Source organism: Artibeus jamaicensis, unplaced genomic scaffold (genome assembly GCF_021234435.1).
Source record: "Artibeus jamaicensis isolate MK-2021 breed Jamaican fruit bat unplaced genomic scaffold, CSHL_Jam_final contig_1284, whole genome shotgun sequence".
Classification (NCBI taxonomy): domain Eukaryota; kingdom Metazoa; phylum Chordata; class Mammalia; order Chiroptera; family Phyllostomidae; genus Artibeus; species Artibeus jamaicensis.
The window spans coordinates 4006958-4079046 of record NW_026521249.1 but is presented as its reverse complement, the minus strand read 5'-3'; the positions used below and the strand labels follow the sequence as shown (position 1 = coordinate 4079046).

At 43.7% G+C, this 72089-nt stretch overlaps 1 pseudogene; it reads left to right on the top strand.

Annotated features, from left to right (window-relative positions):
• Nucleotides 1-55911: 55911 nt before the first annotated feature.
• On the top strand, nucleotides 55912-56257 carry LOC119049939 (methionine-R-sulfoxide reductase B1-like; annotated as a pseudogene).
• Nucleotides 56258-72089: the final 15832 nt, after the last annotated feature.

Sequence of the window (72089 nt, the reverse complement as noted above, 5' to 3'; positions counted from 1 at the left end):
ATAAATCTAAGTGAACAAAAAATACATACACGTAGTTGATGAACTCTCTGCATTAGAATCATCAGCTATCCATTAAAATGCAGATTCCCAGCCTTCTCTGTTGAGGAGGGCAGTGGCCTTTAAGTTGCACTTGAACGAGTACTACCCCCTCTGCCTGATGTGGTTCAGTGGATTGAGCACCAGCCTGTGAACCAAAGGGTCACTGGTTTGATTTCCAGTCAGGGCACATGCCTGTCTGGGTTGTAGGACAGGTCCCCAGCAGGGGCGCTCAAAAGGCAACCATACACTGGTGTTTCTCTCCCTCTCTTTCTTCCTCCCTTCCCCTCTCTAAAAATAAATTAATTAAATCTTTTTAAAAAAGCGCTACTCTCCCTCACCACCCTGAGGTTCTGTGTTTGTGAACAAATGAGGATCTGGATTGGGTGTAGAAGCTCTTTCCCACTTATCTTGCTCTATGCATCTCTTCCATGTGGCTGTTCCTGAGTTGTACCCTTTATAATAAACTGGTAATCATAGGTAATGTGTTTCCCTGAATTCTGTGAGCCATTATAGCAAATTATCAAAGCTGTGGAGGGCATCATGGGGCCTTCAATTTATAGCAGGTTGGTCAATGATCTGTTCTTGTGATTGGTGTCTGACGTGGGGTCAGTCGTGTGGCACTGAGCCCTTAACCTGTGTCCGAATTGAATTGTGGGAAACCCAATTGTCGTCTGAAGATTTGGAAATGGGTTGGTGTGAAGAAGCCTTCCACACATTGGATGTCAGAAGTATCGTTGTTACACAACAGAGGTCCAAGGGGGGGCAATATTTGGCCCACCCAAGGATGCCAAAAACTTATAAAATAGACACACACCAAAGGGGGTGATGATATACTATTACTGAAAGGAATCCCCCCTAGGTTCAACTGTCACCATAGGAAAGATGTCTCTCAATGCCAGAGATTTGTGAAAAGGAAAGAAAATGTTTATTTAAAGCTATACAGACTTAACGTAGTGACCTAATATCTTCATTAAAATATTAAAGTCCTTTAGGATACCCATAGATGCCCACAGTGCTTCCTTCTCCCCCTGCCCTAATTTGGGGTACTGTATCTCAGGAAAAGAAGCAAATGTCCATGATTCAGGACCCCGGCACCATCAGCTGTGTTGCCATCCAGGCAGGATCTCTAATTAATCCAAAGTTATGTGGCACCTTCTCATGGTCTACTGGCAAGAGTTCTTTCACCCTTCTTCCAGGCAAAGTCTCTCCTGCTTCCCAGGCCACATGGCCAAAGAGAGAACCCTGAAGCCTTGTGATCCTCTTCTACCAAAGCTGCAGGGGTCCCCACTCTGGCCGAAACCTCAAGGCTCTTCTCTCCACTAAAGCTGTGGGGAGCGGGTTGGAGTCACCATTCTGCCAAAGCCAAGTGGAGGTTCTCTGCTAAAGCCACATGGTGATTCTCTCTACCCCACCTGCAGGGGTCCCCACTTTGGCCAAAACTGCATGGCTCTCTCTCAATGGCTGTCATGTCTGGATTTAAATCCCTGCCCCCATATTCCTCTGCACCCCCATTTCCAACTCCTCCTACAATCAGTTACACCCGCCAGCATTCCTGTATTATTCCAAGTTTACTGGGCTGCCATCATGAATCTTGGCAGGTGTGGCCCCATGTCATGGAGCCAATCTTCTCCAAGCTCTCACGCAGGTGCTGTAACTTGGGGGACCTGCCCACCAGTTACATCTTCGGGGGAGTCCTTCCCATCTTCCTGGCTTAGAGCATGACCACTGCTATTCAACATATTTATGCAACCAGTTAAAGGTTATAGATATGTTAAATGACCATGCCAGAGGTTAGCTGCAAAGCTGTGCCTGTACAAAACACCTCTGCATGTTCCTGCTCCATGTGTCCCTTCCCCCAACTCACATCTCAGGGGGAAAGGGTGAGGACATCTTATATGTCTTTGTAATATTTCCTGGACACCTTGAGTTTTGGACCCCATTCCAAATCCCTTTTGGGGTCCCCCCTCTTGGCTGCACACTGCTTCATTGTGACTTGAAAAAAACTGTTTTTCTTCTAATGGCAATCTTTAGTTTACATGTCAGTAGCCTGGAACTCCATAAAGGCAAGGACAATATCTTATTTACCTGCTTCTTTCCAGTGCTGACACAGAATAGATATTTGATAAGTTGGTTCAATAAACGAATAAACATACATATGAAGTAATAAATGAGAGTCATTGTGCTGGGCAGCTCACAGACGTGTCTGTACTTACCTAAAGTCTGATATATCAGGGGAGATGCCGTGATCACAAAGGTGGTTTTCCCAGGGCAACTTTATCCACTGCACTCCTGATGTGCTGACTCCTACGACCTCCCCAAATGTGGGAGACTCAGCTGCTTAATTTGTGGTAGTGGAGGATCGGGGAGAGGGTGGGGGAAAGTCTGCTGTATCGTCATAATGGAAAAGATTGGGCAGACTTAATTTAGGATGACTGGTATAAAATCTGGGTAAAACATTGAGAAAATGTGATACAATGTGAGGGAAAAAGAATTTCAAGAAGTATATGTACACTAATATTAACTATAAAGAACATCTGTAAATATTATTTTATTAGAACAAAATCAAAAAGTAACATGTAAAAAAAAGGGTGAAATAGTGGGATTCTAGGTGATTGTATTTGTAATTCTATGTTCCAAATATTCTGCTATTTTTTATCAATAAGGAAGAAGAAGAGGGAAAAACAGAACCCGGAAATTGTCTTAATCTGGTGATCACCTGCATAATAGTAACTCCAGCACCACATGCCCCTCCCAAAGCCCCCACCATCCCCAACAGGGGAGAAAAGGCCTCCGGTGCTGACCCTGGCACTGGGGGCGGAGGAGGCAGATGAAGACAAATCGTTTTTCCATGCAACCCGTAGGCTTCAGTCTGGTCGAGTCTAGCAAGGCCTCCAGGCCCTAAGACACGTACATGTTCTGCATGTTAGACAGATCTGTGTATACAGAGGTATTTATAAGGACAAAGAGCTTAAACAGCCACTTTGCTTTGTCCATACCGAGAGCATCTCGAGCTCTCAGATCACCCTGCAGAGAGCCTACTCAAGTATTAACAGATATCAATCTCATAAATTGTGCAGCAAGCACCGTTATTTTCTTCTCAATCTATTCACTTGCCACATCTCCCAGGGGCAAGAAAATATGTAGTAATTATATATCGATAGAACATAGGAGCAGGTTATATATGAACCCATGTACTTGGCTTCCTTATTAACCAGCTAAAATGTGCTCTGTGGGATCCTTCTTTGCTCTTTAAGGAATCTCCAGAATTGAGCTATTCTTTTGCTGTTTATGATTTACTCCTTGCTCACAAAAATTGCCAGGACTCATGTGGACAAAGCGAAGATGGGGCTTCAACAGACAACCCCCGCGTCATCCTCCTCGGCGAGGCTCCCATCCGAAACCTGCGACTTCTTCCACGTAAAGACTCACAGCTTCCCTGGGCTGGCTTCCTGGTCTCCTGCACCATCTCATTTGGAAGAGTTAGTCAGCATGAAAAGTGCTAATTAGGAAAGCATCATTGGACTATTTTTGTGGGCCCTCAGAAGAAATAGATTACTTTTTATTTTTTAAGGAACATGGCAAGCTATGGGTTTAACAGTAGGTTTTTCTCACAAAACCTAATGATAATAGCTCCCAGTGAGAAACCACAGAAAACAGGGAATGGACACCTCTGGGAACTTTAATGATCTTCATTTGATTTGCCTGAAAGGTTTAAGCAAAGAGAGCAGGTGGGGAGGTCTCAGGTCAAAGACATTTGGGCGAAGGGCAGTGTGGAAAGCAAGCGCTGACCCGCAGTGCTTTGGAGCTGCTGCCCGGGCGATCTAAACAGCTGATCTAATGGACGGTCATAATGGGTGATCTACATGGATCTTAGGACTAGGAGAAATGTGAAGAGGCCACGTCATTCAACATATTGAGGGCGAGGCCAGACTACACCAAGGCGGTCCTGTCACTCAGCATTTCCTATGGGCATGACGGTGCCCACCTCCGGCTGGGACCCGACTCTCCCAGCTGCCCTGGTCCCAGCCTCCTCTGTGGAAATGTGCTGAGCAGTAGGTTGCTGAACACAAGTCTTGAAACCTAGGTTCTCCCACCAGCTCTGTGGCTGGACTAACAGGCTAGTCTTCCACAGCATTTGCCTCTCTGTACCCTTTCCAGTCAGAAAATAGAAAGCAGGGAGACAGCTGTGACAATGGACCACATACGTGAAAAGAACCCACCCAAACCTACATTCCTCTTAGCCTGGTCTTGTCTGTCTACAGAGGTCTGTTGACAAAAGATATCCCAAGAAAGCTGGGCCAAATGGCCACACAGGGAAACTGGCTCCTGTCAGATAGACCTGAAAAAGGAACAAGAAAATAGAACTTGCTCTTGAAGGCGAGACTTTTGATTAAAAATGCAAGCCTAGAAATCATCATCTAACTTATTAAATGCAACCTTCCCCTTACTGAAAAAAAAAAAAACCTCCGCCAGTGTAACTGCAGCAATAAAGTAATTAAGAAGGCATACTCCTCTAAAATGAAACCACCAATACCGTAATATCCAGTTATATTTAATTACTGCCTAATTTCCTTCACAATAGATGACCTAGTTTTTGGATAATATTCTCAGAAAAGAGATTACATGTGGGTGTAAAACGTGGCCTATCTTGTAGAAGCAGATAGACCATTCACCTAATCCATCCAGATATGAATGGGTGAAGGCAAATGGATAAGATACAGCCCCACTGAACACCCTCTGTTCTTACACAAAGGCCAAAGCCGCAAGCAGTCCAATGTTTCTGCCTCTAACAAAAAGCAATTCCATGGAGACCTGCGAACTGTTTGTCAGACCCGCTGACTGACTTCCAGAGGGCAGGCTTGGACATTTATATGAAGAGCCAGCCTGTGCATCTGCTCCGCCAGCTCTTATGTGTGCAGGCCTGACCCACGCCCCAGCCCCCCAGCCCCAAGACAAGGATGGCGCACTAGCACAGAGCAGTTTGGAGACAAGCGAGGGGACCTGTGGGTGGGACTGGGTGTGGGAGAGACGGAGAGGAGGAGCAATAGACAAGGCTGCTGCTGAGCCCAGGTGGGCTGGTGCTGACTGGGGGTTCACGCCCACCCCTGTGGCTTTGCGGTGACACTCAGAGGTTGACGCAGGCCGGTGACAAGGCCAGCTGTGTTTTTAGAACTGTTACACTGAAATGATATGCTGTTTTGGAATTACAAAATATGAAAATTTGCTGCTCAAGCAAATTATGAAAACAAAAAGGGGAATTGCTTTTAAAAATGGTTAATTATTGAAATGGGTTGAAGGCAGGTGATGGGTATATATGGGAGTTCACTATACTATTCACTCTACTCTCATCTAAGTTTGAAATTATCTGTAATAGAAATATTTTAATAACAAATTATTTTAAGACTATCAGAAGCATTTCTGTTAAATTCTTTATAAAAATTCTTTAGAACTGTTATACATATATCCTGATTCATTAGCCAAAAATAAATGGGAGTATGTTTGGATACTTTATCTACAGTTACAAAATATCACTGCACTGCAGAGTGGAGAGTGAATTGGAAGGAAGGAGAAAGGACACAGGAGGCCATTAGGAGGCTGAGCAGAGACCCAGGTGAGGGATGGCGGTGGCCTGTACTGACCCAGGGATGGAGGGGAGGAAGGGGTGGGTTTAAACGGTTCAGGAGGTAAAATGGCCAGGCCCCAGTGACTGACTCCACATAAATGAACCATGCATTCAGTCACTCCCTCCATAAAGATTCAGGGCCACCCTCTCTGCCCACGGGACTGCCAGGGACTGTGGGAGGATGAAACGGCAGGTAGGACATGAGGCCAGACCTCAGCACAGCTCTCTCTGACAGGAATAAGATGAAATAAGCTAAAAGGGCGGAACCACTTTTGAAGAAGGAAAAAGGAAAAGCCATAAGTAAACATTAGCTTAAAGCATGCGAATACTAGTAAAATCGAAAAATGCTGGAAAATAAATTTGATGACTTGAATAGTGCACACTTAAAATGTTAGAACTATAAAAGATAAGTAGATTATATCATAAAAACAGATAATATAGTACAAACTATAGATGAAATGGCAAAAGTAAATAATATTACCTAGTGGAACATATTAAAAAGATTAAATAGTAAAATGAAATTATCAAGGCTACATAAATTTTGTTAAAAACACACCCTAACTAAAGGGTAACAGGAGAAATCGACCACCATGCACACGTCCGCACACAACTGAGCCCCCCGTGATCCTCACTTCCCGTCACCACTGGGAAGCACTCTGTGCCCGGCCATACAAAGTACTTGCCATTCCCCAAATCTGTCATGGTTTCTTTAAATGACTGAATTGTTCAATGAGGATGAATTCCACAGCAGAGAGTCTTAGCCCCGTGGTGGCTTCTTTCAGCTTGCCTCTCATTAGAGAGCCCTGGGTCTCTTGTCTTTCATACAGACGTTGTCAGCTCTTCCTAAAGGCACATAAAGTAACAGCAGAGATGCCCTCCCACAGTGTCCACTGCAATAAGGCAAAGACGAAGAAATGACTTCGAGGCCAGTGATCAAGAAGGGCTTAATGAGGACGGTTTAAGCCACGGCTTGGACAGTGGCTAGGCTGCGTGGGTGGAGGGAGAACAGGACAGGGTTCCTGGAAAGGAAAAAGGGTTGGCGCTAACACACGCAGAGACACTTTCAGCCCTCCACCACAAAGGCTGTCCTTCCCCCAGAGTACCCAGCAGAAAGCTGTCTGTCCAGTGTGGAACACATTCCCTAAACTCAACAGTGAGAACTTCGCAGGAGTTGCTGAGAAGCCATAAGGCAGGGCCGTTGATCTTGTAGCAAGATCACATCTTCCTTTATGATGCAGAGACCAGCCTCTGGGCTTTCAGCACACTCTCCCTCAGTCCACTACCATGGACAGCCCCTGCTTTTGCATTTTGGGCAGCCGTAAGTGTGAGAAACCATCACACTCTATGCTTTGAAAGAACGTAGCAATTCCAACTGCTTTTTCCATTAGGCACTCCCCATGAAGTTTAAATAGACAGGGCAGTTGGCAGCATTATACTCCTTAACAAGGATTTGCCTAACCTTTTGTAGGAGCCAGTTTCCAGGCCTCAGAGCCATTTGGATTATGTAAGTCAGTACGTATACTTATCACTACCAGGACAATTGCTGGCCTTTTATTCTTTCAATTCCAGACAGAGCAGAGACCTTCTTTGTCTAACTTTAGAGTAGCGTGGATGGAAGGTTCGCCAGGTGTCCAACCTTGCATTCTTCTGGAAGAAGATACTAGAATGAAATTATTCCTGTCTGTCCCAACCGAGATGCCAATAGCACAGACACCAGATAGCAAAGTGAGTGCAGGATGCTACAAACTGAGTATTTGTGCCCCCCACCAAACTCACGTGTTGAAATCCTATCCTCAAATATGATGATATTCTAAAACGCTCCTGCCACCACCACAATAGAGGTGCCTCAACTTCATAGAAGTGTAAGAAAAAGCTTCTTATAAATGTTCATGAATCGTGAGACTAATTGGTTTTTGCCTGAGAGGCAGGACCAATTCAGTTGTGGATTCCCATAGCTAGAGAACCACTAAGACAAACATGCATTTCAAATGATTTGCTAGTCCTAAAATAATTTCAAATAGCCATTTTGCTTCCTTTTATCCCATAGAGTAATCAGCAGAGGTTTAAGCACATATTCTTGTTAGATTTTTTGAAGTCAGCTTATCATGATGCAGTGTTTGGGACCAGCTTTGCCTGGGTTGACTCTGAATCCTCGTTCAGTGGCCCACATGGCAAGACCTAGATTGCCTGAAGCTGCTTAGCTCATCTGTAACCATATTTTCCCCTTCGCTACATGTACACCCACTTAATTAATAGAGCTATATTCAAGTGTTTCAATTTTGCCAACATTTACTATATTTATTTTTTTATGCATCAAATGTATGTAGAATATTTTTTATATGCAAGAGGACACAATGCTAAAGTAAGATCATGACTTTACGTAGTGGCCAATGAGACTGGAAGAACTGCTATATGAAGACAGCGCCCTACGTACACTGAACCTTCAGTATGTAACTAAACATTGTATTTCCTGTCTTTCAAAAAAACTTGCAAATGAGTATATAGGTGTCATGGTTTGATCATAGGCATTTATCATGTTATTCAATTTAGTCATTGAAAAAATACATTTGAATACTTTAAATGCCTTAAAATGCATGTATAAAGATTCTAGCAAGTCCATATTCAAGAAGTCCATCATTCAGCCCAGGCTGGTGTGGCTCAGTGGATTGAGCACCAGTCTAAGAACCAAGGGGTGGCCGATTCATTCCCAGTCAGGGCACATGCCTGGGTTGAGGGCCAGGTCCCCAGTGGGGGGCTGCACAGGAGGCAACCACACATTGGTGTTTCTCTCCTCTTCATCCCTCCCTTCCCCTCTCTGAAAATAAATAAATAAAAATTTTAAAAAGGACCTCTCGTTCAACTGGGGAGACAATACCTACTATGGTTAAATGTATAACCAATGCATAGTGTGACTAAAGCATTAAATAACATAAGAAATAATACAAGATTGTGTACAGGTGCCATGAAATTAAAATGAACTTTAAATGCAATATGCACAAATTCCCAGGAGAAAAATATCACAATTGCTAAAAGTCCTTGTGTCCTTCATTCACTGGCACATATATTTTAACTCAAAAGGAGGGAAATTACTCGTGTTTCTTGAATACTTACTCCTTTCAGGCTTTCTACAAGATGTGCTTTTTTCACACTTGATCTCATTTCCCCTGCACAACTATAGGGATTCAACCCTATTGTATCCATTTTAGAGAAGAGGAAATGGAAGCAAGATTTAGTCATTTACCTGATGAGAGAGGGCTATCAGTAAGTGGTGAAGCTGCACTCAAATCCAAGTCTATCCATCTCACCAGACCCTGCCCTTACACCAGACCACACTCCCCCCTGAAACATGTGGTGAGCCGTAGCAGACGGCACTAGCAGAGCATGATGAGAATAGTCAACTGGGTAGCAGGTTAGACATGAACATAGGTGCTGCCTGGTCGCATCAAACTGAGATGCTCTCCTATTTCCTCTTCAACAGTCCCTGCAGGCTTTCGATGCTATTTTTAAATGTAAGACTTTGAGAACCAGTAACTGGATACAAAAAAAATGTGCTCATTTGTAGATCTTGTAATGAGCTCCCTCTATATACCCCAAAACTATTTGCACCGTGCTCAGATAGGTGACTGAAAAATGAGTATTTCCATTTGTTTAGATTCCTTCTCTAAAATGTGCCTTCCCTTGAAGAGAAAGGTGTGTTTTCTTAGCATGTAGAGCATAACATGCTTTGCACTGAGTGGTTGCTGAATAAATATTTGATGTTGACTCAGTGGGTGATGGTGATGACACCCGGAGTTGCTTTCCTTCCAGTCAAGACCACCAGGCTCCTTGGCAATCGAACAAGCATACTGTCAAGAGCTAGAGAAAACCCTGCAGTCCCTCAAAAAAATACTTATTTTGAAATGCCAAACACTTTCTTTATTGTATCTTAGTTTCTGTTTAAGGTGCCTTGCCCTGAGTAATTTAGGGATTCAACTGCTTTTTATTATGTTATAATAATGTTCAAGACTATATTGTCAAGGCGATGAATCCAAGAGACAGGAGTTTACAAGTCAGTCCCTAGGGACTTTGCATTCCATCTTTCTAGCCAGCGTAAAGTGATAGGCATCTCTTAAGATAACTAGTTCCAAAGCCCAGCTGCTGAGCCAGTTCCAGACATCAGGGTGCAGCAGAGGTGAAGCGGTCAGAGGTCTCCATTGTCACGTGGCCGGCAGTCTGTGTGCCGTATGGTATCAGCAGAAATCATCTCTCCTAAAGTCTGGCTCTGCTTACTTCCCTCTCAGGTGGGCTTTTAAAGAAATGGAGGAAGAGTGCTCCAGGCAAAGGGAAGAGCAAAGGTCAAAAAAGGAGTTCAAGTGGAAAAGAACTTGGCATTTTTCAAGGTGGCAAAGCTCAGTGAGGTCGAGTGAGAACCACCGGTGTGGCTGCAGAGGAAGGGCAGAGCTCGTGGGCCATGGGGAGGACCATGGATTTTACTCTGAGAACAGTGACCAACCCCCATGGAGGGCTTTAAGCAATGAAGTAATACAATCTCATTTATATTTTAAAATCAGTAATTTGTGGAGAATATTTTCCTCTGAAAAAAAGTTTTACCTAGCTCTACATATCACAAGATTCACCAGGCAGGGCAGATTTTCTTACAACCATTGAATAAATATGAGTTGGAAACTCCATGTGTTTTCCCCACTTTAATCCTTACCGCCTGGTTCTCTGAACACACAGGAATGCAAATTAAAGCATTGTAATGAAAGGGAAATACCTACCTTCCTCTATGGGGCTGATTCACCGGTTCTTACATCACTGATGACCTGATCTGCTTGCTCTTCTCACTGGGAACCTGCGTGGTGTTCCTTTGACTCATGTGTCCTCTTTCCCTGTGGTCCCAACAGCATGCAGCATAGACCGACGTGTGCCTCTCATCACTTTGCATTGTCGTTGAGTGGTTTCCTCCCCTCCTTGCCCTGACCTTCCATTCCTAAGGTCTTCAAGGGCTGGATACAATCTTAACTCACCTTTGTGTTTCCAGTCACAGAGCCAGGTCCAGAGTAGGTGATCAAAAAATGGTGAACAATCAAACTGGTGACTATATAGTTGTTTGTCCCAAATCAGGACATGCTGGCACATAAAGAGGAATGTGACTAATGATTATGTTGGGACAAGAGTGTAAAGGTGGACTGGGATCGAACTGGGAACTATGGTCACCTCGATAATCATTGCAAAGAATTAGGAACAAAATCGTAAACTCTACAGTTATAAAGATCTTTTGGAACTCAGTAACACTCCACTTGCCCAAGCTGGTTTAGTCCAATAGCTCCCAAAGCATGGGAGACATGATAGCACAGGAAGGACATCAAGATTAAGTAACACAGATTCACACTTTCATAATGTCGCTCCCTTTTCAATTCTGCTTTCGCATTTGTAATTATTAAAAGAGACACTCTAGACTGGTGCTAGGTTATTGGTGCTAGATTCCCCCCCCCCAAACTCCTGCTAATCTCCCTTTTTAAACAGAAAATGAACAAACCTCAGGATCAGAATCTTTGAATAAGAAATGGTGTTTGGCTGGAATTTAACATTATTATGTAAATTATATTTATTTTGTGCTTTCTTTTTCTCCTGGCAAATTATGGTCATTTTCCAAGCAGGATTGGGATATAGAGTTTTATTTTCAATTACTCTTTTGAAGTAAAAAAGATAAGATTTTTTTTTCTTTTTGGCAAAGAGCATGAAGTCGTTGCACAGATGACTGAGGCCCGGGGGTCCTCCTTGCTCCGATTTTTCTTGTCTGTTTCTGAGCCTACCCTTAAGGTCCACATTTTTACAAATACTTATATAAAATTAATTTACATTAAATCAGTTTATGAAAAAAATATGTCATGGGTATATGTTACTTTTATTTATTTTTACAGTGTTTTTCTCATTATTAAGATTATTCATGCTTCTTGTTGAAATATGACCCCAGAAAATACATAACAGCATAAGATACTTAAAACACAGAATAGCATTTAATACATGAGTTGGGTTTTTTTAAGATTTTGTTTTTTATTTTTAGAGAGAGGGAACAGGAGGGAGAAGAGAGGGAGAGAAACATCCATTGGTTTTCTCTCACATGAGGGCCCACAACCAAGGCACACACCCTGACCAGGGATCGAACCAGCAACCGTTCACTTTGCGAGATGATATCCAACCACCTGAGCTATGCTGGCCAGAGCTGAGGGGTTTCCCCCTTATTTTGTATTTTTAGGAATATAATTTTAAATTTCAAAATGTTAATACATATGTAACTCAGAGTTTACATAAAAAATAAAAGAGATATGGCTTTGTTTATTAAAGACAACAATAGAAAGACATTAAGTATCAAACCTTTCCTTGTGTAATTAAAAGTTTAATGTACTCATAATTTATATACCTATTATATTTAGCCCCATACTTATCCAGTAACCTAAGATATATCTTTACAAAATAAAATTTTATACAACCGCAATCAGTTACCATGAGGTAGGTGAAGCTTCTTTTTGTAAATTGTGCATTTAAACCCCTGCTTTTCTTACTTGCCAGAACACACTCTTTCTAAATTTACCTTTGTACTATGGAAGAATAAAAACATAGCAGATCAAGCTGTTCTAAGTTTCAGTGAGAGGAAATGGCTTTGGCACTATTGCCCTACCAAGCCAATGGGTGTAAAGAGACAATTGCCTACTTATAAAAATGGTACAGGCTTTAAAAATATTTATTTACATTTTTCCAAAGCAGACCATTGGAGTGGTGTAAATGATCATCACAGATAGGTGAGATGGTTAAAGACCAACAGAGACAACAGCAGCAGCAACAATAACAGCCAGTTCACCCCAAGATAACAGCCTGCTGTTCCACTGACTCCTTCACGCCCCTCTCTCTCCCTTAGGACTTCTCCATTCAGGACAGTGACTAGGTGCACAATGTCACTTAGTTTTGATGTTACAAGATGAGAAAGCTTGGGATTATATAATTTTATTAGAGCAGTTTCTCAGGAAACATTATGAAGCTAAGGGGGTGACCCGTGATCTGGAAGCAATTTCATGTCCACCTTCACCGGCTCCACTCAACCTGAGTACCAGCAATTTAAAAGACTACAGTCTCCACGAAAACTAGGATTTCATGAAGTTTTCTGTACTCCCTGTGCTTTAAACAGTGCTTGGTTCTTAAAAGACTCTAATATTGTTGAATGAATGAACTGTCATCGTAACAGCTACGATCTCTGTATACCCAAGATGTACTTGGTGTTGTGATTTACTATACCAGTTCCAGTAGTTAGTATTACCTGTCTTGTCTCGCTGAGGAAACAGGCTCAGGAATGTTCAGTAAGGTGTCAGTTTCACACAGCAATGGGACTAGGATTCAAAGCCACATATGTCTGAGGCCAATGCTTCAGTATTTTTCTCCTACAGAAAGAAGAGAGCTGTACAACTTCAAAAAGTGCTCCATATGTGATAAAGGAAAACTCCAATAGTGCACATTCAGATTCTCACTTTAGAGAAAATATCTTTATTTTTATTACGGTTTACATTCAGTGTTACTTTGTATTAGTGCCAGGTATACAGAACAGCGGTCAGACATGCCCTCCACAAAGTGTTTCTTGTACCCACTGGCACCACACCGCGGCCTCTGCCTTCTTCCTTGTTCCCAGCTGTCTCTGCCCAGCCCAGCTTTGCTGTTTGGGTGGCGTGGAACTGCAGTGGGTCCCTTGTTCAGTGCCCCGGAAGACTGGAGAAGCTGGTGGCTTCACCCCTCTCCCTTTTAGGTGAGAAGTACTCTTTTAACGGGAGCGCTCCAAGCAGCATCAGCCAGGGGGATGGACAGGGAAGATAAAGCTGTTCTTCCTTCCCCTTCTGAAGGGTCTCTGGAGATTCCCAGGGCCGTTTTTGTTCGTGGACAGCTGTTTAATTGTTGATTTTTGTGAAGGGACAGAGGCTAGGCCCTCCTAGTCTGCCACCTTGGTGACATCACCTCCTTGACACAGGCTTTTTGAAGGAAGGGATCATATATTACCCAAGCCACTGTTACCTAATAGATGTTCAGTAAATTAACAAACCAGAAATGAGGGAGTCAATCAAGGAATACAGAAGTTCCTACAATGGTGTTTTAAAGTTAAAAAAAAAAAAAGCAAAGAAAAACTTGTCTTGCCAACCTTGCCTCCACTATTTATCGAAATCCTTCATTTTTCAACTGGTTGCTCTGGCAAAACTGACAGTCTGCACCCTCCTCACAGCTTCGACAGCTTTGAGATCCCTGGGACTCAGTGACTTGCAAAGCTCTTTACTAACCAATCAGTTCCCTGGTGCCTGTAAGAGAAGCCCCGGCGGTCTGACTGGCAAGTGGATGGTTTTTCCAATTTGACGGTCGGATCAAGCTCACAAACCACTGCTTGGACCAGGCGCCTGTTGCATCAGAGGCCCAGGAGAACCTTCAGCCCTTCTCCTCTATGCCTGACCACCTATTTTCAGCACCTCTACTGTATATCAAAAGCCAGGCTGAATCTTCCATAGCACAGAGCTCTAGATTTGGCAGATTTATGCTCAGCATATCGAAATCCAGAAACTCATTATGACCCAGAAGGTTGTTTGTTCAGTAAAAACACAAAAGCGTAAATGAAAAGAGAAACCAATGAGCCACGGGGCAACAAAGTATATAAAGCAGCAGGAGCCATATACACTACAGTCCCATTAGGAAAATAGGAGGTAATTAAAGGGAAAAAAAAGGTTTTAATGCTCTCACATTGTAACAGCTGCAGTCTTTCCCTGAATCTGCATTCACAAAATAAACTCACTTCTCTCCTGCAAGCTATGCTAAAACTACGTGTATAAAAGTCCCGCACCTCTTGCTCAGTTGTTCAGCCTACTGTATTGACTAAGCACAGGCCCCGGTTTAGTCCTCAGGCGGCCTGGGCAGTCTCGCCAGGACGACTCAAGACCCCAGATCACTCTGCTGCCTGAGGTCAGCCTTCCCTCCAAGCCAGCACTGGCCATGGGTGTCACTGGTGGACAAGCAACCCCTCCTCAGTTTGGAAAAGCAACACAAAACCTTTCCTTTTAAAATATGGCGGGGTATCACACTCATCAGCATCACTTTTGTATATACACCATGGTATGTACTGTCCCAAAATCCATATGTGAAGCCCTAATACCTAGCAGCCCAGAATGTAACTTCATTTGGAGACATGGTCTTCAAAGAGCTAAGTTAAAAACAGGGTCCCTGGGGTGGGCCTTATTACAATATGATTGGTGTCCCTTTAAAAAAAAAAAGGAAATTTGGACCCAGGCAGAGGGCAGACCCTGTGAGGACACAGGGAAAAGGTGGCCAGGGAAAGAGGCCTCAGAAGGAACCGACCCTGACCGCAATGTCAGACTTCTCGCACACAGGGCTGAGTAGCCATGCAGGTCTGTGGTCTAAGCCACTCAGTCGAGTGTTTTCACAGTGCTAGCAAACTAACACATGTCGCATTCCCTTCAACTAACTTGACAACTCTGTGAAATGTAAGCTCCGGGAGAGCAGGGATTTTAGTAGGTTTGGATCACTGCTGTATTCTCAGTGTCTAAGATAATGCCTGGCACAAAATTGGCACTCAATAAACATTTATAGAAGAAGAAATAAAGACTTCCATGATACCAGTCTAAAATATCATTTCTGAACTCTTTTCTCCTTCCCCTCATACTCCACTCAAGTCAAATCCTGGTTATAAGGCAGTTGGCAAAAGTAGGGTCACAGTCGTTCTTCTGGAAAACAATATAATCATTAATAATAATACAAGAATAAACTCTGTTTCACGTACTCGCAACTGCAAACCTACTTTTGCCCACCCCGTATCATTTTTAAAAAACGATGCAGAGAATCTAAACCACCCATACCTACAACACACCGTGTCCACTTTTGCCAGCAGACAATGCACAGTCCGATCAGATGTGTGTGCACGCATGAGCCTGCCTTCTCTTGCATGCACAACTGCGGGCTGGGGTTCTGACCTGTTGGACATGGGGGGGAGCCATTCTCCTTGTTCGGTTTTGCTGCAGCAAATCCATAGGATGGAGAGCCACTTCCAACCTCAAAGATGAGCGACTGCCCAGGGGCGGATGGGTACTGTCTGAAACTCACCCAACATGTCAGCCTGTCCATCGGTCAAGGGAGCTTTCATCATTGGTCTCCTCCATCATGTCCTCAAACCTAGAGCATCCACCAGCTTAATTTAACAAGTATTTACTGAGCACCAACTCAGTGTTTAGCACTATACAAAGCAAAGGAAGTGGAAGAAAGGGATGTAGAAAGCAACAGCTCAGCCCTCAGGCTTTATGGCAGGAAGCCAAGGCTGAGGTGCAAAAAGAAATCAAGGGAGCAGGTGGCCTGGGGACAGAGGACAGGCTGGGTTGGAGGCAGGGACGGCTGACTACGGGGGCATTCACTCCCCTCTGCTGCCCCAAGTCCCTCATGTAAAAGTGGGAGGGTGAGCAAGGCTCTACCAGTCTATCAGGCTCTAGTGACTGTTAAGACAGGCTGCCCTGTTTAGTTACAAGGCCAAGAGACCCAAGCAAGTTATCTCCAGGCGGGTGGGTGAAGAAAGTTATTGTCACAGATACACAGGGGCTGGACACGAACTTGGAAATCCCAGGAAAAGCCGTTCCAGGGCCAGGCCTCTCTGTCTCCCCCTCCCCTCCAGGGGCGTCTCATGGTCCCTGGGATCTGCACGGTCCTTTTCTCTCTGCCAACAGACGCACATTTTCTCCTCCCTCATAATCGCATTTGACATGTGTCTTTGGCTGCGACTCTGTCCTGACGCTCAGCCTCAGTGGATCACTGGTAAATCACCCCCCACGTTTAGCAATTCATATTTCTCAGGAATAACGTCTCATTTATCTTGCTCATCTTTTTATACCAGATTATAATGATAATCCACTGCGGCCTGGTGATGCCTGGGTCAGGCCCCACCCCCGGACTACCAGTAAGACGGGGCTGAGGCACTACGCCCTTAAGCCAAAGCAGCAGAGGTGATGGCTGGGCGGCTTCCCTTAGAAGGGGGCATGGGTGGGTTAGGACTTGGAGGTCAAAGGTCGTAATAGATGGTACAGTAAACAAGGGCCTGCCTGACAAAAACACGTGATCCAGATGCAGGCTGGCTTGCCCCTTAAATGATGGCACTTTATCTCCCATGCCCTCCCTCCCTTCATCCATAATTACAGTGTACCAGGAGGTGTGTGGGTCTTCACTCTCTGACTTAAACCTTCTGGAGAAGAAGAAACCGTCGGTCCCACAGTCATAAATAACTCTAGGGCTGTCCTACGGATGGGTCATGCTTCTCCATGCAGTGAGGGCTGGGACCCCTGGACCACAAATGACAGCCCTGGGCCATTTGTGTGACCTTGAGAAAAATTACTTAGCCTGCTGGACCTTGATTTCTCACTTGTAAAGTGAAAATATTCTTTATAGAATTATAAGGAGAAACAAAGGGGAAAACATTAAAATTGCTCTTAAAAGCATAAAGTCCTAAGTATACCTAAAAAAATTAATAATAGCTTTAAAGAAATCAGAAAATACAGTCCACAGTTAGGCATAGAAAATAAAAATACTAGCAGGAAATACATCAGAAAGATTGATTATCTCTGGTAGATAATAGCGATTATCACTAGATGGCAAAACAAGTGATTTTCATTTCTTCGTTCTTTAATCTTATTGTTTTTCAAATTTTCCATAATACAAGTGTGATAAGCAGGAAAATATTCTTTTTCATAATATTTTTATTGATTGATTTGAGAAAAGGAGGAATCACTGACCTGTTGCAACACTTACTACACATTCATTGGCTGATTCCGCGTGTGCCCTGACCAGAGACTAAGCTTGACCTATCAGGACAGCACTCTGACCGACTGAGCTACTCGGCCAGGGCAGCAGGGAAATAGTCTTAGAAAAACCCGTGCATCAGTTAAAGATACTCTTTTCTTCTGTGGCTGTGTTTGTTGGGGACATTTTATTGTTCTAAGGGTTTCGCTTAGAGGCTGTGTGGAGGAAATGAAAGAAGGTCAGCTTCCAGCCAGTCGATCTCTGCTGCTTGTTAGCGTGCCTTTGAATGGGTTCAATAGGAAGAGAAGGCTGAAGCCTCGTAGCTGACACAGGGCTCAGACAGCATGTTTGCATTTCAATTATTTGGGCTGCCCTTGCTCCCTGCTACTAAGGTTTAACTCTGCCACGCTTTCATCTCATTGGGAAATCCAAATGGTGTTCTAGTGAAAACTACTTAAAGCAAAAAAAAACCCCTCCAATAAAGAGGTATAATGTAAAAGGTTAGTGCGCAGGCCATTTATAAAGGGGTATGCCCACCCGGACCCAGCATACCATCGATGGCCATCTGACTGTGCTGGTGACAAAAACACATGCTTCCTCACTGAACTAAATGCATCAGGGCTAAAGAGACTAAAATGGTGACAAAGACAAACCCAGTCCCCTAGCACCTAACATGTAGCTTGAACATACAGGAGAGCCTGGCCCACAGTTATTGAGCATCTTCTGCCTCAAGGGCTGTCCTCTCACCTGCAAATGTGGGCAGGGCTGTCCCTGGAGAGATTCAGGACCCAGGGTCACACTGAGGAAAGGGAGCAGTGACCGGAGGGGAGCCAACAGTGTGCTCCTTTTGCCAGCTCCACCACCTCAGCAATGGGGGGTGGACATTATTTATTTCTCTGAAATTAAATTAAAAGCAAAGGTAAAGGAGAGAAAGTAACGTCTCAAAAGCTAAAATGAGCATCAAAGATAGGATGATAGATGATACTAAGGAATCACTATTAAATCACTTTTGGTATAATACTGTTATTGTGCTTATTTTTTAAAGTTCTTCACATACACTGAAGTCTTTAAGTAACGTACGTCTGGTATTCACTTTAAAATAATCGGTGGGAGGGGGCAATGGAAAATTAGGGAACTGGGACACAAGAGGTGTAGAATCAGCAAGATTGGCCACCTGTTGATAATCAGAGAAGACCGATGGCAGGTGGTTCCCAGACTTGTCTGTCCATGGGAACAAGCCAGGGAACTTCAAAAATACTGATGCTAGGGTTCCAATCCCAGAGACTGAGTTTAGATAGTCTGGAAGGATACCTCAGCACCGGGATTTTTAAAAAATCCCCAAGTGATTCTAACATGCAGGAACCATTGAATTATGCTATTCTCTATACTTCTGAGTATGTTTGATCATTTTCAGGACAAAAATGGCTTTTTTAGAGAGAAGAGAAGAGAAGAGAAGAGAAGAGAAGAGAAGAGAAGAGAAGAGAAGAGAAGAGAAGAAACATCGATGTGAGAAACATTGATTGGCTGCCTGCTTCCGCACACCAAGACGGGGTCAGGTGGGGGGTGGCGACGAAGGACAGGTAAGTGCGTGAGGAGTGGCTGGGGCAGCCCTGCTCCCCCTGGTCTGAGGATGGAGGACTCACTGGTCCCCTAGGTCCCCTTCAATCCTTTAGTCCCAGGCCCCTCTGCCAGCAGCCGTCTCCAAGTTCCTGAAGCAGGATGGGGACCTATGTGAGACGGTATGTGGGCTGAGACATCAACCCACCGTCACCTACAAAGTCCCTAAGAGAAACCTGAGTGTGGCCGCTGGACTTTGGAGGTCTGGGTCTCACCATGCAGCCCCCTCTCGCCTCCCTCTTCTGTTCGGCCACCCCCACACCATTCTTCCTTGCTCCCTCTTTTGTGACATGAACTATCCACCTTTGCCTCCTGCCAGGACAGGGAGGCCAGAGCTTCCTAAAAGCTCCATGATTGAGATTAATCATCCTCAGATGGACAGAGGTTTTTACCTACTCATTTCCAGCAGGGTCTGCAAAGCCCTCTCTCCTGGCTTCCAAAAGATGCCCCCCTGCCCCCCACCCACCCAGACAGGCCCATCCTACAGAATAATGCTTTATTTCAACAAGAATGTCTCAACAGTTGGTTTCCGTGTTTTCAGCTGTGCTCACAGTGGGGATGTGATTTTCCTTCATGACAATGCTATTATTATGGAACCCCAGGCTCACAGTCCTCCCAACAATAGCTCTCTATTATTTGTGGGGAAACGGTACTTTGGAGAGGCATTTGCATGTGGTTCTCTAAAAATGAGCCAAGTGTGACTGACAATCAAAGGCCTGCGTACAAACCATAACTTCAGCCAGTCTGCCGGGTACTCACTGGGCTGCTGGCTATGACCAGACCTGCAGTATGAATGTGGGAAGACACGCCCCTACCACCACCATAAAAGAAACAGCAAACCCGACGGACTGAATCTTGACCTTACATCGATAGCTCCATCTAATGGGTGTTCTTTGTCCTTCATTCTTCTTTAGCTAGGCCCTTCTTAGGTGCCTGCCATCTCAGCCCTCAAGAAGGAAGAAAAGTAGCTGGTATTAGGGCCCACTGCGTGCAGCAGTTCTGGATACTTTACAGCAGAGGCTGCACACTCCAATGCATGTAGGGTCAGGAACAGAAAGGGGACAAGGGAGCCAAGTTGAGTTGGGCATGTAATAGGGTGTGGGGGGGACTATGGTACACACTCTGTCTGTAAAAGGTAGCCACTGCTTAGTTTCAGATCTTTGTTTCCTATAGAAATATTGGCTTAGTGTAGCCAAACCTATATTTTTCTAGGACCTGGAAACCTGGGATCTGAAGTGAAATCTCTCAATCTTTAAATTATGGCAAATAATTCAATTTTCAGAGAATAAAAACAAAGGCAAACACTGCATATTCCAAACTACAAGTGTGTTTGGTCTTGACCCTCACACCCACCCCCTGGATTCAAATCTCCTGCCCCTGTTTGATGTATCAACCTCTCTCTCTTCCTTCCTTGAACATCTCTGAACTAGTCCCCTGGAAACATATGTTAGCATGTTTCTCCTACTTTACTGAAAACATTAGTGGGCATATCAGTCTCCTCACCTGTGAGGAACCATGCCTTGTTGTCTTGGCACCCTCAGAACCCAGATTCTCACTGGCATCTTGAATATATGTTTGCTGAATGAGTGAATGACTTACTCCACATTTCATTTACTCCACACCATGACCTATGATGCTGGTGTTCTTATTGTACCCATTACACAGATGAGGAAGCTGAGCCTTAGACAGGATAAGAGACTTGCCCAAACCCCCAATTCCCATTCACATCTGTCTAACCCCTGTGCTCTCTGAGCTGCACCACACTACCTTTTTGTACGATATTGTACCCACTGAAAGCCTTGGTCCCTGGATTGAAATATAAACAAACAGCACATTAAAATCATGTCAAAAGTCCATTACTTTTCATAATATTGGTTTGGCGGTGATGAACTCCTTTACTTTTCCTTGTCTAGAAAGCTGTTTATCTGTCCTTTGATTCTAACAATAGCTTTGCTGGTAGAGTAATTGAGGCTGTAGGTTCCTGCTTTTCACCACTTTGAATATTTCTTACCACTCCCTCCTAGACTGGAAAAATTCTGTTAAAAAATCAGCTGACAGTCTTAAGGGAGCTCCCCTGTAGATAACTGTTTTTCTCTTGCTGCTTTTAAGATTCTCTCTTTGTTTTCAACCTTTGGCATTTTAACTACGTTATGTCTTGGCGTAGGCCTCTTTGGATGATCTTGTTTTGAACTCTGTGTGCTTCCTTGATTTATATGTCTATATTTTTCACCAAGTTAGGAAAATTTTCTGTCACTTTTTCCAACAAGTTTTCAATTTCTTGCCCTCCCTCTTCTCCTTCTGGTACCCTCATGATGTGAATGTCAGTACACTTGAAGTTGTCCCAGAGGTTCCTTACACCATCTTCATTTTTTAAATTCTGTTTGCTTTTTGCTGTTCCGATTGAGCATTTTTTGCTTCCTTATATTCCATATTGCTGATCTGATTCACAGCTTCACCTACTTCACTGTTGATTTCCTGTAAATCATTCTTCATTTCAGTTAGTGTATTCTTTATTTCTGACTAGTTATTTTTTATGGCTTCTATGTCCTCTTTTATTCTGTTAAGGTTCTTACTAAATTCATCCCTTACAACCAGTGTTTTGAATTCTGCATCTAGGAGATGGCGTGTCTCCATTTTGTTTAGTTCTTTTTCTGGAGCTTTGTTCTGATTTTTCATTTGGGACATGTTTCTTTGTCTTCTCCTTTTGGCTGGCTTCCTATGTTCATTGCTACGTATTAGGTAGAGGTGCTATATCTCCTGGGCTTGGTAGAGTGATCTTATGAAGTAGGCGTCCTGTAGGGCCCAGTGGCACAGCTCCCCTGTTCACCCAGCGCTGGGTGTGCCCTTCTACCACATGGGTTGTGTGTACCCTCCAGTTATGTGAAATGTTGAAGGGTCTTTTTTAAGAAAAAGAAGAAAGAGAAGAAGGAGAAGAAGAAGAGGAAAGTAAAATTATGAACAATAAAATGGCAATAATACATACCTATCAACAACTGAATCTAAAAAACAAAATAAACTAGCAGAACAGACACAGACTCATAGATACAGAGGACACGTTGATGCTTACGAGATGGGAGGAGGGTTTGGGGGCATGGGTCAACAAAGCGAAGGGATAAGAAGCACAAATTGGTTGTTACAGAATAGTCATGGGGATGTTAAATACAGCAGAGGGGATATAGCCAACAATAGTCTAATAACTATGCATGGTGTCAGATAGGTGTGAGATTTATTGATTTTATCACTTAGTAAGTTATGTAACGTCTAATTGCTTGGGTGTACAGCTGAAACTAATATAATATTGTATGTAAACTGTAATTAAAAAATAAAAATGATTTAAAATTTTTAAAAAGTCTTCCACATTTCATCTCAACATGTCATCAAACCACTCACAGAGTTATTTATTGTTGGGGACGGTGTGACCCTATTTTCTGGATCAAGGCCTGAAGGAGGGTCAGCAAATCATTATTTTTAAGATGCACATTAAATCTCCAACAGCTGGTGCATGTTAACTCTCCCACCTCCTATTCTGATTCGGACCTTTAAATTATTTCAAAAAATATCACCAATACATTAGCCTTCCCTCTAACTAAAACAGAACGTCTCATGAAGATTATTCCTGAATTCATGTGCACACACTCAAAGTTAGGTCTCCCCTGGAGAGACTGTCTTGAGCCCCAGGGGAAGGAGGCTACGTCCACGCCACTCAGTGTATGTAGCACGGAGGGTTAGGTTGCTCACCTTTCCCTGAGAACAAACGCCCGCCCGCCTGGGTATCTACGGGAACAACAGAGGCATCCTCCAGACAACCCCAAGCCATGCTAGGGCGACAGGTCCCTCACACTCTATTAGCGAAAGGCTTGGGAACTCCAGCCCGCGCCAGCAACCACGTGAGACCTTTGCTAGGCAAATCCAAGTGCCTGGCCTGCCACCTTGTGGGCTCTATGAGGTAAGCACCATGTGAGCTGGTTCCAAATGCCCTCTGCCCACGGATTATCAATTCACTCTGAGAGAGATGGCTGAGAGAGATGCGAATACAAATGAGAAGCAGATTAATTCCAAAAAATTGAAGAGAATCTGTGAGGAGGATTTGGGATCATTTTTTCTCCATACAATTAAGGCTTTATATCAGGGCAAATGCAAGTTTCAAATGCCCTAAATTCAAACCACAGATGCATCCTTAAGGAAGGTGTGACCCAGTGATTCTTTTTTTTTAAATTTTTTTATTGAATATGTTGTTACAGTTGTTCTATTCCCCCCTTCATTCCCCTCCATCCTACCCCCCCATCCCCACCATTACCCCTTTAGTTTATGACCATGTGTCTCAAGTTCTTTAGATTCTATATTTCCCGTACTATTCTTGCCCTCCCCCTATCTATTTTCTACCTACCATCTATGCTACTTATTTTCTGTACCTTCTCCCCCCTTCTCCTTCTCCAACTCTCCTGTTGCTAATCCTCCATGTGATCTTCATTTCTATGGTTCTGCTCCTGATCTAGCTGTTGTCTTAGTTTGCTTTTGTTTTAGGTGTGGTTGTTAATAACTGTGAGTTTGCTGTCCTTTCACTGTTCATGTTTTTTTAACTTTTTTTTCTTAGATAAGTCCCTTTAACATTTCATATAATAAGGGCTTGGTGATGATGAACTCCTTGAATTTGATCTTATCTGAGAAGCACTTTATCTGTCCTTTCATTCTAAATGAAAGTTTTGCTGGATAGAGCAATCTTGGTTGTAGGTCTTTGGATTTCATGACTTGGAATACTTGTTTCCAGCCCCTTCTTGCCTGTAAGGTCTCTTTTGAGAAATCCGCTGACAGTCTGATAGGAACTCCTTTGCATGTGACTGTCCCCTTAGCTCTTGCTGCTTCTAGGATTCTCTCCTTCATTTTAATCTTGGCTAATGTAATGATGATGTGCCTTGGTGTGTTTCTTCTTGGGTCCAACTTCTTTGGGACTCTCTGAGCTTCCTGGATTTCCTGGAAATCTATTTCCTTTGCCAGATTGGGGAAATTCTCCTTTATTATTTGTTCAAATAAGTTTTCCACTGGTGGCTGTTCCTTTCCCCCTCCTGGTACCCCTATAATTCGGATGTTGGAGCGTTTAAAGATGTCCTGGAGGTTCCTAAGACTCTCCTCATTTTTTTGAATTCTTGCTTCTTCACTCTTTTCTGTTTGGCCATTATTTGCTTTCTTCTGGTCCACTCCATTGATTTGAGTCCCAGTTTCCTTTTCATCGCTATTGGTTTCCTGTGCAATTTCATTCATTTCAATTAGTTTTGCCTTCATATGTTCCTCTAATTTGTGGCTATAATCAACCAGTTCTGTGAGGATCCTGATGACCAGTGTTTTAAACTGTGCGTCTGAGAGTTTTGCTATTTCTTCATCGCTTAGATTTATAGGCTCTGGGGCTTTGAGATCTTCTTGAGCCATTTTTGGTCTGTTTGCGCCCGTTAAAGTCTGAGGAGCGGAGCCTTGGACTCCCAGGTCGCTGGGTTGTGACTCTGTATATGGAGGTGGTGTCAGAGCGGGGTAAATGGTGGCCCCCTCTGCTATTTCTTGCAGCTGGGTGAGGAGCAGAGCCTTAGGTTGTTCACCGGGGCAGGGCCACTTAGGTCGCTGGATTATGACGCTGTATGTGGAGGCGGGGTCGGAGCAGGGAAATGGCAGCGCCCTCCAACTCCACTTGCTGCTGGGGCTGCTGGCTCTTGTCCAATCGCCCACTCCCTCCCTCGCAATCGCCCACACACGAATGCGCAACCACAGTCAACCCGCAGCCCTGCTCTCTCTCTGTTTCCCCGCAATTGCTTGCCGAGTTGCCCACCAGATCGAACCCTGCGCCTGGATTCCAGGCGCCTGAGTCCGTCTGACCGAGTTTTCCTGTGCTACCCTGCTCTGCCAGCTGCTGGTTTCGCCCCTCTTACCGGTCAGGCTGAAGAATTTGTTGTTATCAGACTTCCAAAACGTTCAATTTTCTGTGTTCTGGCTGTGTTTTCTGTTGCTATTATTTAGTTGCCTCTAAACTTGGTTGTGTGAGGAAGCACAGCATCTCCAGCTATGCCTCCATCTTGACGGAAGTCCCCCAGAGATTCTAAATTCGGAATTGACAGAATCTCTCCCGGGGATATTTTTAACTGTAAGTGCCCCACCATTTTTACTCAGAATTTAGGCTCAGCATCTTCATTTATTCTTTTTATTGTGATAAAAAAGACACAAGTTTCACCACTTTAACCATTTTTTATTTACTTGTTGTTCAAGTCCAGTTTTCTTTACTCCCATCCCACCTTAACCATTTTCAAGTGTACAGTTTAGGAGTGTTAAGTATATCCACCCTGCTATGAAACAGATCTCCAGAACTGTTTGTCTTGTAAAACTGAAATTACTCTTTAAACACAATCCCATTCCCCTCCCACCCCCTGCAACTACTATTCTACTTTCTGTCTCCAGGAATTGGGTTACTATAGATACCTCATAAAAGTAGAATTATACAGTATTTGTCCTTGGTGACTGGCTTATTTCACTTAGTATGTGTCTTAAGTTTCATCTACACTGAGCATATGGCAGGATTTCCCTGCTTTTTAAGGCTGAATCCTAGTTCATTGTATGTATATACTACATTTTGTTTATCCATTCATCTGTCAATAGACATTAGATAGCTTCCAACTTTTGGCTATTGAAAATAACGCAGTTTGAACATGCAAAATATCTCTTTTGAGACCTGGTTTCAATTCCTTTAGACATATAGCCAGCAGTGTATCTATCCAGACCATACGGCAATTCTATTTGGCCCAACTTAGCTTTCCAGGCCCCCTGGGTGATTTGCATATACAACAGACCCACTAATGTGTGGTGGGAAACTGGGGTCGGGGGGCCGCAGAGGAGGGAATGTGAGGATGCCACTAGTGAGGCGTTGCTCCTATCTAAGGAATAAACATCTGAGTTCTGTGTAGTTCCAATTGCTCAACCTGCCTATAGACTGGGAGGAATCGACAATGAATACATAAACAAAGTAATTTCAAACAGTGATCAGTGTTATAAAGAAGACAAGCCAGGTTTTGTGACAGAGTGACTCAGAGTGGGGCTCCTATAACACCGGCACTAACACTTACATGGCACTGACTCTGCCCCAGACACTGGCCCAGGTGCTTCACTGATGTTAACTTGCATAAACTGCACAACAACCTTACTGTGTAAGGATATCATGAGCCTCATTACGACTCAGTAAAATGAGACACGGATCAGTTTAGTGCTTGCTGCATATTACACAGCCAGCATACCATAGAGTCAAGAGTGAAAGCCAAGCAGTGGGGCTCTGGAGTCCCCACTCAGGGAAAGTAACATCGGAGCAGGTATCTGAATGTCATGGAGGAGTCAGCCAAGCACAATTCTGGGACAGAATATTCCCAGGCAGCAAATGCAAAGGGGCAAAAGCCAATTTCCAATATTACAAGAAGACCAAAGTGGCTGCAGCAGCAGGTAGAGTCAGAAGTGGGGAAAAAAGCACATAAGAAGGTAGGGTGAGATTGTAAAAGATCTTAATAGCCATAAAGAGGAGGTTGGATTTAATTCTACTGACCGGAAATTCACTGGGGAGTTTTAAGTTGGGCAGAGACTTTAGCATTTGCTTTCCTCCTGTTATTCTTCCCAGTGATGTATATTAAATAGGGTTGCAACAAGAAACCAAAGTCTGATAGGTACCCTGAGGGTCCAGGTCTCCAAGTTTCTGTATTCTTGAACATGTTTCACTAATCATACTCAACCCATGGCTAGACTCTCTGAGGTCGGAGCATCACATCCATTCCTCTACTTACAAGTGTCCGCACTGAGGCCAGCTCTCTCAGCAGCCATTACTTAGCCAATGGCCGGTGTCCACCTTAATCGCAGACTCTGTAATTTGCTTTTACCTCACCACACTCCCATCCCGTCTCTTGGCCTTGTATTAGATCTTTTTAGGAATTCTGATTTCCCACCACGGAGGAACGAGATAATTTGCCCCCAATTAGGGAGATCTGCAAAGAACCGTGATTGCTGCAGATGGATTAATGAGTGTGAATAGAAACTGTGGCCCAGTTAAGGAAAGAAGAGGCAACCAGGGAAATAGATGTTAGTATTTTTATCAAGAAATATCATTTACGCCTACATAAAATGGGGAAGATTAAAAGAGCTCTTATACCGGAAGCGTTTGCCCTCCTCAGAGGCATTTCCATTATCATAAATCTTCGTTCCCAAGGAGGGCGGACCTCTCAGGAAATACTCATCTCTGAAGCCTTCATGGCAGAACAGTCTTTGCCTTTTATCTTGAGTAGTTGACCTCCTCACACCAGGAAAGCCTAAACCCTCTGCTACACTGATTATTTTTTTATTGGGTTGGGCTCTCAATGCAGTGCCCATTCCCAAGAGCACTCCCATTCCCTTCTAGGGACTTGCCCCTGCCCACCACTGGATGCAGCCTCTGGGGGGCTGTAAGTCCAGGTGCCTGCTTGTCCATAGCCATCTGGAGGGCTCCTGGGGGGCTCCTTCTGCTCTGTCCTTCCTCTTACCAACTTGGTACAGGGTGGTCATGTGACCTTGGCTCAGCCAACTGAATACCTGCTTCCCTGAAGTGTTGAGTCTTGCTGAGTGGCTCAAGGTCTGGCAGATTAGAGCGCACTGATGAGATCAATAAGCACAGGCTCTTTCCGAGACCTTCTGGGGCAGTCTGGTGCCCATGTCTTCCAGTCCTTATTCTTCAGCCCACACTTCACTCTTGTGGGTGACTCCATAACCTACTTAAAGGAAAATGAGTCCCTTTATGCTTAGCACCCATAACTCAAGTAATAGATTATCTAGAGTTGTGGACTTTATTGCTACATGGGACTTAAGATTTAAATTTGAGGGCTTTTATATAAAGCAATTTTGGTGTACCAATTTATCCTTAAAGTTTCTCTTAGAAAACAGGTGATGTTTGTGTCCACAAAAAAAAAAATTTATACAAAATCTGTTTCAATGTAGTCCAAATTAGTTTTATTGTATTAGTGACTCAAATTAATGTCACTCTGAAAACTTGCTGATTTAACACTCCAGAAGTTTTTACTGGGGACTGTTTTTATAAAACTGCCATTGCTTCCAATTTAGAATTTTCTTCAAGAAGAAGAGAATGTACTTTTACTAGTTTCCCCCACTGTGCAAACAGAGTCGTAACTACATATCTTCGTAGTCACGATGTCTCTGAGGTGGCGTTCAGGATTTTCTAGTCGATCAGTGCATATAAGGAGATAGACCTACAGTGTCGAGTGTCAGGAGTGGTACTCAGGGCGGTGTGTAGCCTGAGTCCACCCAGAATGACTGTACCCAATTTTGACATCATGTTATGGATAAATAAATATGTACTGAAAAATAAACCAAAGAACCACAGTATATTTGTAAACACTGTTTTGTGGACAACCTCAGTTTTCCCAAAAGGCTGATAAATTTCAATATTTTGATCACATCCGTGTTAATTTTGAGTTGGCAGAGGTAACCTAACCAACTACCATTATGTTTTGGTGCTAAGGGATATACATTTTAATAAATTAAAATGCATTTCAAAAATAAGTAAATAAAAATAAAAACCCAACCAGGTGCCATGAACATTCAAAAATCACAATTAGGTATCAATAAGCAATTAATACCTGTAAGGAGTTACGTGAATCTGCTGTCCAATCTATAATGGCAAAGAAAAAGAAAAAAAAACCCTCTTTTTCTCTTGTGTTGAAGAAGTCCAGAGGTAGGTACTCCAGGGGCTAGTATGATGGATTCATGGCATTTAAAGCAATGAAGGCTCCTGGTATGTTTCTGCTCCACTGTCTTTAACTCATTCTTCCATCTACAAGGTCTGCTGTAATCACAGATTGTCACTGTTGCTCCAGTTTTTCAACCATGTTCCAGGCAGGAGGGAGAGACTGGGACAAGGTAAGGGTCTCCTGCCAACCGAGTGAATCCCTGTGACAAAAGTATGCTAGAAGCGTCTTCTACCCATACGCCGTTCATTACCTCGGCCTGGAGGAAAACTAGCCAGTGAAGTGTGTTGTTTTCCTTTTTTTAGTTGGGCAAATTGTCAAATTCAAATATGTAGGAGCCCTGTCATTAAACAGGACAGAATGGATATCAGATAGGCAATGAACAGTCTCTTTCACACACTGCTTTCTTGACAATTACTGCAACTTCAAAAAGATATGGTGAGGAGCCTCACCCACCATTCCTCCACTCTTCTTGGTCAAGCCTGTCTGAAAAGATCCCCTACTCTCTGGTTAGAAGGAAAACTACAGGAAAGAAGGCCTGACTTGAAATCATGGTTCTACCACATCTTTACTGAATGGCTTTAAATGAAATGCCTCCTTCTTTAGAAATATATTTGCCTCAAATTAAAACCCAGCTCAGTCAAGGACTGGCCTGGACCAGTAACAACCCACAGTCCTATCTACTTCAAAGATGATGTGAAATTTCAGTTCTTGGAGTGTCCAACTGTCCTGCAAACAGCACCCAGGTAAAAGAGATACATACTGGACATAAAGTCAACAGGACTTTAAAAATTCTTCTCAGACATTGGCACCAGGATGACTTTGAATTGCACCTTGAGATCAGGCAGGAATCTGTCTGTCTGGATTTCTTTAGAAATTAGAGATGGAAATCTACTCGGATCTAAAGCCAGGGTAAACTCAAATGAGGCAGCTGGAAAGAAAGGGAGGAATCTGCAACTGTAGGGCAAAACTATGGCTTTGTCCCTGTTGGAAGACAATTCTCCATGCATCTCTTCGGATTCTGCACTTATTGCAAGCAAAGACACTGACTATTTTTGTTCCAGGATGTCTGTAAACAGAACAGCCTTGGATAACAGAGAATATCTCTCTCCAGAGCAAAAGACAAGTTTACTTACTGCCCATAAAATAAAGACAGTGTCTCCCTTTGGAGATCAGAGCAGGCACACTTACTACCCATTATAAAAGGTTCAGGTTCCCTAAGCTCGGGGTACCTGTCCTGTAACACAGTGCCCTGCATGTGCAGGTGTCACCTGGCCTTCTTCATATCACCCTGTGGGAAAGAGGCGCAGGGAGCTGGCAGAAACGCTGATGCTCTGGCTACTGCTATTGTGGGAAGTAATAAAGTTCTTTGTCTCTGAGTCAGGAGTTTGCTGGCATCCAGGAAACTGTGGCTAACTGACTGGTTGACTTGCTAGTTACAAATAGAATAAAATCCAAGACTCTTAACAGTCTTAACATCTCTTTCCTCTTCATCACTTCCTCCAACTGCTTCCCCAACCTATCCCCCGAATATAACACTGTGTCCTTAGCTCCCAGTCGTCTCCCAGAAAATAGAAATGAAACACTTTCTACTAATTTTTTTAAAATCTAAGGATAATTCTTTGCGTAGAAGGCTCTAGTACTAAGGAGGCTCTAGTTGCAGAACTAATCCTTCCAGGCACTTAGCCCACTGCTATGGCCAAACCTTTGTCATGACATGCTTAAATAATATCTGCTTAAGGTGATGGATGCATCTCATGGGAGTCAACCACATAAGCATAAAAAAGAGATTGTGTGTCAAAGCCAAAGGTCCCCAAAAGGGACCCAAGAGCCATAGAGGATGTGTAGTTACCCTCAACATTATCAGGTTAAGCTGCTGATGTCTAATTTTTTTTTAAAGAATTGGGAAGTTATGGGAATGGTACTGTAAATAACAGGTTAAGCTGATGGTGGGTGAAGCAGCCCATGCTGTTTGACTTTTTAATATTAAAATCTTTGGCTGCCTTCAAATACACAGGATGAATGATCAGATATGAAACAATCTCCTCTTACTCATGCCCAGCAACCTGTTGTCATCTGCTGGGACTACAGCAGAAGTCAAACACTGAACAGTAATGAAAAAGATAGCAGTCAACTCTGGCAGTTCCATTTACTTTCAACCCATCTGTACCCCAGGTACGTGGTAAATTCACCCCTCAGAGAGCAAGAGTGTGCGTTTTCAGCTGTCAAACCCCAGCTGAAAATGCAGACAAATCATAAAAGACTATTTCCATAAGCACATCCACATTAGTGAACACTCTCCTGCTTTTCCTATCAGAAGGGCTTTGCTGTAGAATCATCAAGTGTTAGAGCTGAATGGAGCCTTGGAAATCTCTTTGCCCAACCCCTCAGTTTCTTATGAAGAAATGAGACTCATAGGGGGCTAGATCACCCAGAGCAAATAGCAGTGTCTGTACCCCAGCCATTGCTCTTTCTACAATACCCCACTGCCTCAGGGCCTTTGCACTCACTCTTCCCTCTGCCTGGAATGTTCTTCTCAAGTCATATTTGCACAGTTTATTATTTAACCTCCTTCAAGTCTTGATTTAAATGTTTTAGTGAACCTTTCCCTGGCTATCCTATTTTTAAATTGCACCCATTCACTTGTTATCCCCTTCTTTGTGGTATTTTCCTCATAGAACCATCACCCTCCAATATATTCTATAATGAATTTATGGCCATATACCTCATAACAAGGTTTTGGTCATTGATAGACCACTTATACAACTGTGACACCATAAGACCATATCCCTATCACCCAGTGACATAGAGCAACACATTATTTACATGTTTGTGGTGGTGCTGGTATAAACAAACTTACTGTGCAGCCAGGTAGATAAAAGAACAGCACACAACTGCAGCAGTAGGTTAAACCATCTCGGTTTCTGTAAGCACACTCTATGATGTTGGCACAATGACAAAATCACCTAACAACACCTCTCAGCCCATGGGTCTGTTATCAAGTGGCACATGGCTGTGTGTTTTTACTGTCTGCCTCCTCCCACTAGAATGTAAGCTCCTGGTGAGCTTGGCTAGCCATCACTGGTATTCAATGTTTATTGGAAAAAGTAATAAAATGCCTCAACAAATCTTTGTTTAGAGGTCACAAATTCCAAGTGCTACAGAGATCAGGTAGGAAGTGTCAGTGGTGGGGCAGGGACTACGGCCAACCGGAGAGCTCATGCCACCATCCAGAGAGGGCAGCACTGGTTAGCACCAGCCGATCATTGCCATATGGCACTGTTGTTTTGACCTTTATTTTTAAGAGAAACTTGACATTGAAATTTGAGGGTGAGAAGATGAGATCTACTGGGTATTATATAAAAAAATTAATTGGATAATGAGCATACTTTTCAAAATGAGCAAACTGCTCAGTTGGCAATGGTTTGTGACCCCTCCTTGACCGAGACTGGGAAATGGCTGCAAAGGAGGGGACGAGGAGAAGGGGCACACCAGAAGGGCTCCCTCCTCTCCTTCTGTGTGTCCCTGCGGAGCTCAGAGAGAAGAACAGATTGCTGGGGTTTTGTGTAGCCTAAAAAGCCAAGAGATTAATTGAAGAGCTGGTTCAGGGCAGGGCAGGGCAGGATAGATCATTGCACATCAGAAGTTCCCCAAATATAATAGAAAGTCTTGCTCTCAAAAAGAAGAAACTCAAGAGGTTCCTCAATATGCATTTTGTGAAAACCACTCAGTCCCCAGGCAGCTTTGGATGAGTCCTGATTAAATGCTAATGGTTTGCTTTGACAATTTCCTGAAAAAATCCAGGAGGTGAAAGCTCTGCCTAAGTGGACAAAGGGCATTCTCAGTCTCCAAAGGAGAATCAAACTGGATCACTCTGGAGCTCCCCACGCTCCTCCAGGCCACATGGAAGCTTCCCAAATGGAGGATGGACCCAAGGGTCTCCCTGGGTCAGTCAGATCAGTGTCAGGAAGCCACAGCCAGGTCCACCCAGGGCCAGCAGAGACTTCACTGGTACCTTGTCCTTTCTTCAATTCCCCATGTCATCCTCCACCCAGACTCCAGCAAAATGAATTTGCTGGCCCAGCAGGCTTCATGCAGGTAAGTGCACCCTGGGGGGCCTAGAAACTTCCATACAGGTTCTGCAACAATGGAGGAAATCAAGTTCCAGATTTCCCATTCCTCACCCCTCTTTCTAACACTGTCCTCTATGTGGCCACTTTTATAGTACAGGCTTCTTGCTAGTTTGTCGGTCCCTCTCTGCTACCTCCCTGCTCATGGTCACCCAAGCTCACTAGGAATTCCAGCTCCCCCACCCAGCCTGACTCTTCCCACGGGACTGAGCCCAGGTGCTCACCACGCATGCGCTAAACAACAAGGGGGTGTGGATGCCAACATCCCACAGGGTTCCTGACCAGGTTGGTGTCTTTCCTGGTATTGCACTTGTTCTGTGAAAGACCACCTGGGGCATTAAAGACAAAGTATGTGGGCCATGCTAGGAGAACATCTGCTTAATGTCCTCTCTTCTATTCCTGACTTGAATTAAAGAAAGCAATGCTCCAGAAGCCGGGAGCAAAGAATGCGGAATGGGCCTCATTCACCAGGCAGCCAGCTCCTAGTCCCATTCACCTCTTTCTTAGACTTAGAACCAGAGTGGGGGGGGTTGTCACAGAGATGTCTGCTTGAATTAGAAAATGAAGTCACAGATTTTCTGTCGGGAAACAAGTAGATTTGGCTGATGAGCTTGATCATGGTAGACATTTTTCCATACTTTAAAACCTGAAACTACACAGTTTTGTATCAATACATGTAAAGCATTTGCATTTGATAAAAAAATATTGCATTGGCAAGGGTATTGAATCAACCAACATTTTTATTTTTTCAGTCATTTACAAGAAAAGATGATGACTTTAGGTGAAAAATACATCTAATTAAGAATAACTTAGTAATGATTAATAATTACTTTTTATTATAACTGGAAATCAAGAGGGTGAATAAGTCTAATAACTAGATAGCAAATTTTTCATAATTCAAGCTGTTTCTAATTTATTAATAATATTGAAAGAGGGACCAACTGTATTGTCAAATAATGTATTACTATTAAAATTATTAAAATAAATGTGATATTTCACTATCCGATTATTTTCATATGGTCATGAAGAACTCAAATTAATATTTTTAATCTCCTTCCATAATTATTTATTTATATTTCTGAATTTTTTATTTTCCTTTATAAAAAATTGAAATAGAGAGGGGCCAAGATGGAGGCATAGGCAGAATCACTTTGCTTCCTTGCACAACCAAAAGAAGGAAAACAACTAATTTAAAAACAAAGAACAACCAGAACTGCCAGAAAAAACATTTGCATAGAAGTCCAACCACCAAGGACTTGAAGAAACATTCGACCAGAAGTAGAAGGGCGGGAGACAGGCAACGGGGCAGAGAGGCCCATCAGGGCAGCAGCTGGAAGACTGCAGAGGCAATCCCACATTCATACACAAACGAGCCTGGGGGGAAGTGGGGGAGAAAGACTGACTGCGAATCCCAGAATTTCAGTGTGGGAAACTAATGACTCAAAGCCACAGTTTCAGGAAAAAAGTCTGTGGAGATTGTGGTGGCAGGAGTAACTCCCAGCCTCACAGGAGAGTACACTGGAGAGATTAACAGGGCCTAGAACGTACACAAACACACCTGCCTGCAAATCAGCACCTAAGGGGCACAAACTGTGGGAATCCAGGGAAGTGATGGAAAGTAGGACCAGAACAGAGCGCATGGCATTGTTCCCTCTCTGACCCCTTCCTCACAGGACCACAAAGCAGCAAAGAGGGTTGCCCCGCCCTAGTGAATACCCAAGACTCCACCCCTTACACAAAACAGGTGGGCGGAGACAAAGAAATATGGCCCAAATGGAAGATCAAAGCTCCAGAAAAAGAACTAAGCAACAAGGAGATAGACAACAAATCTGATGCAGAGTTCAAAACACTGGTAATCAGGATGCTCACAGAATTGATTGAGCTCATTTGCAAAATGAAGAAAGAAATGAAGGCTATACAAAGTGAAATAAAGGAAAATATATAGGGAACCAACAGTGTAGGGAAGAAAACTGGAACTCAGATCAACAATTTGGAACAAAGGGCAAAAATAAGCAACCAACTGGATGAAGAAACAAGAATGCAAAAATATGAAGAGACTCTTGTGAACCTCTGGGGCATAACCTCTGGGACAATATCCAAATCATGGGAGTGCCAGAAGGAGAAGAAAAAGAGCAAGATGTTGAAAACTTGTTTAAACAAATAATAAAGGAAAACTTCTCCAACCTGGCAAAGGAAATAGACTTCCAGAAATTCCAGGAAGCCCAGAGAGTCCAAAAGAATGTGGACCCAAGGAGGAGCATACCAAAGCACATCATCATTACATTACCCAAGAGGAAAGATAAGGAGAGAATCTTAAAAGCAGCAAGAGGAAAGGAAAGGATATCTACAAAGGAGTTCCCATATGGCTATCAGCTGATTTCTCAAAAGAAACTTTACAGGCAAGAAGGGGCTGAAAAGTGTTCCAAGTCATGAAAGGCAAGGACCTACATCCAAGATTACTCTATCCAGCAAATAAAGTGCTTCCCAGATAAGGTCAAGTTAAAGGAGTTCACCACCACCAAGCCCTTATTATATGAAATGTTAAAAGGGCTTATCTAAGAAATAGAAGATCAAAAACTATGAACAGTAAAATGACAACAAACTCACAACTATCAACAACTGAACCTAAAAAACAAAAACTAAGCAAACAACTAGAACAGGAACAGAATCACAGAAATGGAGATCACATGGAGGGTTATCAGGGAGGAAGAGGGGGAAGAATTGGAGGAAAACGTACAGGGAATAAGAAGCAGAATAGGTGGGCACAAAATAGACAGTGAGAGGTTAAGAATAGTATAGGAAATAGAGAAGCCAGAGAACTTATATGTGCGACACATGAACATGAACTGTGGGGGAGGGGAGTGCTGGAGGGTGAGGGGGGTGGTACAGGGAGGAGGGAGATACAGGGGAGGAAAAAATTGGCACAACTGTAATAGCATAATCAATAAAATATACTTTTGCCCTGGCTGGTGTAGCCAGGGACCCAGCCTCAGTGGATTGAGCTCGGGCTGCAAACCAAAGGGTCGCCAGTTCAATTCCCAGTCAGGGCACATGCCTGGGTTGCAGGCCAGGCCCCAAGTATGGGGTGTACAAGAGGCAACCACACATTGATGTTTCTCTCCCTCTCTTTCTCCCCTTTCCCACTCTCTAAAAGTAAATAAATTAAATATTTTAAAAAAATAAAATGTACTTTAAAAAACTGAAGTAGAATTGATGCTGCACCCTGCTCTTTTTAGTAATAAGTAATATTCACCCATGAATATACAAACTATTTGTTAAAGCCTCAATCATGTCATTTACAAAATATATTTTTAAAACATTTTTTCATTTTATGACTGTTACTAGAATTGTGATGTTATTATGATGCTATGGTCAGTAGCATACTAACAGTGTATTTGTGTACAGATAATAATTATAACACCTCAGTCAAGAAGAATTTTTTGATACATAGAGTTATGACTACAGACTATAAAGGAAGAATTTGATTTTAATCAGTGCATTTTTTTGTTTTAGAAAGACATGCTAGGATGATAAATTAAAAACATTTAAGCATAAACAATTACATGTTAGAATAAAATTTTGTGTAGTAAACAGAATAAATTCAAGGAAGGAAAAGAAAGATGTAAAACATTCAAATGCTAAAGAAGAGCTTGTTTATGTATTAAAAAAATAGATGGCCATGAGTATCAAGTCTTATGATACTTAGATTCCATTGGATATATTTAAGAAAGTAATGTAAGAGATTTACTTTTAAATGTGAATATTTAGAATATATCTGAAGTTACATACCCTGCAGTATGTTAATTTTCCTAAGTGTAATAATTATATTTGTTGTCTTATAATAGGAGAATGTCCTTATTCTTAAGAGATGTGCTAGCTATCATAATTTTCCTGCACATTCATATATCAACTGGGCTATCATTAATGTTTTTATTTAATCAACTTTTCTTTTACTCAGTTGGTTTTGAAAAAAATGTATCATTAGCAAAAATAGAAAATGCACATCACTTGTCATAAATAGATGATAAATATCAATCAATAAAATAAACAAGATGGTGTTTTAAATTTCTGGCCAGACTCTGTCATTTACATGATGAATCTAAGCCTGAAACCCACTCTCTCTGATTTAGAGAGAGGCGGGGGGTGCTGGAGAAAGCAGTCTAGGGAGTGGTAGACGCATTAAATGAACTCTATACCCAAACTGACTTTTTTCTCTTAGGTGCAGGTGAAAAAAAAAGACAGGTAAAATGAAGTGTTTTACACGCTAACTGGATGAGCTACGGGGTGTTAGGAGAACACAGAGAAGGAGTGAAGATCTCAAAAAGGCAGATGGAGGAGAACATCAAAACAAAGGTCGACAAATGAAAGAAAACAAAGCTCATTTGAGTAAGGCTCAGTATGACGTGGGTTGACTATACTTCCTGGGTTTCTCAGGAAATACCTAGTTTTATTGTCACAGAGAAATTATTAACAGCACCCTCTTTCATTCTCAAGTATATTCTGGTCCAGACAATCAACTATAGGTACCCCATAAGTATGACCAAAATATGCAGAGTAAGAGGAGAAGAGGCCAGAAATGAGGCTGAAGAGGGGGCAGGCCCAGCTGGGGGCCGAGGGCAGCAGGGAACCCAAAAGCACTCCAGCAGGAAAGTTCCAGGATGAGACAGCATTTTGAGGAGGCCAAGTGTGGCAGTGGATGAGAGAGTGGAAATCGAACAGAAGTGAGGAGTATAACATCAGTGAGAAGAAGAGAAATGATCTGATGCAAATGGCTTTTAGGAGGTAAATTCACAAGGGCTTGGTAATTGATTGTGAGTGTCAGGTTGAGGATAATGGAACGGGAGGAGTCAAGGGTGATAACCAGCTTTTGGCTTCAGCAGCTGTTTGAACGATGGTGCCACTCACTGAAACTGAAGATGAAAAAGGGGGCAAGTTTATGGGAAAGCTGAGTGTCACTTGGGTCAGATTGAGTGCAGGGTACCTAATGGGCATCCAAGAGGATATGTGTAGTAGCACCTGCATTTACAAGTGATAGACTGGGACCTGTCAGCATTAAATATGAACTCCTCAGCACACACACACACACACACACACACACAACTGAGGAGCCACCACCCACAGAAGGTCCGCTACGACAGTGAATGTCAGTGACAGATGGTACATTCAGAACCCCTGTAATTGCATATGAGTCTGAAAAAGCCTCTCTCCTGGCAGGCGATTTCAACAGCCCCTCCTCTGTCTGAGGATCGGTGATGCCCAATGGAGTGGGGGCCAAGCCCACAGATAGAATTGTGCAGAAAAAACAGGGGCCTAGAGCAGAACTGGGAGAAGTTCCAGTATGTAAATGCAGAGCGGAAGGACGTCAGCCAGCAAAGGAGAGTGAGAAGAGGCATGCAAAGAGAACAGGAAAGATGAGAGAGTGTGGTGCTCCTCAGTTAAGAAAGAAAGCCAGCTTCAGGAACAAAGGGGTCAAATGGTCCCAACAATGACAGTGGTGCCGAGATGTCACCATAACGGTCAAGAGGTGTCCATCAGTCCCAACAACAGGAAGTCATTAAGGCCCTTGGCTGGGCATTTTCCAGGAAGCTGAGGGGTAAGAACCAGGTTACAGTGGATTGAGGAGTGGGTAGCGGTGAGAAAGAGGCCTCTCTCCATCAAGACATTTGCCTCTGACCAAGACAAAAGAAATAATGTGACTCCCAACCAGCCATGTGGATTTTTCTTAATTTTTTCAATTACAATTCACATTCGCATTATTTTGTATAGTTTCAGGTGTACAACATAGTGGTTAGACAATCCTATACTCTACAAAGTGTTCCCTCTGATATTCCCAGTACCCACTTGTCACCATACGTAGTTATTACAATACTATGAACTCCATTTACTATACTGTACTTTAAATTCCCATGACTATTTTGTAACTCCCAATTTGTACTTCTCAGTCCCTTCACCTTTTCATCCATTCCCCAACCCCCCTCCCATCTGGCAGCTATCGGTCTGTTCTCTGTATCTATTAGTCCGTTTTGCTTTTTCATTTATATTGCTCTTTAGATTCCACATATAAGTGAAATTATATGGTATTTGCCTTTTGAGAGACTTATTTCACTTAGCATAATATCAAAAATGTGACCTGAGATCATGGAAAGGCTGTGAGAATTGCAGGTCTCAATCCGGCAAATGTTGGCCCACAGAAGCCATCACTGGGCTCCCTGGGCCGGGTGCCGCGTGCAGGGCCACACCACCTCTGTGCCACGTGCCCAGCCAGGCAAACGATGTTCACACCTGAATATGGGTCTTATCCCTCAGTCCCCAGGAACATGTCCATATATGAGACAGAATTATAACCCCTGTACTTTTATAGTCTCAATAGTAATCAACCATTACAACTAGATTGTAAGGAAGAAGTAGTGCACACTTGGACAACATTATGTAACTTATTCTTTAAAACAACCCTATGCCATAAGCACAATTATTCACATCTCATTGAGGATCAAAGAGGTTAAGGCACTTACTTGCTCCAGGTCACACAACCACTGGGCGGCAGAGCCAGAACTCCAGCCCATGCTTGCTTGACCATACTGCAACACCTCTGCTCCCACAAGCTTCGACAAACCAGAGCATCTTACTCAAAATTGCCCATGGGCTCATGATGCTAAGAAGACCCCAGTTCAAGTTTCGACCATGTTAACCTATTCATGTAACCAACCTGGACCTTCGGCCTCTTGCATAATAGAGGGGTGGGTGCTGGCTAGATCAGGGGGTCTCCAATCTTAATCATGTAACCCTTTGATTTAAAAATGTGAGCACAAATTGCCAATATATATGCATTTATATATTGTTTCATTTATGTATAAGGTATAAATATGTGCATTAATGAAGAAATGGTACATATATTATTAAAAGGCATAAAAGTAAAATATTTAAAATGATAAATATGAAATAAATAATATTAAATATCCTATTGATTATGATCATTTGATCATCAGCTATTTCTTCAAGGCACAGTATGATTTGGGATAAGATTAACTTATTACAATAATAGTAGCCAACATTTATAGATCAAACGTCTTGATAATTTGCTATCAAGACATTTTTGGCTGACTTTTTACCAGGTTCGAGGGCACTGTCTTTGTGTGTCCCGCATGGTGGTGATCGATGGGGGGGCCCTGCCGCACGCATGGGGTCCACTGTGTTTGCACAATCTTCAACTGGTGGTGTCTTTGCAGAATGTCCATTAAAAGAGGGATAGTTTCATTTAAACAGGGAGACAGAACTCACAAATCTATCTAAGGAGACACATGTGTTGTATTTGTTTCTTCTGGCTGCCATAACAAAGTACCACAGACAAGATGGCTTAAAACAATACAAATGTCTTCTCTCACAGTTCCAGAGGCTGGAAGTCTGATACCTGTAGAGGAGAACCCTTCCTTACCTCTTCCAGCGCTAGTGTTCACTGGCAGTCCATGGCAGTCCATGGCATTGTTAATACGTCGTTCCAATGTGTACCTCATCACCATACAGCTGTCTTCTCTCTGTGCATCTCTGTCTCCGTGTATCTTCTCTTTTTATATAAGGATACCAGCCATATTAGGAGTCTCACGCTAATGCAGTATGACCTCATATCACTTAACCAATTTATCTGCAATGATGCTATTTCCAAATAAGTCACATTCTGAGGTACTGGGAGTTAGGACTTTAACATATCTTTTTGTGGGACATAATTTAACCCATAACAGTGTTCATAAATATGCTGAAAAACAAAACAGGGAAGGCAGCTTTGCCCATGCAATAGAAGCTTCACCCTTGTCTTAGGCATGGACCTACTACACATGACCTATGATCTTCTGATGCATAGAGAAAGTGAGGATGTCATGTCAGTCCATACATTAATTTGTTTAACATGGGGAATAGAAAACCTGTAAAAGAGGCTGAGAAGGAGCAGCCTGAGAAAGAGAGAAAAGGAAAGGAATAAGAGGGTGACCCCACCTGGTTGAGAGAGATAAATCCTTCAAAAAGAAACTCCAAAATGACTAAGAAATCAGATGACAGGAAATGGTATTAAATTGAACTGTACGAGATTTTGTGAGGGCAGAAAGGGAAGATGTAAAAAGAACAGTTATCTCAATTATCATATATATTTTTATCTTAAGGGCATGCCTACAAGGAAAGCATGTAGAAAAAAGCAAGGAAAGCATTATGTTGAAGGAAACCAAGGGCCTTGTTACTTATCATTATTATTAGTACTATTTTTCATTTACCACATGGAAGACAGCATAGTGTACTGGTCTAAGTATGGAGCCAGGCTCCCTAGTTCAAATCCCACCTCTGCCACTTGCATAACTTTGGAAATTTTTTGTGCCTCAGATTCCTCATCTTTAAAATCTGTTGTAGTAGTATTACTTCACAGGGTTATTTTGCAAATAAATATATGTTAGGTGTTTAAAGCCGTGCCTGGCCCATAATAAAAGCCATGTAAGAAAGGGTTAGTTGCTGTTGCAGTGACAATGATGATGATTGTTTACTGAAATTCTCTGTTAAGCATTTTACTCACTTTCTCTTTTCCTCAATGCAAAACAGCACAGTAACTAAGAGAATGATTTGATAAATCAGCCTGTCCTCAAATTTAAGCCTTGTCACTTGCTAGCAAGTCACCATGGACAAGTCAACTTAAAATTTCCAGGCACGGGGAGGCTGGGATGGGAGAAATAGACAAAAAACTATACTTGAAAAATAACTAAATAAAATTTTTTTTAAATTCCAGGCATTCATTTTCTTGTGGGCCTTTGAAATTATCCATGCAGTCCATCCAGACAGCACCTGGTGCAGCCAAGGTTCAATCAGTGCAACACGACTAATGATTCATGACTTAAGGCAGGAAGTATAATAATATCCACACTGGTCCCGGCTCTCACAGGTGATGTGGACTTGAACTTGGCCTAAAAGTCAGTTATATGGACACCTTGGGCCCATTGTAGACACAGCTTAGGTCCATTTGTCATCCAGTCCCTCACATCTCATGATGCTGTGCCACCCACTGATGGACAGAGGCTTCTTGGAGCAGCAGAATGTATAACTGTGAGCACCCAGCTTTTCACCAAGGCAGATAGTCACACTGTCTTTCTTAAAACTAAAGCACTGGCCTGCCTTAGTGGTGGGAAAACAAAAATTTAAAGTTTCACTGAGCAGAGGGAACTTTGAATTTAGACTGAGTCTTGAAACCAACTAAGCTATGGTCTTGGTAGAAGGGTCCCCAAGGCCCCTGTGAGTTTAGAAATTCTACAGTTTTATGAATTTGCAATCCAAGTGGGGATATAAGACTGAGATACATACGGTAACTAGCAAACAGTTTGGACCACTCATGACCCAAAGATAAAGGCTGTATGGAGATTAATTAGGTGGGGTTTTAGTCAATGAATTAGACAGAAATTTCTAAAATGCCCCGTCATGAGAATCCTGGGCCTCCTTTTTAAAAGTACAGAGTGCTGGGCCCCATTTCAGACCAGCTGAATCACAGCCTCCAGAGAATCTGTATTCTTAACAAGCACATCTGATTCTTAATCAATGGGTTGAATTACTGGGCATTTCTGTTTAATTTGGGTGTTGGCTTAGGGGGTGGAAACTTTTTAAAGCTCTACAGGTTGTTCTGATGTAACCAGAAAATCACTAAGTTAGATTATTGAATTGTTGGGAAATTTTTTAAAGAAAGAGATCAGGTATATGTACACCCATGTTCATAGCAGGGTTTTTTGCAATAGCCAACATATGGAAGTCACCCAAATGTCCATTGACAGGTGGCCAAATGTGATAATTCACACAGTGGAACATTGTTAAGCCTTAAAAAGGAAGGAAATTCTGACACATGATACATGTCTTGTCTTCAACAAGACATTATGCTAAGTAAAATACGCCAGACACAAAAAGACAATGCTGTATAATTCCATCTACCTCAAGTAGTCTAGCTCATAGAAACAGAAAGTAGAATGCCGGTTATCAGAGACTGGGAGGTGAAGAACTGGGAGTTGCTATTTCATGGGTATAGAGTTTTAGTTTTGCAAGATGAAAAAGTTCTAAACATGGATTGCACAGCAGTATGAATGTATTTAATATTACTGAACTGCACATTTAAACATGGTTTAGATGGTAAATTTTATGTTATATGTATTTTACCACAATTTTTAAATGTTTTTAAGGATGGAATGGTAGATACTTAACTTGTGTGGCCCACACCCTGGCAGACATTGCTAATCGAGTACCCCACACTCCCACATGACCCTTGTACAGATGAGAGCAGTATGAGAGGAGATAGGGAGAAAGGGAAATGACTAAGGTTATGCCCCTCTGTTTTTGGAGTTAGAGTGGGAGAGAAATGAAGGACATTACCCACCAAGGTTGGAAGGAAGTACTAGGAAGAAAAAAGGCACAGTAGATAAAATCCCCTAATATTCACTATGCAGTTTCCTTTAAAATGCTGCCTACTGAGCAGAAGGCCACATACTCCTCTTTTGTTGCCATAGTGCTGTGTAGCCTTACTAGGGGCTGACTGGCCACAGAGATCAATTGGCAAGCACCTCAGTGATGAGGGTCAGCGACTGTCTGTCCAGTTCTGCTTGGAAGAGCACCCCTCAGCCCTCGAATTCCTCTCTGGGCCACAACTTTACAAGACTCCGTGGCTCGGATGGTGCAGTGTCCCTGAGGGTTCCGACGCACCAGCAGGGCTGAGAGCTGTCGGAGGCAGCCTCACTTCAGAAATGGAACGGTGTTAGTAGAAGCTTTTTTGCCACATTCCACGTGACACTTGTCTAGACTAGGTTGCCACCTTTGAGGGATGGGCCGACTGTTTTTAAAACAAGACCACCCAACACCTTTAAATGAGTCACATCCTCTAGAGGTGTTCTCTCCCCTTTCCTGCTCACAGTCCCTTTTGTTTCTCAAAACCAGAGGAGACAAATGTGGTATTAGTCCCTCCAATATTTGGGCTCCCATCTTGGCCTGTCAAAGCCAAAAATCTATGAGGAAAGAAGCATGCAGTCCAAACTCAGGGTTTGGGGAGTTTATCTGCTTGGAGCGGGGCGGGCTGTTCCCATGATAATCGGCACCACTACGGCAAATCAATGCTTGAAGATTTGCTCCCTGCTTTTGCACTAATTAGTGCACAGAAGGGAGGAGAAGCAGGATGAGATGAAGTGGCAGTCACCAGCTGGGAAGATTTGTTATTTAATTAACAACACAAAATCCGCTGACAGTCTGATGGGAACTCCTTTGTAGGTGACTGTCCCCTTATCTCAAGAAGGGGCTGGAAAGAGGTATTCCAAGTCATGAAACCCAAAGACCTACATCCTATATTGCTCTATCCAGCAAAGCTTTCATTTAGAATGGAAGGACAGATAAAGCGCTTCTCAGATAAGATCAAATTCAAGGAGTTCATCATCACCAAGCCCTTATTATATGAAATGTTAAAGGGACTTACCTAAGAAAAAGAAGATTAAAAAGATGAACAGTGAAAGGACAGCAAACTCACAGTTATTAACAACCACACCTAAAACAAAAGCAAACTAAGAGGACATCTAGATCAGGAACAGAACCATAGAAATGAAGATCACATGGAGGGTTAGCAACAGGGGAGTCGGAGGAGAAGAAGGGAGGAGAAGGTACAGAAAATAAGTAGCAGAGCCAGTAGGTAGGTAGAAAATAGATAGGGGGAGGGCAAGAATAGTATGGGAAATATAGAATCTAAAGAACTTGAGACACATGGTCATAAACTAAAGGGGGGAATGGTGGGGGAGGGGGTGTGCAGGGTGGAGGGGAATGAAGGGAGGAAATAGAACAACTGTAATAGCATAATCAATAAAATATATTTTAAAAAGAACCTAAAAAATTAACAACACGATGTGACAGGAAAAAAATGGACAGGTCTGATCTGTCTCAGAGTGTGCAGGCAGGTCACCAACTGCCCGGGGTGGGGGGTGGGGGTGGGGGCGCGGGGGGAGGAGAATGCTCGAGGGGCCAAGGGCTGCCTCCCTTTGGGCGGCTGCTCGGCCCAGCATCAAAGTGTCAGCCCTGGAGCCCTAGCAGCAGGAAACAAAAGATCTCCCATCTCCATCCCGGAAACCTACCTGAGGCACCTTGGATCGAATACAGTCTGGGAGGATTTCTCTGCCACAGCCACAATCACTTTGCTACCCTGAGCCACTGCCGGAACTCTTCCCATGACCTCCTGGCTGTATTTTATGTCAGCTTTAAGTGTAGGTTTATGAGAGTGGATAAAGGGGTTAGTGAGCATGAGAACACAGGGGAAATAGGGAGCAGAGTTTAGAGTCTAGTGATAAAGAATAATGGAGCTCAATCATTAGTGAAGCAACGCTGCTTTTAAAGAAGGGTTTGCAAGTCTGAGCAGCCATTAAATCCACAGAGAAATAACTTGATGTGCTTGCTTTAAACTTCCTCACTTTTCCAGCACCCAGAGAAGCTATCTTGCCCACATACCTGCTTCTGGAGGTGGCGAAGGCACTTGATCTACTTGCTGCCTTCACAGTGTCTAGGGATGGCCAAGTCCCCAAGCAGAGCCAGAGTCTAGATAGTGGCCCTGTTGTGGCCTCCCTTGCTCCCTGGAAATGGCTCCTCCAAATGCAGGCAGCTCCCCTAGACACTGGGGGAAAGATGCACCTTTGGAATAGTGGGCTTCTGTAGCTGGAAGGCAACTGAGATAGCATATGACCCTGACACCTTGCTTTGGAGGCAATGGAACAGCTGAAAGTTGCTAGGGCAGCACAGAGAGACAAATGATCAAAAGCAGAGCCAGAGGAGAGCCCCAGGCTGTGACATCTAGCCTGCACTGACTCTGTTGTCCCATGCGCTCAGACAGTCCATTTCTGCTCCAGTCACTGTTGGTTGCTGGGGAGTGTCCCCATGTGCCAGCAACCATGGAGGGGAGGATAATGAGCTAGCAATGATTTATTATGGAATCCCTGCTGTGTGCCAGAGAAGGTACTAAGTTCTGGGGGCATAGCAGAAGCATGATGCAGAAAGATACCTGTAATTGTTCTGCCATGAGAGGTGGAAACTGGAGCCCACCAAAAGGAGCAGCAGCTGCTGTTCCGACCTGGAAAGGCCTCTCCACACAGGTGATGTACGAACAGAGCCACAGGCCCCTCCCCAAAGCAACGCCCATTCCCTTGATTTTCTCTGTCCCTCTTGGAATTCCTGATCCCAGGAATTAGCATCTTTATACTTGCCTTTATGTTTGCTCAGCACTTAAAGGTCTTCCCTCCTCAGGAACGCCCTCTGGTCCCTTCTCAACATCCTTCTAAACCAGCTTCCCATCTTATCAAGATGAAGAAAATATTCTAAAAATGGATGTCAATGGTTGTACAACTCAATAAATTTACTAAAAATTATTGAATTGTACCCCTAAATGGGTAAACCATATACTATATAAATTGCCTTTCTATAAAGTTATTTTTTTTAATTCCCAACATTCTTTATGTTATAGCATACAGAAAAAAATGATAGCATTTGTATCACACTCTGAAGTAAACTGGAAAGGGGAAAAACTTATTATACTTTATCTGCAGGGCTTACACTGCAAGACCCCCAGTGGATGCCTGAATCCAAAGATAGTTCCTGGTGGATGGGTTGCATGTACAAACCTGTGAGAGATGCTGGGTGAATGGACAATTCACATCACTGGCAGGACAGAGCAGGATGGTGAAAGATTTCATCACACTACTCAGAACAGCACACAATTTAAAACTTATGAATTGTTGATTTCTGGAATTTTCCATTTAATATTTTCAGACCATGGTTGACTGTGATTAACTGAAACCACAGATAAGAGGAAACTACCATATAAGAAAAATAAAATATAAAACTTTGAGAAAGGTATTCAATAGTGAATTTATATACAATTTCCAAATAAAAAGACTCTAAATATTTAAGTGAGACACTCAAAGTTTTGCCTGCAAACGTACTTTTGTAACCTCTTGATGCAGATCCTGGACAACAGGATCCATGTATGTTGTGGCTGCAATGAGAAAATTCACACAGACTACAGAAATCCTGTGGGGAAAAAAATGGACCAAATGGCCACTCTCTAAGTGAGAAAGAGGGCCCGGCCCCTGCCTGGACAGGCTTTTATTGCTTTTCTGTGTACATTACATTGAGGATGGTCCTCATTTACTATGCACAGGTTCACTACAGGTGATTACCTTTTACATATAACAAAGGAAAGACTAATTACTTCAAAGCGAAGGATGTTACAGATCAAGGAGAAAAGTGGTTGAATCAGTTTACTTTCATACTTGGGAGGTTTAGCACAGATCTTAGGAAGTTACAGTAAGCACTTTCTGCCTCAATTCAGGGTGAGGGAGTTTTAGCAAAATCAAGTCTCATAGCAGTCTAGGTACATTGCAGGCCTAATTTGCCACAGGAAAACCTCTCCGTGGGCATTGTCCTGTATGCCGACTTGCTTCCCACTGGCCTTTCTGAGTGGGAGCTGAGCTACATTTCCATTCCATGCAAAACAGTTCCCTATAACCTCTCCCATCTCTCAGGGGAACACATGTTGGAAACAGCTGCACATAACCCTGGAAGAGCAGACCTTGGAAGAGCAGACCCTGGAACAGCACTTTTTAGCGACAGTCTTTTTAAACTCCTGACGATCTCCATCAACAAGAAACTCTGTTCTCACAAGACTGTAATATAATTTTAAAATCAATTTTACAACCATTCAAATATTACATTGGAATAATCAAATAACTATTTCCTTCACTGACAAATAAGTAATATTGACATTTTTGTGGTAATATAAACAGACATCAAAGTCAATCAAATTTTTTATGCCAAGAATTTCAAAATAGTGATGATATGTTTATTTGAAAAATGTACAAGAATTGTTAGAACCATCAGCTTACAGGCGGCTTGCATGCCACTGTAAGTGTACAGAAGCTGCAAACATAGTTGTCCAGCATATGGGAAGACACTTGGAGTTGGTCTCACCAGGACACCCTGATTGACCAGTACCTTGGACGATATACCTTAGTCCCTAGGCATCTGGGACATTAACTTCTCTGGTGTAAATTGAGCACCTGGAACACCAGCTGCTTCCTTGGCCCTTGTCTGCAGTGGGTCTCTGCAACTGGCTGCCCAAGTGCATGTCTGGGGAATACAGCAAATGGTGGCTGGGCTCATCACAGGATATGGTCCATGCCAGCAGACTCCCCCCAGTTCATTCAGACACCCTCTAAGCAACACCTGGGGCTCAGCCACCACCCTAAAGAACAAGGGATCCTGAGCTAAGTTCACAAGCTCTGGGCATTGTCTAAGAGGCTCTGATAATTTTGAGGCCTGGAGGATTAGTCCCTGGAGAGGCAATGTGCTCAGAGTAAGAAGAGCAGAAGGTTAAAAATGTAAACTTGGGGTTGGGAGAATCTATATTTAAGAAGTAGGTAAACAAACTTAGGGAGGAGAGAAAAACCAAATGCTGAGAAATCACAGAAGGTTAAAGAAGGGAATAATCAATCAAGACAGAGTAAAGTCTGAAGTGCTACTAAGAAGAAAAGAGGTGGGGTCTGTGCAAAGTGGTGGAGAAGTGGTGTTGGCACCTGAGAAGACAGGTGCACGAGGTCGGATGGAGGTCGTGGGTTGTCACTGAAGAAAAATAATTCATGACCCTTGTAAAAGGTGGAAAGGAAGACTATTCAAGAGGGACCATGGCAATAGGAGCATTGCACTAGGGGAGAAAGAGTGGGCTTAATACTCAATACATTAAGGGTAAGGGTGGATTTACAGTCAAGGAGCAGGGTAGGGTCAGCAGATGAAGACTACTAAAAGGAAAACAGCAGGGGTGAGGAGGATTCTGGATAAACTGATCTAACAGGGTTCTTGCTGGAGGCAACCCAGAGTGATAAGATTAAGAGATAAGAAATTTGATCAGATTCCAAGGACGGGGAGATTTTTGCTGAACTGACTCAGCAGGATTCTTGCTATAAAACTGGATTAAGCAGAATGAAGACAGAGGTGGCAGTTTAGTCCAGAGTAGGGCACAGAGGAGCCTGACTCAGGTTTGCTGAAGGAGGTTTGAGTGACAGCAGGCTGGTGGCTTCAGGAAGTCAGTGACATGGCCAGTGGAGGCATTGCTTTTTTATTTACTGGCACATGGGAAGAAGACTGTGAGGGGTGCTACTGGGGGTGTTGAAGAGAGGGGGCTCTTTGACAGAGCCAGGACCTAGGAGGCATGAGGTCAGGAATCCAGAAAGAAAGGTCTTCCTGGGAAGGAAGGAGTTCCTGTACTTCTGATTTGGGAGCAAAGGTTTTCTTGTTGGGATGACAAGGAGGAGATTCAAGAAGCCAAAAGCCAACTAGTCAGTTGGTGCAACAGATGGGGACAGCTGGGCTATGGCAATGTTACTTCATTATTCATGAGCCAGCATTTTCTGGACAGCTGCTGTGTGTGAGGTCTCGGACAACTGAGACACAGGCATTTCCCACTAGGAACTCAGCATCCAGGGGGACACATGAGTTGTCAGACCATCACAGAGCCAGCAGAAATGACCAGGAGATGGCAGACCACAGTGGGGAGCCAATGAAGGAGCCCCCAACCCGCCTTAGAGGGCCAAGGGAGGCTGCCCTAAAAAGAGTGCATCTCGGCCAAGACTTAAGAAGAGGACGAGTTATACTACAATTGGCAAAATTACTCCAGAAAGTGGCCCAGTCCCCTTCTATTCTAACTCTTCCTCTTCTCAGTTTGATTAGAGACACAGTATAGAAAGGTGGAAGGTGATGGCCAGAAAAATAAGGCAGGTGCCAGATCATGAAGGACACTGTACTCTGAGTTAAGGGTTCTTCAGTCCGCATAACATTTTCCCCAGACTTTGGAATAAAAGATTGATCTAAAAGAGAAAGCCTTTCCCTGTTCTCCTAGACTCTTAGGGCACAGAGACCCACTGGTCCACAGAGGAAAATGAGGGGTACTGGGCCATTCCGACAAGCTGGGGTTCAGAGCACATGGACAAAGTAAAGTGCCCTGAAGATCAAAGCCTTTACAAAGAATGTTCATTGGGTTTAGTTGTCCTGTTTCTTTCCTTTCTTTGCAGAGATTATAAAGAATGCATATATGCTGTGACTAACTTTTCTTAAACATCATTTTGGTGTCTTATTTCTCTACTTAGAAATCTGAAGCTCCTCACTCCTGTCCCATCAGGACTGAGTTTCCCTGTCTGGGTTTTAAGATCCCCCCGTTAAGCAACTTACCACTTATTTTCCTTCTCACTGATGGGGATCTCCCTATCAGCTGTGTCAACACCAACACTTAATTGCCCTAGAAGACAGAGACCCTGCAGTGAGAGTTCACGTGTCGTTTGAGAGAATCTCATAGCCTCAGAATTCAACACACAAGGAGAGTGGGGCTGCCTTGGGAGTCCTGGTCAGGGAGAAGGTTGTAAGGATCCCGTCCCTCCTTTGCACCTTTGGAAACAGCTGTCAGGCTGGTGGCTGCTGAAGGAAATGAAATCAAAGGAACAAGAAAGAATTCTTGATTGTGAATGTGAAAATGGAGCAACACATAGCAGCCCAGTAGCCGTTAGTAGTTTAGATAGCCCCTGCGAGCCTCAGTTTCCCATGTGCACAAACTGATGGCCACATGAACATTGTAGGGCAATTATAAGTCAAATGTAAGTTAATTGAGACACTATATGCAAAGTACTCAAGGTACTCACCACATGCCTAGCAATTAGCTCTCAATCAGCCATAGTTATTAGTGCTCATTAGAATCACATTTTGAAAAATAACATGGACAGTGTGGCAATGAGGTATCCCTCTCAGGACTTCTGTTGTATTTCCACCTACCAGCTATGTGGCTGTGAGTAAGTTACTTCAACCTCTCTGTTCCTTATTTTCTTTACCCATAAAATGGGAATAGTAGTATCTACTGTAGACATCATGCTGAAGAATGTTCTTAGTAGTGTCAGCACTGGGTCTGAAAGGAGGAGACGAACTGGAGTCTGGGACAGGGTGAGGAAGGGGAGAGCTCCTGCCTGCCCTCAACTCTCAGTGATGCAGGTGCATAGACAGACAGTGGAACAGAACACAAAGTCCAGAAATCTAATAGGCTCCCAAATCAGTGGAGAAAAGTAGGCTGTTCAATAAATGGAGCTGAGCCCACTGAGCAGCCATCTGGAGAAGCTGTCTCGACCCTTCATTCTCTTTAGTGAGCAGTGAAGAATTGGACAGATGGGGAACGGGGAGGGGTCAGAGACTCCTACACTCCAAGCTCCTGTAATTTTTGGAGTTAGAACTACTCAAACATTACCTACTTTGAAAAAGTTAAGGGGAAAGCAACAGACAAATTAATAGCTCCCCAGAAGTGATAAAGATGGATTGTCCAGGAGCAGAGCCTGAAATCCCATAGATGAGAACTGCATACTCCATCCTTACAATAGACCACACAGCACAGAACACTCAGGACCAGCCTGGGAAAGGGCCCTAGTCACAGCTTATGTGCATGCTGTGTAATCTATGCAAAGAAAGGAGAGAACCAGGACAACTAGACCCTTAAATTAACTTGCCTGTCTTTGAACATTAGGCCAGGACTTCAGTGAAACTCAAGCTCTCTCTGGGAAGGGACTACAGTGTATGTGCCTGTTTTCCCAGAACCACTGTTAAGATTGCCAGGTTGGAAGAGATCAGAGCTATAGAAGGCCTAGGATCTTGGACATGTCAGTTTAACAGGAGGTACAAACAGAGAGACTTGGGGTGCAACTGCAGCTGTCAGACTCAAAGGAAGCCAGAATAGTACAGGGTATAGGGAACACAGTAGGATCTGAAAAACAGAAAGAAGTCCTGAGCTTCCCACTGAGAGAGAGGGCAGGGAAAGGAGTAGACATGGGAGGCATTTCCCCAAGTTCACCCTCTTCTGGGCCTGGTCTTTGAGAAGTTGGGCTTTCCAAAGAATCTGGAGACTGACCTCCAGACTCACATAGAGACCTCGGGAAACTTCTCAGGCTCCATCATCCTCAGTGGTGATTTCAGTTTAATTGCCCAACTGGTAAAAGTTTACATCACCCAGATTTGAAAGACACACAAGACTCTCCATCCTCAGTGAACTAATCCAGGGGAATTGTGGGTTCCAAAGCCTTCCTCCTCCTGTGAGAGCACCCTCCCCACTCTCAGTGCCACACATTGAACATCGGATCCAGGCCCAAGCCAGTCAAATTCCCACTCTGGCTCAGGGATGGGACTACAGGTGAACATATGACCCAATCAGATTTGGTGAGCCTCACTGCAACTTTAGAATAAGAGATTTCCATGCTTTCCCATAGGAGATGAAGCTGAGAAGATACAAGATCTGGGACAGTTGTAACCATCTCTTGCTACCACAAGGAATAACCTAAAAAGGAATCATCACAAAAGAGAAACACCAGGCAATGGTGAATGAGAAAGTCCATATGTGTCTCTTACCAAAGCCCTGTCCAAACCAAAAGCCAGCTGAGCTTTTCAGCCACAGGAGAATTCTCTTTGGTCTGTGTTTTCAGTTGTGAGACTCAGAAGATCCTTAACCAGCATAGGGTGTCTAGTAAATGTTGATAATACTGGAAGGAAAGGGAACTGGTTCAGCAGGTGAAACACTTGGATCAGAGGCAGGGTGAGTTCCTGAGACTGGGGCCAGAGGATAGGGGCTGGGCAGGCACACCTGGAGGGACCTCATGTCCTAGGTCCTTCCCATCACAGACAGGAGGGCAAGCTGAGCAAAAGAGGGAGTTGAGATCCACCACCATGGGAAGTAAACCAGCCAGGGAGCCTGGGTTTCAAGACCTGGAATCTGGGCAGAAAGGGAGGAGCTAGGTCCCAAAGCAAGGCAGTGGGCAGGTGCTGAATGTGTGACACAGGTTAGGTCTTGGGCAAAAAGAGCCAAACAAGAGCCTGGGGCTTTTTCGCCCTTGAAATGGGGCCAGAAGAAGTGCATTAATGATGTAATTTGATGCAGAGGTTATTGCTGTTGAGGTTCTACATTCCATATGTGATTCTCTCTGAAGTCCAAGATTTTAAGGGAGGACTGGGCCTCCTAGGTAGCAATTCAATACCCCCATCTGTGAGGAGCAGGGATGCTGGACAGGTGGATGCCGCGGTCCAGCCGCAGCGGGTCAGGGGGTCCCACAGGTGAGGGCAAGGCGTCGGCGCTGGGTAACAGACGACAACACGCCTCAAAGGACAGTGAAGCTCTGTTCCGTTTATTGCAAGTACAAGCAGGTTTTTATATTTTCATTTCAGGTAGTGATTAATATTTGCAGTATAACATGATCATTTAAGCAGAAAAAATCAATACAAAGGCAATCAGTAAAAGTACAAAAGTTCCCATAGATTTAGTTAAAAATTATTTTAACTAGGAGAGCCATTAATCAGACAGTTAAAAATATCTTATTATATATTAAAATTTCTCAGAATTTAGTATAGGACATAAGGATACACTAGACTGAGTAGAAAAAATAGGAGATTTATTATAAGGCCCTTGTGATGTCTAACTTAGCTATCTACCTTTTTTTGCTTAAAATGTTTTTTCAGTGTACCATAAATTCTGACTCCCTAGTGACTATTCAGTTTGTAATAACTAACTAGCCTTTGTTATTACTTTGCCTATTTAGTTGATATATATTCCTATTCAAAGTAAAGGAGGGGCTATTCCTATGTTACAGGGGGCTTTCAAGAGTACTTCTTTTAAGTTTCTCTAGGAGTTCTTTTTATAGACATGTTTTATACTTTAATTCCTTCTAAGAAAGTAGTAAAATTATCTCATGATTTCCTAGAGTATTCTATCTTATCTTAGGTATTTTTCTAATAATTGTTATTGATTAAGCTTAAATTCTCAGATTGTTCTGATTGTTTCCTTGTGCCTATATTCCCTGACGTTCTAGTATAATATTATTATTCTGTTCATTGAGTAGGGAAAGGTCCAGGCACACTATCTGAATCACTGCCAGGGTATTCATAATAATTAAAGCAAAAAAGGTCATGATCTCTAAAGCAAGCACAATCACAATAGGTATTACAAGGCCTTCCATGCCACGTTCACCAGGTTGGAAACTGCTTCCTTGAAGTTTTACACCCCCTCTCAGGACCTTGTCACGGAGAAAGGGATCCAACAGTGGATGCGCTGGACAGGTGGACAGATAAACAAGTGCAGAAACATTGTCACTAGACTTAGGGATGTCCCCTAAGGCTAGACTGAGAGCTCCTTGAAGACAAGAACTGCCTTAGTCAATATCTTAGACATTAGGGCAATGCAAATCCAACTACAATGAGATACTAACACCAACTAGGATGAGTGGGATAAAAAGACAGATAATAACAAGGTGTGGGAAGGATGTGGAAGACTTGGAACCCTCATGCACTGCTGACGAGAATGTAAAATATTACAGCCACTTTATAAAATAGTCTGGCAGTTTGTCAAACAGTTAACCAGAGTTATCATATGACCCAGCAATTTCACTCTTAGGTATACACTCAAGAGAAATGAAAACATGGGTCTGTACAAAAAGTTGCATGTGAATGTTTATAGCAATTTTATTCACAATAGCAAACAGTGAAAAGAACCCAAATATCTATCTCCCAATGAATGAAAAAATAAAATGTAATATATCTATACAATGGACTATTACAGAAGGAAATGAAGTGCTCATGCACGCTACAGTATGGGTGAACCTTGAAAACATATGCTAAGAGAAAGAAGCCAGTTTCAAAAGACCTCATTACTGCATGATTTCATTTATATAAAATGTCCAGAATAGGCAAATCTACAGAGATGGGAAGTAGATTGGTAATTGCCCAAAGCTGGTGGGAGAAAGAGAATGATGGGGAGTAATTGAAAGTGAATATGGGCTGGGGGTGAAAATGTTCTAAACTTAGATTGTGGTGGTAGTTGCATAACTCTGCATATAAATACAATAGAATTGTACACTTTAAATAGATAACTTGTATATGTGAATTTTATCTCAATCAAGACATTAAAAATAAATTGTTTTATGCCTTTTGGAAGAAGTACTATTAGTGTTGCTTGGCAGAAAGTAATATCCTGCCAAGTTTTCTCATTTCGCCCCCCACCAAACCCTAAGGGCAATTCTGATTGAGCTCTGTACATATACCGTTCAGGAGCCTGACCTGAGTCCTCTTCTTCCACTTCTGGCTCCTCCCTTCTAGCTGTGATTATTCTCAAACATTCCATACTTTCTCTGTCATATAGGAAAACTAAAAAAGTATGTTGCATATTGATCTTCAAAAAGACACCGTCAAAACTGACAGACGACACTGAAATCACCCTACCTCCCTGTAGGCTTTGCTTCCGGGAGTGTACGCTCTGTGCAGGCCTGAGCCACCATTCCTGGCAAAGTCCCCACCCCTGGTCCCACCCGCAAGGATACCGAGTGCAGTGATTCTGCATTATAATGATACATCCCAGCTCTCTAACCTTACTCTCAACCGCACTCTCTCTAATGGCACATCTGAAAAAACCCTAGACTGATGCTTCTCAACCTGTATGTGCCTACAAATCTCCAGTGATCTTGTTTAAAAATAGGTCTGGGGTGGGGCCTGAGAGTCTGCGTTGCTAACCAACCTCCAGCTGATGCTAATGCAGCTGGTCTGGGAACCATATTTTAAGCAGCAGGGTCCTAGGTGGTTCCTATGAAGATGGTTTGTGAACCACATTGTGAAACACCATTCTAATGTCAGTCTCATTGCTATTGAGCTTTCCGTTGTATTCAGTACACCCAGGGCTTTTGTCTTGGCTTATTACTATTCCAAGGAGGACGATGGTTGAGCCACTGTTATACCCATACAGATGGTACTCAGCAGCCTCAGGACATGGGGCCAGGCGCAGGCAAGGAGGTCATCAGTCATTGGCCTCAGGTCTGTCGACATCTATCGATATCGGGAGCATCGATAGTGCAGTAGTCCTGTCACTACCATGTCGTTCTGCAGTTTCTTTGAAGGCGAGGTTTTCCAGAACCACTTTGATCCAGGCACACCAAGTGTGGATGCGGCCTCTTCTCCAGCCGCCCAAAATATACACACTCATCCCCACAGTCAGCCTTCATGGAGACTACCCATGCTGATGGTGTAGCCAAGTGTCCAGAGTACAATCAGCCTGAAGCCTTGCAGTTTTCCTGTGGCAGATATGGCAATGAGCTGGGCCATGAGTTTCTTAGGTAAAAGATAACCTTAAGTGGGGGCAGTCATGCTTCTGAATATTCATCAGCTCACTGAAGTTTGTCCCCAAAGGCAAAGAAACTTCTGCTTCTCGGGAGAAGTAGGTGGGCAGCCCTCAGCCAACGCTGATGGGCACCGCACAGTGGTCACACTCTAGCCACCTAACTTGGAATTGGAACCCCAGACATTCAGATAGGGAAGGGGGCACAGCTGAAACATCAGAAAGGCTCCCAAGGCCTTGGCTCTGCACTGGTCCTCCTTCGGAAAAGTACTGGTTTTCTACCAATAACCCATATCCCACTGTCAGGATGGGCCAGGAGGGCTCAGGGCTCAGCTCATCTTGATCCCAGGGAGGTAGGCTCTAGGCCTGGCTCATCAGTGAATGATGGTGCATCCCACCTTTACTTTCTTCAGCCACTGCCCCTTCCCTGGCTGTCAGGATTCACTCCTGTGGGACCTGGTTCTGAGACAGACTCTGGCCTTCACCAAAGCTGGTGCCCATCTCCTCAAGCTGTGCTAGGAGACAGAATGCAAATGGAGGCAGCCCAGCCTGCTGCTCCAGCCTCTGTCACTGCTTGATTTACTCTGGTTAAACCCTTCCAGACAGCCATGGTGCTGACAACCTGCAACCTGTGGTGGGAGCAGGCTGAGGGATAGATCTCTGGTCTCTTGGTTACACTCCCAAGCCCTGATTGACAATCTGCATGGCTGCTGCTTGCCTCACTCAGGCTTAAGATGGCATCGATTGTTCCATTACCTTGACTGCACAGGTTGGGGGCCCTGGAGCTCACAGCCCACAGTCCACACCTTCCCAGGGCACAGTGACCATGTTTTACTGCTCTTGCCATCTGGGAAGGTGGGTGACACTGAAGCCTTCTTTCTCATCTCGACTCCTCTCTGAAGTAATTAGGGGGAGATGAATAAACAAATAACCCAGGAAGAAAAAGATCATACTCCATTCAAGTCACTCTCTTTAGTACAATGGAATGAAAAACAGAAACAGCATCACGTGGAAATTTGTCAGAAGAGCAAATTCTTGGGCTCCACACAGACCTACTGAATCAGGAACAACAAAGTTGAGCTTGAACAAGCCCTATGGGTGAGTTTGGCACTCGCCAGAATTTAAGACCATGAAATAGGGTAACAGATGGGGTCTGGTCTCAGCGTCCCAGGTCTGCACCACTCAACTGCCGCCTGCACCTCCCCTGGCCTTTTTTCTGCTCCTGCAATGTGCCTCGAAGCTTTCCTGACTGCTTTTCTTTTTTGCCTGGTGAGGCAAACAAAACTTGTTTCAGCTAGAAAAGCTGCCTCCACTTTCTGAGCAGCACAGCACAAAACCACAGGTTATCTGCTAGGATGAGAGGGACCCTCCTCATGCCATTGCCCTGAAAGGAACTTTTGTGCAACTGGCTGTAACTTCCTCTCTGTGGCCCTAAAACCTCACACCATCCCTGGCTAAAGAGCAGGGTCAAGGTAACTCAGGAAGGAGAGGGGTAATCTTTGCCCTCTTCCTCTTATTCTTCGACAGTGTTTTTAGAAGTTTTATATTCTCCATTAGGTTGAGGTCAGTCAGCAGGAACGAGAACCTGGTGAAGGGAAACCGATGCCCCGTAGAGCAGGAGCCTGAACTGGTGACCCAGGCTTGACACACACACAGGCCTAAATGTTTACAAGAAAAGATGGCTGTGGGCAAGCCAGTCCCATGGGCACAGAGGCTGTGCTGTGGGACTGAGGACGAGTGCACCCAAGTGTTGCACTGGCACCTTGGCCAGTGAGTCTCCTTCATGGCTATGCTCCCAGAACATAGCACCCTGCCGGCACAAGGTAGGAGTGCAGTAACTATGCTTGTGGACTGGCTATGCCAAAGTTGCCCGGAACCACTGAGCCAGTCTCTTCATTCAACTGACAGGGAAACAGGCTCTCAGAAAAGTTGAGTGACTTCCCTTGGTCACACAGCCAACCAGGGGCAGAGCCATCCTGGGACCAGGACTCGCAGGCACCCAGGGCCTTCACCCCCACACCTCACAACCAAGCTCCCTGGTGCCAGCATTCCTTCTTCTTCCATCAGCCTCAAGGTACACCTGCGGACATAGTTCAGGGCTGGACAATTTTTAATTAATATCAATTTTTTGTGTGGAGGAAGAAGGCTTCTGAAACAAGTTAGTCATGCCAATCCAAAGTTATTCTTTTTTTAAGATCTTATTTATTTATCTTTAGAGAGGAAGGGAAGGAAAGAAGGAGAGAAACATCAATATATGGTTGCCTCTCGTGCGTCCCCTGCTGGGAACTGGCCTGCAACCCAGGCATGTGCCCTGACTGGTAATCAAACCGCGATCATGTGGTTCGCAGGCCCGCACTCAATCCACTGAGCTACACCAGCCAGGAATCCAAAGTTATTCTTAATCACCTTGTTTTTTTTAGAATTTCCAGCTCCTGGCACTATAAATATTGCTAATAGAAATTGCACTGGTGTTGGGCTGAAGATAGCAGACCTAGTCAATTTTCTGAACTATATCCAAATGTGAAGAGCTTGCAAAAATGGGACTTGGAATCAGCCCATGTTGTCTGTGAGCTCTCGCTTCCTAATTATTGAGAAGGCGCAAGGTGACAATCTTCACCACTGGGCTTGGGAGGTTGCCACCAGAGGAAAGACTTATTTGATACAAGGTCAAACACTCATACAAAGAAAAGTAGAAAATGTCTCTTAATGAAAAAAAAGGAAACCCCTTGAACAAGTATAAATATTGATTAGACTCTCGACAAGTGCCTGGACATAAAATGATTTTCTAAAATCACCTGAATGCATTATTTATGGTACATGCCACTAAGCTAGGAGAATAGCATATTAGAAAAACTAGAGGGTTATGGGATTTGTTAAAGAGAAAGAACAAGACTTGCAAATAGCTCCATTGCAATATTGGGGAGCAAAGGCTTCAGGATCCTCCAGTCCACACACAACACCACTTCCGGTTGTGGTGATAACATGCAGAAGGACTCAGAGGTCATGCTGCTCAGGAATCTACTTTAAAAAGGAAAGAGCATACCTTCCAGGAATCATAAAAATTATCATGGCAATAATGTCAATTCCAACTTTGTTCTACTATAAATAACCTTGCCAATCATTTTGAAACTTGAAGAAATTTTATATTCATCATCAATTTGCCCTCACAACAAACCTCTAAGGTATGCAGACCAGATGATGTACCAATTTTATTTGTTTATTTATTGAGCACCTACCATGTGCCAAGAAACAGGGAACAAGGAGAACAAAACAGAAGTGTTCCTTGCCCGAAAGGAGCCAGCAGTGTTGTGGGAAGCAGGTATTAAAGAGAAATCCCACATAAAGAAAACTCTTGTTCTTTCTATCCATCATTTGAAAACCCTCTGTTAAAAAGCTACTTCTTGCTAGGCACACTGACACAGCCCCTGCCTGTGGGAACTTCCTGTCTAGTCACAAAGGGACTTCGAACAAAAAGTAATCTGTTGGAAGACAGATGGCTTTATTTGAGATGAAAGTGGAAAAAAAGGAAGGGTTTTTGTGTTTTGTTTTGTTTTGTGAAAAGGGGCCTTCTGGGCAGAAGAGAAAAAGAATATACTGTACTCAGGTGTAAGAGAGATTGGGGGTGGAGTGGGTGTGCAGTGGTGGGAGGGGGAAAGGGGACAGCCACAGGAGAAGGAGTTGCCAGGGACACAGGGCCAGTTCATGCAGGGACTAGCATCCTATATGGCAAAGCTGAAACATCATCTGGGCAAGAGGGTGCATTTAAGGGTCTCAGCAAAACATCCATATGATCAACTTTTCATTTAGAAAAATGAATTTTATTTCCAAAGTAGAGTACAAATTTCAGGAGTAGGACACAAGGATGAGGTCAGTTTTCGTTACAATCTACAATAGGACGTCATCCCTACTGTTTGTTTAATCCTCAGAACAGGTGTACTAGGTATTCCTATTTTATAACCTGAGGCCCAGAGAACTTAGGTAATTTCCCCAAGATCACATGTCTAGTACAAAGATGCAGTCTGGACTCAAAGACACCCACCCATCACCATGCATTGCCCTGAGTGGATGGTCAGTAACAGTTTGTCCTGGTTAAGTGGGCCCGTGTTGGTCAGCCAGCTGGGAGCAACTGCAGTGAATGTGGGCGGATTCAGAGTGAAAGCCGTAGGAGTGGCTTTCCCCCAGCCGGTGGGGGTCTTCACCCTGCCATCTCTAGAGGTGCCACACAGCCTTCCGGTCCTCTGGTGAAGAAACAGTGGGAAACAAGTGAAGCGGTCTCTGGGAAGATCCACCAGAAATTCATTCAGTGAACAAAGGATGATAAAATGGCAAGAAACAGGCCACAGGGAACGGGACTGTGGGCTCCTCTTTCCACCCACTCTGCCTGCTCAGCAGGCCCATTCATCACTTTTCCTTCAGACTGCTAATTAGAGAGACACCAGTCACCCCAACACAAAACGTTAATTATGAAAACAGCACCATGCACAGCATAACATGGAAATGAAGTGACATGCATCCAATTAATTAAACTTTTACAGCTTCAATCAGTTTTAATTAGAGAAACTATTCTTTTCACTCTGGTCTTGATCAATAAATGAACTTTGCAATACGTACACATTTTTAATCAATTTGCAAACAGAAAAAAAAGTATGAGTCTATTTCCGAGGGGCACCATGAACTCTTCCGTAGGCCAGGCACACCTATGTGCAGGGCTCACTTTAAATCTTGGTTGAATTTACAAGCAACATAGTGGAGTCCCTCCAACTTATTTCCAAGTTAAATAAAAAATATCCCCACTGTTTCCACACATCTTCTTATACTTTTTGTTTATATGCCTAGGAAATGTATTAAGAGAGATCTCATAGAAAAGTGTTGGCAGAGCAGCTCAAAAGCTGTTTCTTTGGATCATCGGTACAAGGACTTTGCACCCTTGACCACAAGACAGCTCTTTCTCTCAAAGGGCGTCCTCTTTGACCAAGCTTGCAGCTTCTGGAGCACTGTTCACAGATCAGCGAGGGTCAGACAAAGAGGACAGTAGTCTAGCCCTTCAAATCAGCCAATACCCCCCTGAATGGGGCAGCACACGCATCAGCCAGATCAGCCTCACATGTGATCTTGTCAGCACCACCCATCTGGTGCTTCCAATAGGCTGCAGTGTGCTCTACTCCTGTCTATGTCCCAGGTGGATTTTTAAGCTCCTACACTGGGGAAGAGAGAAGGTCGTAAGAATGGAATAAACAAAAGAAGGGCATGGGCTGGTGAATGTTCATACATCCATCTGACAGACATTGCTAGTCTCTCAGAGCTGCCTTTCACACTGATTCCAAAAATGACTTCAGAAAATGTATCAGTCACTTTGACTTCAGAAACCTTGACTCAGATTGACTATATGGAAACATATTCTCTCACATGACAGAAGTCTAGAGGGCCAGAGTAGAGGTAGACCTCACAGTTGCCCAATTCAGCCACTCAGTGAATTCACCAAGGACCCAGTTTCTCTCCAGCTGTCTCTCCAGCCATCCTCAGAGTTGTCTTCATATTCCTCCTGGTTGCAGATGGCTGCAGCAGAAATCACATCAGCATGACAAGGCCAGAGGATACAGAAAAATCTTCTTTCCCTGCTTGTAAGACAAGTTACCTTTCCAAGAAATCCCTAGCAGCCTTCTTCTCGTGTCTCCGTGTTCAGAGGAGAGTCACTTGCCCTTTGCTAAATCACATACTGGCTTATCTGTCTGGGCAATGGATGTTGGAGAATCAACCATCACATCTCTCAAGGAGATTCCATTCTTTATAGCATCATGCCACCCAACACTGATCAAATAGGCACCAAAGATAAAAATCTCTTGGCTTTCCTAGAAATGAGAGAAAAGTCAATAGTCAGAGGACAAAAGAGCATGGCTTTGTAAGGGTGAGTGAGTGGAAGTGGCAGGAGGGAAATTATTTGGAAGAGTTTGAGAGTTTGAGTTCTTAGAGCTCCCCATCCCCAAAGACCAGGCACAACCTACCTAAACTTATGATGAAAAGGTTATCAGTAGACATGATACATATCAGGGGAAGCTGTGGTTCTACATCATAGGCAAGAAATTAGGTCAATGTGTACACCCTCAGGCAAGGAGTTTAAATCATAAATCAGTTTGCACAACAGAGGTGAAGTGAAAGCGATAGATCTAGAATCTAGACCTCAGTGAGTGACCACAAGCAACATTCACAAAAATGACATTCAGAGAAATTTTGCACCCAAAGGAAAAAACATTTGTAAGTCTCTCTGGTAGAGACTCTCATTTTTTCTGGGTTGTGATCTTTTTTTGTTTGCAGTGAGAAGGAAGCCTATAATAAAATCTTGACAATAATAATTATCAAATCTTGAGGGGAAGGAGGAAGAGGAGAGGTGAAATGAAGTGGGCATGGTGTATATAAGTAAACGAGCTAAATCCTCATTTTCCATAGTGGGAGAGAAAAATATTATCTACTGTTCATAAATCAAGAGACAGAGGTGTAACATATTATAAGGAGGTAACCACTGGGAGAAATAAATCATAAATACAGTAGATTCAAGCAGAAGCTAGGGAAGGTGAACAATGAAGTAAAAGAGTGCTGCTTGCCATCACAAGCTCCTCCATACCATTACTTTGGCAAACATCTAAAACAAAATATCTAAGAAGATTCATATAAATTATTGTTTTTAAGTATATTTTATTGATTGTGCTATTATAGTTGTCCCAATTTTTTTCTCCCTTTTATCCCCCCTCTGCCCCATACCACCCCCCAAGCTCCAGCATTCCCCCCCATTCGTTCGTGTCCATGGGTTGTACATGAAGCCATCAGTTCATGTGTTGTAGAGAAGCCATCAGTTTTTGGCTTCTCTATTTCCTATACTATTCTTAACCTTCCCCTGTCTATTTTTTACCTACCTATTATGCTTATTCCCTGTACCTTTGTCCTCCCCATTCTTCCCCTCCTTCTCCTCACTGATAACATTCCATGTGATCTCTATTTCTCTAATTCTGTTCCATTTGTAGTTGTTTGCTTAGTTTTTGTTTTTTAGGTTCAGTTGTTGATAGTTATGAGTTTATTGTCATTTTACTGTTCATAGTTTTTTATCTTCTTCTATTTCTTAGATAAGTCCCTTTAATATTTCATATGATAAGGGCCCGGTGATGATGAACTCCCTTAATTTGACCTTATTTGGGAAGCACTTTATGTACCCTTCCTTTCTAAATGATAATTTTCCTGCACACCGCAATCTCGGATATAGGCCCTTGCCTTTTATGACTTTGAATACTTCTTTCAGGTCCCTTCATGCCTGCAAGTTTTCTTTTGAGAAATCAGCTGATAGTCTTATGGGAACTCCTTTGTAGATATCACTCTCCTTTCCACTTGCTGCTTTTAAGACTTTCTCCTTATCTTTCATCTTGGGTAATGTAATTATGATATGCCTTGGTGTGTGCTTGGTGTCCCACTTTTTAGGGACTCCCTGAGCTTCCTGGACTTCCCGGAAGTCTATTTCCTTTGCCAGATTAGGGAAGTTCTTCCTCATTATGTTTTCAAATAAGTTTACAATTTCTCGCTATTCCTGTTCTCCTCTGGCACCCCTATAATTTGGATGTTGAAATGTTTAAAGATGTCCTGAAGGTTCCTAAGCCTCTCCTTTTTTTTTTTTTTTTTTTTTTTTTGAATTCTTGTTTCTTGATTCTGTTCTGGTTGAATGTTTATTTCTTCCTTCTGGTCCAAATTGTTTATTTGAGACCTGGTTTCCTTCCCTTCCCTGTTGGTTCCCTGTATATTTTTCCTTATTTCACTTTGTATAGCCTTCATTTCTTCCTTCATTTTGAAACCTAGCTCAATCAATTCTATGAGCATCCTGATTACCAGTGTTTTGAATTCTGCATTAGATTGGTTGTCTATCTCCTCATCACTTAGCTCTTTTTTTGGGAGTTTTTCTCTGTTCTTTCATTAGGGCCATATTTCTGTTTCTCAGTGCACCTGTTATGTTGTAAGGGGCGGAGACCTAGGTATTTGCCAGGGCAGGGCAGCCCAGTTTGCCCCACCCTGGCACTCTCTGAGGAGGAGGGGTCAAAGAAGAAATGATGCTGCTTGCTTGGCTCTTACCCCACTTAGATAAATTTAAATTATGGTTTATTCTTATATCCCTACTGCCTGATATGTAGTAAGTGTCCGATAATACTTGTTGAGTTCATCAATGAAATGTCCCAAATAAGAGGCAGGAGGGAAATTATCTGGAAGAGTTTAAAAGTTTGAGTTCTTGGAGCTCCCCATCCCCAAAGACCAGGTACAACCTACCTAAACTTATGATGAAAAGGTTATCAGTAGACGTGATACACATCAGGGGAAGCTGTGGTTCCACATTATAGGCAAGAAATTAGGTCAATGTGTACACCCTCAGGCAAGGAGTCTAAATCACAAATTAGTTTGCACAACAGAGGTGAAGTGAAAGCAATAGATCTAGAATCTAGACCTCAGTGAGTGTTTGGTGAGCACCAGCCACATATGTACAAATCTGTGCTTTACCCTCAGGGCTGAAACCCTGGCCTTTCTTAAAGGAGATGGTGCAGGAGTACCAGTATGTCCATCCCTGGATTCTCAGTCTGGGCCTCGCCTCTAACAAACCTGAAGAGCAATTTGGAATATGCTGACAACTTGAAATTTCAACAATGAAAGAGCATCCCTTCTTGCTGATAAGGTCACACAGTTTCAAAGTATTCTTAGACTAAGTCCCATGACTTGCTGCGTGTAGACCGGATGCCCAGCTGGATGGTGGCATCCAGAGCTGTCCACGTGAGTAATCCACCCACTGGGAGATCTTTACGGGAGAGTTAAAGGAAACAGCTATTAACTGGAGCTGACTAGCAACTTTTCCTGGTGGCCTCATGTCTAGAGACAATCAGACGTCTACAACAGAACAGACCAGCTCACTCAACGCACCCTGCCCAGTAGTCCCACACATCTGTGGACATTCACCACAAAACTTTCTCAGTAAGAGACTTTCCTGAGGATCTCCAGAGAAAGAACTTTTCGTGGTGATGCAACGTTCTTCAGTAGCACAGTGGGGAAGTCCCGCTGAGGACCTACCCGAGCACTCCTGCTAGACCACTTCCTTGTTTTCCCCTTTGGTGATTTTGGGAGGCCTTGAAGTTATAAACAAGTGTTCTGACATAGTGATTTGCAGAATATCATGAACTGGAGTTGTTTTAATGCTAAAATATTAAAACTGAAAAACTTAAGTGGTTATAAAAGTGGTTTTGCAATGATGCAATAACTATCGACATTGGTTTTGCATGTTTTGGTTAAAAGTGTGTTGTGTCAAAATGACTTAAATGTCTAAAAGATTTGGATTGGATTAGTTGTTTAAAAAAAGAAAAGTAAAAAATGCTGGCTTGGTTGATTCCCTCTGAGGTATCCTTGCAACTGGAGGTCACCACTTGCCTATGAGGTCCACCCCTGCTTCTCTGCCCCATTCAAGTCAGAGGCCCTGAGCAAAATGGGCTAGAAGTGGATCCTTCCAGGCTGCCCATGTGGAGACATATACTGTATGCTCTGCTTCAAGTGAGGTGGAGCCAGACCCAGAGTTCTCTGGGGCCCAGGGACTGTCAGGCCGTATCTCGGCTGCAGGAGACTCCACCACCAGGAGTCGTTCTGCCCCCTCCCTCCCTCCTGTCCTCCTCTCCAACTCACCCAGCGCTGCTCAGAGGATCTAGGGGTGGTGGCAACGAAGCTTGTGTGAGAGTAAATCCACTATTGGCCACTGTGCATTCTATCTACCCATCACCAAAGACTGATTTTGAGAGGCCCACTAGGCAAAAAAAAGAATCTAATGTCTAAAGCAAAGGCAGGCAAAACCTGAGACCACAGACCCAAGCTGCAATCAACCCAGGACTGTCATCTCAAACTTCTGGTGCAGTCACAGAATGTCTGCCCCAGGTATTTGCCACGTGGGAGTTGCCAGACACGATACTTTGTGACCTGGCTTTGCTGTTGTGTCACAGCGCACAAACATAAGCCCAAGGATCGTGTGGATGGCCAAGGATTTCCAGGCACAAACTTGGAGAGTCCTGGCAAATCGCCAAGGCAGTCATCTCCAGCTGGCGGGGGGTGTCTCAGTCAGCCTTAGGCAAGGATTAGAACAGGCTGCACTAAGGTGCTGTTTGCCCTCCCCGCCCCCCCCCCGTCATTTTAAAGGTGCTGCTGGTGAGGTGGCACCGTGTTGAAGTTGACTCCAGTCACGATCCCAGAAATCACAGGCCCTTTGTTGCTCAAAGGACTTCTGCCAACAGCAATGAGACATCTGTTTATTGATCAGTATCACAGGCGTCTCTCCTGGGGTGAAAGGACAACAGGTCGTTCAAATTATCTCCTTTCTAACCTTCCTGTTTCCATCTGTGCTTCCCCAAGGCTCACAAAGCTATAAAGAGGGAATCCATAATGGGGCTTTGTGAGGGGTGGGGTGGGGTGGGGGGCGAGCGGGGGTACCACAGTTACTGCTGTTTCCACAGTGCTATAGCACAGATTCAACTTCAAAGAAAGAATACCCCTTGCTGGTTAATGTCAGCAAAGTGGAGGAAGGAGATAACGTTGTAGAAGCCAGAGGGCCCCTTTAGTTCTGGTGCAGGCAGCTATTTACCACAGTGATTTATAGTGGGGCTGTTCCTGCATCATCTTTACCCCGATAATGAGCCATTTATGGAAGACTTCACACTGCTTGCCTGTTTTATTTCAACACAGTTCAGCAAGAAGATCCTCAGAATATTCTCTTAACAGACAGACGCTCCTGTACATGTGGGACTCTAAAAACCTGAGATGTCCAGTTTTCCTTCCCGCAGGGACAAGGACTCAGGCCACGAACTGTAGTGGGTCTGCCTCACCACCAGAGGGTGCCCTGTGGTCACTTTTCCCTCTCAGTTCTTGGTTGGATGTCCCTCCTGAGTTTGGACAGAACCAAGTGTCAACTGTGTCACACTAATCAACACGATGGGTTTTTTGTTTGCCTGTTTAAGAATGCCTTTTGAAATAATGTAAGACTTTCACTACACATAACTATTTTGTTTGGGGCAGTCCTTTGATCCATGCTATTGTGAATCCTAATGGAGGAGTAAGTCTCTGAACATTGCGCTTTCATTACGACAGCTGCTCATGTGTGCAAACAACTTATTTCAAAACAACACACTATTCAAATCTCCGTGATTCCAGGATTAAAGGGACTAGAGGAGAGAAGTGAACCTCTTGCCAGCCTGACAGAGTTCATAGCTGGGAAAAGACAGCCATTGCTGTGGGTCCCCCTCCCCCATATCCTGTTTGCTCTTTCGTCCAGGTCTCCCCAGCCATCTTCTTCCAGTGGGACTAAGTCGCAGACAGCTTTCAGCTGCCTTATGAGAATAACAGGTTTGATCATTCCTGTGACAAAAAGCTCAGTCTACAAGCCGGGTAGCTATAGCTCTGATGGTTCTATAGCGGTGGACCTGCATTTTTTTCTGTGTAAAATTTACTGGTTCATCCAAAATGAAGAGTGTTCCCCTTCTCTGCCCACCCATCATCTTCTCCTACAACCTCTCTCTGGAGCTTCCCAAATCGCAACACCATCCACTTGGGTGGTGTGTTCCTACACAGTCCTTTCTATTCTCCACCACATTTTCACTGCATTATCTCATTCAATACAAAGTTGGAGTGAGTGAGTAGAGACAGTGTTAATGAACTTCCCCAATTCTCCCAAGAAAAACCAGTTGGTCTGTTCTGTGTTTCTATATGTTGCACAACCCTTTATTACAGTTATTTTTTTGCTATATTGTACTGCTCTTCACCAGCTTTTACCACTTCATGCCCCCCTAACTAAGGGACCAGATCTGTCTTACCAGCTTTCTACCCCCAAAGCTTTGCAGCGTTTTTGACATGCAGTAAGTTTTTAATAAATGATTGCTCATTTAAATTACTATACTCATCTGACAAATAAGATAATCGAGTCACTCAGAAGGGCCCTATGATTCCACCTGCTACAGCCAATGCTGGAAGTGAGTAAAGGGAGGACATGAAACAGTACGTACATGGTCCAACTAAAGAAATGAACAATCAGTAAGGAAGTAAGTGTTAAATTCTGACTCTGGGACAAGCACCCTGATAAATGCAAATATAAAATAACGAGACATGATCCAAGTCCTCAACGCAGATCCAGGGGCTAGTGGGGTTCCTTAACTCCTCTGGGCTTCAGTCTCACCACACTCAGGGTGAGCAGTTTGGAGGATGAGATCTACAAGGGTGAGCAAAAGAAAGTTCATGGTTGTGAGTGTGTAAGGCACCGAGTTCATTCTTTTATTATCATTTACTAATTATTACACTATTTGTCATCATCATCATGATTGTTAACCTACTTTTGCCCACCCTGTACGATGGCTCACTGAGCCCAAACACTCCCCAGCCTCACCCAGACTCTCGCTGGGGAGACGCCACCTCTGCCTTCACAGAGACGGGCCACACGCCAACTAGCACACAGTGTGACAACAGGAGAAACTGAACAATGTGCCACACCACCAAGTGGAATCAAGGTGGAAAGAGCAGAGGTGACACACCTGGAGAGCAGAAGAGTCCCAAAGCCTCCGTACAGGTGGGCACCTGAAGTTCAAATGCACTCAGTCAGCCGTAACTGAAGAAGGGAGGTAAATGAATCGTGTGGGGGAAGCACAATGTATGCCCATTCAGAGGACAATAACATCAGGAAGAAGGGAACTGTTTTTCCCATGGTCAATGCCTGTTCGTGAAAGGAAGGCTTTTGTTTAAAAATATAAATAAAGGCCAGTCTCCACTCCGGTCGATGCCTTTTCCTCTCTCATCTGCACTCACTCCCATTTCACTTATTCTTGTTTAGATCCCCAGTCTAAATTGGGTTTTAGTCTATTGTTCCGTCTCACAGCATTCTGAACTTGCAGTTCACAGCGAAAAATCTTCATTAGACATGTGTGTAGTCTACTATTTGTCTACTGCTTCTATCCCCTACGAGACTGAAAGTTCTTTGAGAGCAAGACTTCTATGTATTTTGTTCATTGCTGAATTCCCTTCACCTAAAATATACTGATAAACATACAATGATTTAATAAATGAAAATTGGCAAAATTTGGAAAGTGGGTCCGTATCATGGCAGGGCCGCTTCCCAGGACTCAGTTGCCATGGCTGCCTCAGCAGTTTAACCCGAAGTCAAGCGAGGACATAAGTGACAGGTGCAAGTGCAGGCCCGGCTGCAAGTCTGGGCCCCGCGCCAGTGGTTTGAGAAATACAACCACGAAGTTTCGCCAGCCGGCCCTGCCTTAGGTGTGCTACACCACATCCCCTCCCCATTTCCTCTCAGTCTAAACGGAAGACACGCTTCTTTCCAAAAAAACCTCTGATGAGCTTCAGACCCCTTCCAGCCTTCCCACATGCGCCAATGAAGCCCCCTAATGAACGGCTCTGTCTGAACACACCCAGCACAGACAGCAGTCCCTCCGACCCTTGGCCCCACCGGGAGGCCCCCAGGGGCTATTTCGGTTTTTAAAGAGCTGAAGTAACTAGGTCTCAAAAAGAATAGGTGACCTCTTCAAAGTCACACCGCGAAAAAACCATCCAAGGGGCTCCAAAAAGAAAAACTCTTTATCATAATACCAGTTAATATTTAATGCTTGCCATAAATCAGGCGTTCAGCTAAACGCTTCTTTGCATTACCACTGCTAAGCCTCACAACAAGCCTGTGAGATAGATATGTTATTAATCCCACCTTACAGTAGGACCTGAGTAACAGATCAATGATACTCGTCCAAAGCCACTCAGCTTGAAGTCACAGATCTGGACCAAACACAAGGCCCAGTCTCTTTCCCGTGGCCTCAACTCTTTCCCCTACACATCCATTGCACAACCACTGGCTGACTTTTTCATCTCCTAGATTCTCACATTCAATTATAAACTCTCTAGGCAATAGGGCCACATAGTGAGAGAATTGACCCATGATTCTTGAAAACCATTTCACAGTAGGACTCACCCAGAAGGATCGTTCTTCAGAAAAATTACACATTCAGTCTCCAAGGTCCCACATCCACCCTCCCCACTTCTCCAGGCACCCCTTCTTCCTCACTCTTCCATCCACAGACCCCCACGCTGCCACAGCAGCAGCCCCCACCCGCCCACCCGAGGATGGTCCTCCTTCAGCCCAAACCCTTCTTTCTCCCGATTGCTCTGCCACCAAACAAGCTCAGACAGTTTTCCAGGAGGAACGCATCTGACAAGCCCAGTGACTGTAGCAAACATGGACCTACCATGTATATGGGGCATCCCTTTCAAAGTTTAGGCACATCTTATTACAGCCAAGTCTGCAGAGGCCATTCTGTCAATACTGCAGGAACCTTGTGTTTGGTTCTCCGGTGTGATTGTCTGGTGCTCCTGCTCTAGGCCACCATTTCTGCTGCCCTGGGAGTAACAGAACTTTCATAGCCCTGAGGGTGCCTCCACTGTAGGCTCACCCACTCGCATTTTAACAGAGAGCATCCCTAAGTGGGAAGAGAAGGCCCCGGTACAAGGCTATAAGTGGTGTTATTCACCTCCTTGACTCTGCTGGCCCAGCCCTCTACGACTGGGAGCTTAGATATAACTACTATATATTCAGCACCTACTATGTGCCTGCCTACCTTTTTCCACTTGATCCTTAAAACCACACCATGAAGTTGGTTGCACTGTCCCAATTTTAAAGGTGAAGAAAATGAGACCCTGAGAAATCAAATAAATGTCCCACAAGGTATAAAGGATTTGGAGGCCAACTTTGCCTGACCCCAAAACTTTCAGTATTTGCCACCATACTAAGCTGCCTCACCCATTCTCTCTACAAGACATAAAGGCTTTGCAAAGCAAAAACCAGCTCTTACCTTCCCAAGCAATGCAATCAGATCAATCAAAGCAGCTGTTTACAGTCAGCAGGTATAGTGTGTGTGACATACAAATAGACATTTGTATTCTAATCTGCAATTAGAGTTCTGCTTCTAGGACCAAGATTTCTTACTGTATAATTGTACCCACAAATCCAGTTTGATTTGCTGTTCTGCTTATTTATTCTTTGCACCAGAATTGCTTAGATTCGTTGCACCAACCAAACTTATAAATGGTAAATTAAACAAGAGGTGGATGACTGCATGCAAGTGGTATTGATCAGGTTCCCTCGATGCAGAGCAGGAAGCAGGTGTTTTGATCTATGGCCAAAATTTCCATGACTATTGACAATTTTCTCCGAAGCCTTTTAATAATTGCTTGTCTGCTTTGGCTTTTGAATCACCTAACCTCTGGGTGATGAAATCACAGCATGTTATTTTAATCTCTTTATAAATGGACTGGAGTTCAATTCAAATAAACATGTCTCCTGAGTGCCCATAGTAGGAGGCAGGAAGGTTCCAGAATCAGGTATCACTGCCACACGGATCCCAAAGGCCTGGGCTGCACTCTCCACTGGAAACCACAAAGACTTCTGAGCCCGCTGCTCTTGTCATTAAACTGTGGTTCCCCAAATACAGTCCCCAGACCAGAATGTTCTCAGAAATGCAAATTCTCGAGCCCTTGCTCAGACCAACCCTATGCCCACATGACCTGAGCCACTGGCTTGCCAGTAGTAGTCACTCAGTAAACACTTGTTGGTTGTTGAGCAAATAACACAGGGAGAGGGAATTGAAGAGGAATGAGTTCAATGGTGAACCAACTGGATGCTGAATGCCACTACTTCCCATCTGTCCAGGGACGGCTTCTATTCCCTGGCACAGTGGTCTTCCAACTTGAGCCTGACTCAGAATCGTCTGGAAACAGATATCTGGGCTCCACCCCAGAGTCTCTGATTCAGCAGATCTGGGCCGGGGCCCAAGAATGTGAACGTTAACAAGACCTGGAAGCTGCCGGTGCAGGGCCACACTTTGAGTACCTCTGCCCCC